General features: G+C 43.9%; 1 protein-coding gene across 1 annotated transcript; it reads right to left on the reverse strand.

Annotated features, from left to right (window-relative positions):
• Positions 1-18,267: 18,267 nt before the first annotated feature.
• LOC124274547 (mucin-5AC-like) lies at positions 18,268-54,828 on the reverse strand. The gene is made up of 36 exons (XM_046709910.1): positions 54,649-54,828; positions 54,346-54,465; positions 48,761-48,954; positions 46,923-47,067; positions 46,296-46,378; positions 45,262-45,479; positions 43,795-45,162; positions 43,542-43,683; positions 42,948-43,384; positions 42,384-42,531; positions 41,689-42,107; positions 31,389-31,436; positions 29,964-31,280; positions 29,747-29,824; positions 29,313-29,638; positions 28,691-28,826; positions 28,099-28,262; positions 27,622-27,802; positions 27,352-27,486; positions 26,924-27,231; positions 26,503-26,653; positions 26,017-26,115; positions 25,316-25,606; positions 24,958-25,157; positions 24,582-24,677; positions 24,075-24,225; positions 23,694-23,813; positions 23,273-23,332; positions 22,668-22,883; positions 22,331-22,377; positions 22,057-22,111; positions 21,358-21,602; positions 20,626-20,709; positions 20,273-20,407; positions 19,627-19,678; positions 18,268-19,007 (listed from the first exon to the last, which is right to left on the reverse strand). Exons 1-36 carry the CDS (start codon positions 54,826-54,828, stop codon positions 18,664-18,666), a joined length of 8,493 nt encoding a protein of 2,830 aa, XP_046565866.1. The 3' UTR covers positions 18,268-18,663.
• Positions 54,829-67,524: the final 12,696 nt, after the last annotated feature.

Raw genomic sequence — 67,524 nt, forward strand, 5'->3', positions numbered from 1 at the left:
ATGACGCATCGTTTCAAAAGTATGAAGCGTTGTTCTAATAATTACACACACTGTTCCAAAAGTATGACAGACCCCTTCCAAAATCGTATCATTAGCCGTGGACCCGTTCCATAGATTTTACTACTAAAAAGTATGGGTAGAACGTATAATCACGTCAAAAGGTATTACATGCCGTTCCATAATTACGACACGCTATTCCTAAAAGTATCCATCGTCGCTCACAATGTACGACTAACTGATCTAAAAGTATGACGGGGTAGTTCTAAAAAGCTGTGACAACCATGCACCCCTTTTCCAATCCAGACCTCGACATACCCTGCTGGGGGTGTGAGAATAACGACAGAAATAGCGGAATATACATTTTCAACGGAACACGCGATCCGTTCGTTTATTTTTAAAAAAAATATTATTATCATCATCGTTGTTATAATCGTCATATCGACACGCCGAGAAGGGGGGCGTGCGCTTGTTCAGGCACTAGTATCGGAGCCTGCTGTACTGCCTATCAGCTCGGCCACGAGCTTCTGCAACTCGATGTCTACGTTGGTTTCTCCTTCGCTCGGGTGCTGTTCGCCGTCCTCGGTGTCACGCATAGGCGACGGTAATGCTGTAGGGTTCTTCTTCTTCTTCTGCTTCTTCTTCTTCTGTGTTGTTGCGTCGTCGCCGAGTTTTCTCTTTTGGCGTGTAGTTGACGTGGTCGGCTTCTTCGGCGGGTGGTTCGTGGTTGTCTGGTCTGTTGTCGCGAGTGGGTTTTATTCGTGGTTGTGGTCGGTGGTGCTGCTGCCGTTGTTGGTCGTGCTCGGGTACCTTTAAAAATCGAGTTGATACGTAGCCCAAATAACTTCTATATGTTACACTCCACTACGGACGAGGCCGGTACTCGCATACCCGGTTATGCTTGCCATAAACTCTCAGCCGAATTTCATGTCAGACAAGTAAACGTAGCACCAGCTATTAGAGATAGCCATATTAGAGGTTTGACGCGTGGAAGTACCGTGAAATATCCCATAGCCAAGGTGAAAACTACGGCACACGACATTCCCCAAGGCCTGAGAGAATATAATTCTGAACATTTAATAATGGGTCACATTCCTAAAAGAATAGTACTCGGTCTCGTTGACAACGAATCCTTTGCGGGGGTTTCGAACAAAAATCCTTTTAATTTCCAACCTTTTGGATTGACGGAAATAGCCGTTAAAGTAAACGATCAGGAGGTAGGCAAAAGATGTCATACTGTTAATTTCGAACCCGACTCTACACGGATGTATCAGACATACCTAGAGCTGTTTAGAAATACAGGGGGTTTGGGGAGAAATTCCACGCACACAGTGACTCTCAAAGAGTTTTTAGACGGCACTACTTTGTTTGTGTTCGATTTAACGCACGATTTGGGTGCTGACATGTCACACGTATATCCGAAGAGCTCTGGTAAGGTCGGCATAGAATTGAAATTTTCGCAGCCAACGCCCCGAGCTCTGACGTTAGTGTTTTATAGAGAGCTGGACAGCGTAATAGAATTTAACCACTTTAAAAATGCCGCTATACACTGACGTAGACGAGGGACGAGTTACATATCCTTCTAAAATGCTGTACGGTCGAGATTTGGAATGGTTTGGACGTAGTGAGCCTTTTCTTTAAAAACTACTATGGCGGTATAAGTAGCAGAGATACTTTGGAAGAGAGGTGTGGTAATAAAATAATCGGGATGAAGAGACTGAAATATCCTATACTGTTTATTTGCAACATGGACAGAAAAAGCGAACCGGGAAGTCACTGGCTCGCTTTAAGCGTAGAGGCACCCGGTAGATTACACATGCACGACTCGTACGGTATAGATTACACGCAATATGGCCCGAATTTCACGATTTTGTGACAAAATACGGTCGTTTGCATTATTCCTACAACAGAGTTCGTGTACAAAGTCTGTCGTCAGTAGCTTGCGGTCACCATTGTTTATATTTCGGCAGCTGGCGATCTCGAGGTATTTCTAACGACGATATAGTTAGGCATTTCAGTAAAAGTAATACGCTTGCAAACGATTCCATGGTTTTCAGATGGTATGATAATGCCAAGAAGAGTATACTCAAGAACTTTAAGAGCTATGGATTTTGACGAGGGAAAAATTAGATTATTGATAGAGCTGTAGGAATGTTCTCAATTTTTTTCCCACGCCGCCATCTCGTCGCAAAACCGGTCTTACTAGGCAACCATACAAAGAGGTGTTAAGCATGGCTTTTAGCGCTTACGTTGTTAGGTACCCACGGCGATAACGTCTGTGTTTGATGTAATAGGTATAATTATGTCCAGGACCGGGATTTGACCCCTTACCGTCCAATGGCAGGACGAGGCGCCCTTAGGTCATGCCCCCTATTCTTTTCGCACGTAATCGCTGATGGTGATGAGAGTATCACACACCCCAACACGCAGTAGCTAGTTGGAAGCCGCCTGCCCGAGAGCGAGGTTGTATATTTTGAGTGCTCCGTACAAAGATGTCCTGCTGCTACGTTCCCGATTCGTATAATGACCAGAGCGATGGAGAAAGATGTAAACTTTTCTTCAATAAGAAGGGAGAAGTATCGCCATCAATGGACTCTGGAAACGAAGACACCTTGTCGGTGGACGGGAAATATGGTATCCCATGTTTCAGCGATGATAATGTGGTAACGGATTCATAATTACCGTTTCACAACAGGGAGAGTAGAGGAGAAACGGTGAAAGACAGTTGCGGGTACACGCGGAGACACATGGGGGAACCTAGGAAACTACTGACGGATTTAAGCCAGAATTACTGTTACGAAACAATGATCAGCGGCTACGCCAGGATGGTTTCTTTCCAGGACTGGCCAGAACAAATGGTTCAAAAGGGAAGACAGCTAGCCCAGAGAGGATTCTTTTATACGGGCGTGGCGGACAAGGCCGTGTGTGCATGGTGTGGTTTAAGACTATGGAAATGGTGTGCAGAAGACGATATAGACTTTGAACACAACAGGTTCAACCCTTCGTGCGCATTTCTCAAAATCACGTGCCCCGTCAGGTTTGATACTGACATGAGAACTGTTTTGTAAACTGAGTTGATTTGTGAGTAGAAATGTAGTTGTGCATATTTACAAATAAAATTTGTGAAATGTTGTTTTTACTAGTCTCTGTTGTGTTTTATGTAAAAGTGTTGACGTTGTCTACCTTGTGGGTATATTTTGGGGTGGTTTAAACAACGAAGGATACGGTGCTCGCGCGGTCTAGTATTGTAGAGAGCTTTACATAGACAGCCCGACTCTATATCTTCTTTGTTGTATTTGGTAGAATATAACCGCCTTCCCGTGTTGTATTGTAGAGAGCTTTACATAAACTGGAGGGTGTGTTATTTTTGAGTGTCTTGTTACATTTGTTTTGCTGCCTAGTATTGTAGAGAGCTTTACATTGGCAGTACGACATTTACAGACCTCCTTCAAAATTATTATTCGTTCCCGCTTTGGGTTTACGATAGGAGGTAAAGAACGTAACACTCTGTACCACTCTTGCTGCTTTGCCGTTTTCTACCTCACATTTTGTTTCATGTAGAATATCACCGTCTTACCGTCTTGTATTGTAGAGAGCTTTACACAGACGGGGTGGTCGTGTGATTAACAGTGTCTAGGTATTTCTTGCGGTCTAGTATTGTAGAGAGCTTTACATAGACAGCACGAGATTCCCTAGCCTCCTTCAAAAACTCAAATATTATTGGCACGCTAATGGTGCATTTATGAGGTAAAAACGCGTCTGGGAGCAGTTGAGAATTTAGCTTGACGGACGGATTCTTATGGTCGCCATTTTTGTTTGTGTGACGTCATTAGTATGTGTCACATGCGCGCACACACACACACAAACACACACGCGTACATGCACGAACACGTACTAGATGACCATTCCCTTATTTGTGACGGTTCAATGACCACGTGACGTCAATACCGTCGTTGTAGGTCGTGACGTCAGTGTGGCAGTATATTTTCGAGGTTGCGTCACCATCAAGTGACGTCACTACCTTCGTTTTTAGGTTGTGATGTCACGAGACCTATCGTTGTGACGTCATACGTGTATCACGTCAGTGTGGCCGCATATTTTCGAGGTTGCGTCACGTTATGTCACCTAGGAAATGTGCGGTCACCATACTACTTCTATTTCTCATCAACCAATCGATCCTCTTATATTCAACAGAGATCTACTTTTAACTAACCACTAATGCTATTCACCAGAGATCTACTTTTCGTCAACCAATCCATCCTCCTATATTCACCAGAGATCTACTTTTCATCAACCAATCCATCTACTTATATTCACGGGAGATCTACTTCTCATCAACCAATCCATCCATTTATATTCACCAGAAATCGACTGCTCACCAACCAATCCATCCACTTATATCCACCAGACATCTGCTGTTCATGAACCTTGAACCTCTTATATTCAACAGAGATCTACTTTTCATCAAACGCAATCGGTAGAAACTGTGTGTCTTGCAAAAATGACATCTCATTTAACCTACTTACATATGTCACTTGTTTGCGTAATACGTATCACCTAATTGCATAATGAATGATTATGTTATACCAACATGGCAACAATGTACTTATACAGCGGAACGCCTACCACAAGCAGTTCACTTTGGATCATTGGTTTTATATGTTTCTCCGTAACTCTCACCGACAACTTTCCGCGACATTAGATCATTATGTCGAAATCGGATATCTCGAATATTCGTCTCGAACAGCGTATCTATACTTTGTTTTGAGAAAACATGTTATATCACTGTGTATAAAAACGCCTAAAGTAGGGTGAGTTTAGATTTACGCCGCTTTTAGCAATATTCCAGCCATATCACGGTATGAGACACTCAAAATAGGCACTGAATAAAATAATCAGCTAACAATATAGTTGTATTATTGCTAATATAAATGGATTATTTAATACTCTACATTTTCTTCATTTCGTCATGTCTGGACGCATTGTGCATTGTTTGCAGGTGTGATGTATAACTGAGTTTTGTTTAACGTCGCTTTGAATAGTATTCAAGGTTTATCGCTGAGGGTCTGCTTGATGAGGGAGGGGAGCCCGAAGTGATGCAGGTCGTTTCCCACTCTAGTACTGATAAACCTTGAAACACATTGAACCATAGAGTGAGTGAGTATGGTTTTACGCGCTTTTAGCAATATTCCAACAATTTCACGGAGGGGGACATCAGAAATGAGCTTCACAAATTATACATTCACGGGAGATCTACTTCTCATCAACCAATCCATCCATTTATATTCACCAGAAATCGACTTCTCACCAACCAATCCATCCACTTATATCCACCAGACATCTGCTGTTCATGAACCTTGAACCTCTTATATTCAACAGAGATCTACTTTTCATCAAACGCAATCGGTAGAAACTGTGTGTCTTGCAAAAATGACATCTCATTTAACCTACTTACATATGTCACTTGTTTGCGTAATACGTATCACCTAATTGCATAATGAATGATTATGTTATACCAACATGGCAACAATGTACTTATACAGCGGAACGCCTACCACAAGCAGTTCACTTTGGATCATTGGTTTTTATATGTTTCTCCGTAACTCTCACCGACAACTTTCCGCGACATTAGATCATTATGTGGAAATCGGATATCTCGAATATTCGTCTCGAACAGCGTATCTATACTTTGTTTTGAGAAAACATGTTATATCACTGTGTATAAAAACGCCTAAAGTAGGGTGAGTTTAGATTTACGCCGCTTTTAGCAATATTCCAGCCATATCACGGTATGAGACACTCAAAATAGGCACTGAATAAAATAATAATCAGCTAACAATATAGTTGTATTATTGCTAATATAAATGGATTATTTAATACTCTACATTTTCTTCATTTCGTCATGTCTGGACGCATTGTGCATTGTTTGCAGGTGTGATGTATAACTGAGTTTTGTTTAACGTCGCTTTGAATAGTATTCAAGGTTTATCGCTGAGGGTCTGCTTGATGAGGGGAGGGAGCCCGAAGTGATGCAGGTCGTTTCCCACTCTAGTACTGATAAACCTTGAAACACATTGAACCATAGAGTGAGTGAGTATGGTTTTACGCGCTTTTAGCAATATTCCAACAATTTCACGGAGGGGGACATCAGAAATGAGCTTCACAAATTATACATTCACGGGAGATCTACTTCTCATCAACCAATCCATCCATTTATATTCACCAGAAATCGACTTCTCACCAACCAATCCATCCACTTATATCCACCAGACATCTGCTGTTCATGAACCTTGAACCTCTTATATTCAACAGAGATCTACTTTTCATCAAACGCAATCGGTAGAAACTGTGTGTCTTGCAAAATGACATCTCATTTAACCTACTTACATATGTCACTTGTTTGCGTAATACGTATCACCTAATTGCATAATGAATGATTATGTTATACCAACATGGCAACAATGTACTTATACAGCGGAACGCCTACCACAAGCAGTTCACTTTGGATCATTGGTTTTATATGTTTCTCCGTAACTCTCACCGACAACTTTCCGCGACATTAGATCATTATGTCGAAATCGGATATCTCGAATATTCGTCTCGAACAGCGTATCTATACTTTGTTTTGAGAAAACATGTTATATCACTGTGTATAAAAACGCCTAAAGTAGGGTGAGTTTAGATTTACGCCGCTTTTAGCAATATTCCAGCCATATCACGGTATGAGACACTCAAAATAGGCACTGAATAAAAAATAATCAGCTAACAATATAGTTGTATTATTGCTAATATAAATGGATTATTTAATACTCTACATTTTCTTCATTTCGTCATGTCTGGACGCATTGTGCATTGTTTGCAGGTGTGATGTATAACTGAGTTTTGTTTAACGTCGCTTTGAATAGTATTCAAGGTTTATCGCTGAGGGTCTGCTTGATGAGGGAGGGAGCCCGAAGTGATGCAGGTCGTTTCCCACTCTAGTACTGATAAACCTTGAAACACATTGAACCATAGAGTGAGTGAGTATGGTTTTACGCGCTTTTAGCAATATTCCAACAATTTCACGGAGGGGGACATCAGAAATGAGCTTCACAAATTATACATTCACGGGAGATCTACTTCTCATCAACCAATCCATCCATTTATATTCACCAGAAATCGACTTCTCACCAACCAATCCATCCACTTATATCCACCAGACATCTGCTGTTCATGAACCTTGAACCTCTTATATTCAACAGAGATCTACTTTTCATCAAACGCAATCGGTAGAAACTGTGTGTCTTGCAAAAATGACATCTCATTTAACCTACTTACATATGTCACTTGTTTGCGTAATACGTATCACCTAATTGCATAATGAATGATTATGTTATACCAACATGGCAACAATGTACTTATACAGCGGAACGCCTACCACAAGCAGTTCACTTTGGATCATTGGTTTTTATATGTTTCTCCGTAACTCTCACCGACAACTTTCCGCGACATTAGATCATTATGTGGAAATCGGATATCTCGAATATTCGTCTCGAACAGCGTATCTATACTTTGTTTTGAGAAAACATGTTATATCACTGTGTATAAAACGCCTAAAGTAGGGTGAGTTTAGATTTACGCCGCTTTTAGCAATATTCCAGCCATATCACGGTATGAGACACTCAAAATAGGCACTGAATAAAATAATAATCAGCTAACAATATAGTTGTATTATTGCTAATATAAATGGATTATTTAATACTCTACATTTTCTTCATTTCGTCATGTCTGGACGCATTGTGCATTGTTTGCAGGTGTGATGTATAACTGAGTTTTGTTTAACGTCGCTTTGAATAGTATTCAAGGTTTATCGCTGAGGGTCTGCTTGATGAGGGAGGGAGCCCGAAGTGATGCAGGTCGTTTCCCACTCTAGTACTGATAAACCTTGAAACACATTGAACCATAGAGTGAGTGAGTATGGTTTTACGCGCTTTTAGCAATATTCCAACAATTTCACGGAGGGGGACATCAGAAATGAGCTTCACAAATTATACATTCACGGGAGATCTACTTCTCATCAACCAATCCATCCATTTATATTCACCAGAAATCGACTTCTCACCAACCAATCCATCCACTTATATCCACCAGACATCTGCTGTTCATGAACCTTGAACCTCTTATATTCAACAGAGATCTACTTTTCATCAAACGCAATCGGTAGAAACTGTGTGTCTTGCAAAAATGACATCTCATTTAACCTACTTACATATGTCACTTGTTTGCGTAATACGTATCACCTAATTGCATAATGAATGATTATGTTATACCAACATGGCAACAATGTAATTTATACAGCGGAACGCCTACCACAAGCAGTTCACTTTGGATCATTGGTTTTATATGTTTCTCCGTAACTCTCACCGACAACTTTCCGCGACATTAGATCATTATGTGGAAATCGGATATCTCGAATATTCGTCTCGAACAGCGTATCTATACTTTGTTTTGAGAAAACATGTTATATCACTGTGTATAAAAACGCCTAAAGTAGGGTGAGTTTAGATTTACGCCGCTTTTAGCAATATTCCAGCCATATCACGGTATGAGACACTCAAAATAGGCACTGAATAAAATAATAATCAGCTAACAATATAGTTGTATTATTGCTAATATAAATGGATTATTTAATACTCTACATTTTCTTCATTTCGTCATGTCTGGACGCATTGTGCATTGTTTGCAGGTGTGATGTATAACTGAGTTTTGTTTAACGTCGCTTTGAATAGTATTCAAGGTTTATCGCTGAGGGTCTGCTTGATGAGGGAGGGAGCCCGAAGTGATGCAGGTCGTTTCCCACTCTAGTACTGATAAACCTTTGAAACACATTGAACCATAGAGTGAGTGAGTATGGTTTTACGCGCTTTTAGCAATATTCCAACAATTTCACGGAGGGGACATCAGAAATGAGCTTCACAAATTATACATTCACGGAGATCTACTTCTCATCAACCAATCCATCCATTTATATTCACCAGAAATCGACTTCTCACCAACCAATCCATCCACTTATATCCACCAGACATCTGCTGTTCATGAACCTTGAACCTCTTATATTCAACAGAGATCTACTTTTCATCAAACGCAATCGGTAGAAACTGTGTGTCTTGCAAAAATGACATCTCATTTAACCTACTTACATATGTCACTTGTTTGCGTAATACGTATCACCTAATTGCATAATGAATGATTATGTTATACCAACATGGCAACAATGTACTTATACAGCGGAACGCCTACCACAAGCAGTTCACTTTGGATCATTGGTTTTTATATGTTTCTCCGTAACTCTCACCGACAACTTTCCGCGACATTAGATCATTATGTGGAAATCGGATATCTCGAATATTCGTCTCGAACAGCGTATCTATACTTTGTTTTGAGAAAACATGTTATATCACTGTGTATAAAAACGCCTAAAGTAGGGTGAGTTTAGATTTACGCCGCTTTTAGCAATATTCCAGCCATATCACGGTATGAGACACTCAAAATAGGCACTGAATAAAATAATAATCAGCTAACAATATAGTTGTATTATTGCTAATATAAATGGATTATTTAATACTCTACATTTTCTTCATTTCGTCATGTCTGGACGCATTGTGCATTGTTTGCAGGTGTGATGTATAACTGAGTTTTGTTTAACGTCGCTTTGAATAGTATTCAAGGTTTATCGCTGAGGGTCTGCTTGATGAGGAGGGAGCCCGAAGTGATGCAGGTCGTTTCCCACTCTAGTACTGATAAACCTTGAAACACATTGAACCATAGAGTGAGTGAGTATGGTTTTACGCGCTTTTAGCAATATTCCAACAATTTCACGAGGGGACATCAGAAATGAGCTTCACAAATTATACATTCACGGAGATCTACTTCTCATCAACCAATCCATCCATTTATATTCACCAGAAATCGACTTCTCACCAACCAATCCATCCACTTATATCCACCAGACATCTGCTGTTCATGAACCTTGAACCTCTTATATTCAACAGAGATCTACTTTTCATCAAACGCAATCGGTAGAAACTGTGTGTCTTGCAAAATGACATCTCATTTAACCTACTTACATATGTCACTTGTTTGCGTAATACGTATCACCTAATTGCATAATGAATGATTATGTTATACCAACATGGCAACAATGTACTTATACAGCGGAACGCCTACCACAAGCAGTTCACTTTGGATCATTGGTTTTATATGTTTCTCCGTAACTCTCACCGACAACTTTCCGCGACATTAGATCATTATGTGGAAATCGGATATCTCGAATATTCGTCTCGAACAGCGTATCTATACTTTGTTTTGAGAAAACATGTTATATCACTGTGTATAAAAACGCCTAAAGTAGGGTGAGTTTAGATTTACGCCGCTTTTAGCAATATTCCAGCCATATCACGGTATGAGACACTCAAAATAGGCACTGAATAAAATAATAATCAGCTAACAATATAGTTGTATTATTGCTAATATAAATGGATTATTTAATACTCTACATTTTCTTCATTTCGTCATGTCTGGACGCATTGTGCATTGTTTGCAGGTGTGATGTATAACTGAGTTTTGTTTAACGTCGCTTTGAATAGTATTCAAGGTTTATCGCTGAGGGTCTGCTTGATGAGGGAGGGGAGCCCGAAGTGATGCAGGTCGTTTCCCACTCTAGTACTGATAAACCTTGAAACACATTGAACCATAGAGTGAGTGAGTATGGTTTTACGCGCTTTTAGCAATATTCCAACAATTTCACGGAGGGGGACATCAGAAATGAGCTTCACAAATTATACATTCACGGGAGATCTACTTCTCATCAACCAATCCATCCATTTATATTCACCAGAAATCGACTTCTCACCAACCAATCCATCCACTTATATCCACCAGACATCTGCTGTTCATGAACCTTGAACCTCTTATATTCAACAGAGATCTACTTTTCATCAAACGCAATCGGTAGAAACTGTGTGTCTTGCAAAAATGACATCTCATTTAACCTACTTACATATGTCACTTGTTTGCGTAATACGTATCACCTAATTGCATAATGAATGATTATGTTATACCAACATGGCAACAATGTACTTATACAGCGGAACGCCTACCACAAGCAGTTCACTTTGGATCATTGGTTTTATATGTTTCTCCGTAACTCTCACCGACAACTTTCCGCGACATTAGATCATTATGTCGAAATCGGATATCTCGAATATTCGTCTCGAACAGCGTATCTATACTTTGTTTTGAGAAAACATGTTATATCACTGTGTATAAAACGCCTAAAGTAGGGTGAGTTTAGATTTACGCCGCTTTTAGCAATATTCCAGCCATATCACGGTATGAGACACTCAAAATAGGCACTGAATAAAAAAATAATCAGCTAACAATATAGTTGTATTATTGCTAATATAAATGGATTATTTAATACTCTACATTTTCTTCATTTCGTCATGTCTGGACGCATTGTGCATTGTTTGCAGGTGTGATGTATAACTGAGTTTTGTTTAACGTCGCTTTGAATAGTATTCAAGGTTTATCGCTGAGGGTCTGCTTGATGAGGGAGGGAGCCCGAAGTGATGCAGGTCGTTTCCCACTCTAGTACTGATAAACCTTGAAACACATTGAACCATAGAGTGAGTGAGTATGGTTTTACGCGCTTTTAGCAATATTCCAACAATTTCACGGAGGGGGACATCAGAAATGAGCTTCACAAATTATACATTCACGGGAGATCTACTTCTCATCAACCAATCCATCCATTTATATTCACCAGAAATCGACTTCTCACCAACCAATCCATCCACTTATATCCACCAGACATCTGCTGTTCATGAACCTTGAACCTCTTATATTCAACAGAGATCTACTTTTCATCAAACGCAATCGGTAGAAACTGTGTGTCTTGCAAAATGACATCTCATTTAACCTACTTTACATATGTCACTTGTTTGCGTAATACGTATCACCTAATTGCATAATGAATGATTATGTTATACCAACATGGCAACAATGTACTTATACAGCGGAACGCCTACCACAAGCAGTTCACTTTGGATCATTGGTTTTATATGTTTCTCCGTAACTCTCACCGACAACTTTCCGCGACATTAGATCATTATGTCGAAATCGGATATCTCGAATATTCGTCTCGAACAGCGTATCTATACTTTGTTTTGAGAAAACATGTTATATCACTGTGTATAAAACGCCTAAAGTAGGGTGAGTTTAGATTTACGCCGCTTTTAGCAATATTCCAGCCATATCACGGTATGAGACACTCAAAATAGGCACTGAATAAAATAATAATCAGCTAACAATATAGTTGTATTATTGCTAATATAAATGGATTATTTAATACTCTACATTTTCTTCATTTCGTCATGTCTGGACGCATTGTGCATTGTTTGCAGGTGTGATGTATAACTGAGTTTTGTTTAACGTCGCTTTGAATAGTATTCAAGGTTTATCGCTGAGGGTCTGCTTGATGAGGGAGGGAGCCCGAAGTGATGCAGGTCGTTTCCCACTCTAGTACTGATAAACCTTGAAACACATTGAACCATAGAGTGAGTGAGTATGGTTTTACGCGCTTTTAGCAATATTCCAACAATTTCACGGAGGGGGACATCAGAAATGAGCTTCACAAATTATACATTCACGGGAGATCTACTTCTCATCAACCAATCCATCCATTTATATTCACCAGAAATCGACTTCTCACCAACCAATCCATCCACTTATATCCACCAGACATCTGCTGTTCATGAACCTTGAACCTCTTATATTCAACAGAGATCTACTTTTCATCAAACGCAATCGGTAGAAACTGTGTGTCTTGCAAAAATGACATCTCATTTAACCTACTTACATATGTCACTTGTTTGCGTAATACGTATCACCTAATTGCATAATGAATGATTATGTTATACCAACATGGCAACAATGTACTTATACAGCGGAACGCCTACCACAAGCAGTTCACTTTGGATCATTGGTTTTTATATGTTTCTCCGTAACTCTCACCGACAACTTTCCGCGACATTAGATCATTATGTGGAAATCGGATATCTCGAATATTCGTCTCGAACAGCGTATCTATACTTTGTTTTGAGAAAACATGTTATATCACTGTGTATAAAACGCCTAAAGTAGGGTGAGTTTAGATTTACGCCGCTTTTAGCAATATTCCAGCCATATCACGGTATGAGACACTCAAAATAGGCACTGAATAAAATAATAATCAGCTAACAATATAGTTGTATTATTGCTAATATAAATGGATTATTTAATACTCTACATTTTCTTCATTTCGTCATGTCTGGACGCATTGTGCATTGTTTGCAGGTGTGATGTATAACTGAGTTTTGTTTAACGTCGCTTTGAATAGTATTCAAGGTTTATCGCTGAGGGTCTGCTTGATGAGGGAGGGGAGCCCGAAGTGATGCAGGTCGTTTCCCACTCTAGTACTGATAAACCTTGAAACACATTGAACCATAGAGTGAGTGAGTATGGTTTTACGCGCTTTTAGCAATATTCCAACAATTTCACGGAGGGGGACATCAGAAATGAGCTTCACAAATTATACATTCACGGAGATCTACTTCTCATCAACCAATCCATCCATTTATATTCACCAGAAATCGACTTCTCACCAACCAATCCATCCACTTATATCCACCAGACATCTGCTGTTCATGAACCTTGAACCTCTTATATTCAACAGAGATCTACTTTTCATCAAACGCAATCGGTAGAAACTGTGTGTCTTGCAAAAATGACATCTCATTTAACCTACTTACATATGTCACTTGTTTGCGTAATACGTATCACCTAATTGCATAATGAATGATTATGTTATACCAACATGGCAACAATGTACTTATACAGCGGAACGCCTACCACAAGCAGTTCACTTTGGATCATTGGTTTTTATATGTTTCTCCGTAACTCTCACCGACAACTTTCCGCGACATTAGATCATTATGTGGAAATCGGATATCTCGAATATTCGTCTCGAACAGCGTATCTATACTTTGTTTTGAGAAAACATGTTATATCACTGTGTATAAAAACGCCTAAAGTAGGGTGAGTTTAGATTTACGCCGCTTTTAGCAATATTCCAGCCATATCACGGTATGAGACACTCAAAATAGGCACTGAATAAAATAATAATCAGCTAACAATATAGTTGTATTATTGCTAATATAAATGGATTATTTAATACTCTACATTTTCTTCATTTCGTCATGTCTGGACGCATTGTGCATTGTTTGCAGGTGTGATGTATAACTGAGTTTTGTTTAACGTCGCTTTGAATAGTATTCAAGGTTTATCGCTGAGGGTCTGCTTGATGAGGGAGGGAGCCCGAAGTGATGCAGGTCGTTTCCCCACTCTAGTACTGATAAACCTTGAAACACATTGAACCATAGAGTGAGTGAGTATGGTTTTACGCGCTTTTAGCAATATTCCAACAATTTCACGGAGGGGACATCAGAAATGAGCTTCACAAATTATACATTCACGGAGATCTACTTCTCATCAACCAATCCATCCATTTATATTCACCAGAAATCGACTTCTCACCAACCAATCCATCCACTTATATCCACCAGACATCTGCTGTTCATGAACCTTGAACCTCTTATATTCAACAGAGATCTACTTTTCATCAAACGCAATCGGTAGAAACTGTGTGTCTTGCAAAAATGACATCTCATTTAACCTACTTACATATGTCACTTGTTTGCGTAATACGTATCACCTAATTGCATAATGAATGATTATGTTATACCAACATGGCAACAATGTACTTATACAGCGGAACGCCTACCACAAGCAGTTCACTTTGGATCATTGGTTTTTATATGTTTCTCCGTAACTCTCACCGACAACTTTCCGCGACATTAGATCATTATGTCGAAATCGGATATCTCGAATATTCGTCTCGAACAGCGTATCTATACTTTGTTTTGAGAAAACATGTTATATCACTGTGTATAAAACGCCTAAAGTAGGGGGTGAGTTTAGATTTTACGCCGCTTTTAGCAATATTCCAGCCATATCACGGTATGAGACACTCAAAATAGGCACTGAATAAAATAATCAGCTAACAATATAGTTGTATTATTGCTAATATAAATGGATTATTTAATACTCTACATTTTCTTCATTTCGTCATGTCTGGACGCATTGTGCATTGTTTGCAGGTGTGATGTATAACTGAGTTTTGTTTAACGTCGCTTTGAATAGTATTCAAGGTTTATCGCTGAGGGTCTGCTTGATGAGGGAGGGGAGCCCGAAGTGATGCAGGTCGTTTCCCACTCTAGTACTGATAAACCTTGAAACACATTGAACCATAGAGTGAGTGAGTATGGTTTTACGCGCTTTTAGCAATATTCCAACAATTTCACGGAGGGGGGACATCAGAAATGAGCTTCACAAATTATACATTCACGGGAGATCTACTTCTCATCAACCAATCCATCCATTTATATTCACCAGAAATCGACTTCTCACCAACCAATCCATCCACTTATATCCACCAGACATCTGCTGTTCATGAACCTTGAACCTCTTATATTCAACAGAGATCTACTTTTCATCAAACGCAATCGGTAGAAACTGTGTGTCTTGCAAAAATGACATCTCATTTAACCTACTTACATATGTCACTTGTTTGCGTAATACGTATCACCTAATTGCATAATGAATGATTATGTTATACCAACATGGCAACAATGTACTTATACAGCGGAACGCCTACCACAAGCAGTTCACTTTGGATCATTGGTTTTTATATGTTTCTCCGTAACTCTCACCGACAACTTTCCGCGACATTAGATCATTATGTCGAAATCGGATATCTCGAATATTCGTCTCGAACAGCGTATCTATACTTTGTTTTGAGAAAACATGTTATATCACTGTGTATAAAAACGCCTAAAGTAGGGTGAGTTTAGATTTACGCCGCTTTTAGCAATATTCCAGCCATATCACGGTATGAGACACTCAAAATAGGCACTGAATAAAATAATCAGCTAACAATATAGTTGTATTATTGCTAATATAAATGGATTATTTAATACTCTACATTTTCTTCATTTCGTCATGTCTGGACGCATTGTGCATTGTTTGCAGGTGTGATGTATAACTGAGTTTTGTTTAACGTCGCTTTGAATAGTATTCAAGGTTTATCGCTGAGGGTCTGCTTGATGAGGGAGGGGAGCCCGAAGTGATGCAGGTCGTTTCCCACTCTAGTACTGATAAACCTTGAAACACATTGAACCATAGAGTGAGTGAGTATGGTTTTACGCGCTTTTAGCAATATTCCAACAATTTCACGGAGGGGGACATCAGAAATGAGCTTCACAAATTATACATATGGGGAATCGAACCCGGGTCTTCAGCGTGACGAGCGGAAGCTTTAACCATTAGGCTACCCCACCGCTCCCTTGAACCATTGAAGGTAATAAGGCTAAATATCACAATACACTTGGAACAATTATTGGCAAAAGTATCGTGTTTTGAACTATCGCAATACTACTTTGCTGACAACATATCCCTGGACAAAGCATTATGCTTCAAAGCTTGTATAAGTTGAACACTCTATAGTTGTGTATTGTGGAGACACGCGCACCCATTACACGAGCAACACGCAGAATAAATGGAAATGTGACAGACATAGCATAACTGATATGATACTGTTCCCTGCAGTTATATCTGATAACACCGGGAACTGGTGTTGGTTGTCAGCAACAGATTGCATCCATCTATTCCTCATCGACCCGTGAAGATCCGGGTGTTTTGCCGTTAGTTTGTCTAGACGTCGGTCATGCTTTTGTTTGTCGTCTGCCTGTCTGTCTGTGTTGAAGTCTCTCCGTATGTCTCTGGTCTGTCTTTTGCCGTTAGTTTGTCTAGACGTCGGTCATGCATTACTTTGCCTGTCTTTCTGTGTTGAAGTCTCTCCGTATGTCTCTGTCCTGTCTTTTGCCGTTAGTGTGTCTAGACGTCGATCATGCATTTGTTTGTCGTCTGCCTGTCTGTCTGTGTTGAAGTCTCTCCGTATGTCTCTGTCCTGTCTTTTGCCGTTAGTGTGTCTAGACGTCGGTCATGCATTTGTTTGTCGTCTGCCTGTCTGTCTGTGTTGAAGTCTCTCCGTGTGTCTCTGTCCTGTTATTTGCCGTTAGTTTGTCTCGTCGTCGGTCATGCATTGCTTTGCCTGTCTGTCTCTCTGTCTGTCTGTGTTGAAGTCTCTCCGTATGTCTCTGTCCTGTCTTTTGCCGTTAGTTTGTCTAGACGTCGGTCATGCATTACTTTGCCTGTCTGTCTGTCTCTCTGTATGTCCCAGAACTGTCTGTTGCCTTTAGTTTGTCTAGACGTCTGCCCTGTGTCTGTCTGTCTCTATGGCCGTGCATGTGTGTCGTCTGTCTCTCGCTTTTGCCTTGTGTCTATCTTCCATCTGTATCGTATGTCCATAAGTCTTTCTGATCGTCTGTCCACGTCTCTGGTCAAATATGTTCAAAAATATGTTCACAAAAAAATCGCTGAAGTGTTTTGCAGATACGTTTCATTGGATAACGTCTATTTATTATGACCCAAATTCCACTCAAGCGACCGCTCATTGTACCTATCGATGCACGCCTGTAATCTTCTTAAGGGAAAGGAACCAATTGCAACTACGTGAGGTCCTATCACGACTACCTCGACTCTTGAGATAAACCACATGGTGCCTCACGCAAAATATTTTGTTCGGAATATGCCTCTGTTCACCCAGCAGTAAATGGGTATCCGGTAGAAGATGGCAATGTGAAAAAAATATTTTAGCAAGGGATACTTGCGTAATACATACATATACCAGGAAAAGAAAATTAAATACCAAGTCCAGTACCGCAGTAATAACTTGATCTATCATGGTTCATGGTTCAGGGGGTTCGAAACACCCCCTTTGAAAATGACCAAAGACCACATTTAAGTTGATGTTTTGCATTGGCGGAGCCAAGGGGGGTGGGGGGTTGAACCCAACCCCCTGGATCCGCCCATGGGGATTCAAGGTGTTCTTCTCTTTTTTCGCGATTGGTGAAACATTTGAGTCTAATATACTACTCAAAATATGTTAAAGAACTCCCCTTTTTTTCCATATGACTCCAGCTATTCTGTGACTACACATAGCCTTCCAATCGTGGGTGTTCCTTAACTTGATTTAAGTCGAATATAACCTTCGAAAGTACAATAAAAGTTTTGTAAAGTAATATTGCTTTATTTATTTCCTCACCATGATTTTACAATAAATAAGTGTATAACATCTTGCAACAACCTACATATATCATTGGAAAGACATTTGAAGTATAAACATTCATTAATATTCATTGTTGCAAACATAGACAATTTGTATTTTTTGTTGTTCAGCTGAACAGGTCAGGACATTGCACATTCCAGAAAAAAGTATAACATATATATATATGTACAGTTTCATTTTGAGACAAAAACTTAAACATAAATCAACTTGAGCATTGTAATCACAGGTTCATGAATAAATAATTCTTGCATTAATGTCACGTTGTCACACATTCATGGGGAGGATCACACCTGTTATGTGTCACTTTCACAGGGAGTTCATGGCCGGAAGTGGGTTCGAGATTATGCTCCCTTTGAGCATGCGCTGCAACCGCATGTTTCCGGTACGTTGTAGGTCTTGGTGATCTTCCTTCCAGTACCGCAGACAAGCAGGATAGACTTGGATACCGTCTTTGCTGGCTGGCAACACTGGCATTTGTTGTCAAAGCCGCGCATGAGTGCGGTGTAGCTGGAAGTCGAGCCGCAGTAACCTCCACATTCCTTGAGTTCTGGGATTGGTTCCACGTTGGAGCAGATCTCACCGTTGTCATTGACCTTGAAGAAGCCAATGGACTGCTGGATCTGTCCGAACATCAGTCTTGGAGTGCAGGTCTGGCATACCGAGGAGAAGTTGGTTGGTAACATGCCTGCAAATACAACAATCAGAGTTTGTTAGTAAGGGCACGTTTCAAACAACCCAGATAGCATTCGGACGTTGGCCCAACGTTGGCAATGTTGGCAAAACCATTGCCAACGTTGGGCCATCGTCTGAATGCAATCTGGGAACCAAAATGTGTTGTTTAAAGCTACACCCAACACTATTTAAATATGGCTCAGGCCTAAGTAATCAACTCCAGATCTTACAAACAGGTGATCGATATTATAATCCACGGGGAGCAAACCACGGCCTCTAGTAACTAAGATATTTTCGATTATCTCGGAGACATCTGTCAGGAACTTACTCACACTCGGTAACATATTCCCTACTAATCTGAGGCAATCACAGGTAAGCATCCCATAGTGGCTCTTTGGTGTTCTTTTACAATCGTCATTGCTATACGCGATAAGCGTTTATCCGAACTCAATCACGTTCTTTGTGAGATGAATGTAGTACAATTCAACACTGCAAATCTCTTCGGGTTTTGTGTAATGATCTCCGTACTACTGAAGTAAGGTTCGTATCCACTAGATTCTTTTCACTCACAAAACGATTACATCGAATACATCGTTGTAATTACTACATCTATGGTATTATCAATCCCCCACCTTCAGGCGCGCATCTGAGACAGCATCCAGTAGAATCGTATTCCTTTTCGCTCTGTGAACACAGAATGTAAATGTCAAAGATGAAGTTCATGGAAACAGGTCGCCCTATCAACACTTACTAACGTCATCTTAACACTAAAATGCATGGCAAACGAGCAGATATTGGAGTATTTAGCTACCCCCAACCTATGAGGCCAGGCCATGTTGACATATCTAAAAGCGCTGTGCTTATTAGACAAAAGGACAATAGAGTAGCCGAGCTGTAAATGTGGATCAGCATGGTTCGATCCCTTCCATTTTGAACATTGGTGGAGACGACGATACAGACCCACAACCCACTACTTGGGCCCAAACAGGTTTAAATGTTAGGATTGAGTGCGTCACTAAGCCCATTAAGGTGAGGCCAAGGAGAAAGGAACTGAAAACGCTAATCTGGTCGAATCTGGGATTCGAACTCATGACCACCTGGACCGCGGCTCAGTAAAGTGGGGGAGACCCCTGCTACGTAATACATCTACTATTGATCACTGGATTGTCTGGTCCAGACTCAATTATTTACAGAACGCCGCAGTATAGCTGGAATATTGCTGAGTGCGGCGTAAAACTAAACTCACTCACTAATACATCAGCTGGTTATTGTACATACTCCTGTGCACTGGGGCAGCTTGTCGATAGGTTCACACTGTATTTGGGTTTGCTGGAGGATGAAGTCGCCTGTCGTTATGTCAACTGTACACATCTTCTCGAAACACTTCATAGAAGGCTGGATCTTCTCTCCGTTCTGTTGAATATAAAAATTGTGGAAAACTATGAATATATATTCATATATTCGTGAATATATATAGACATATACATTTTGACACATTCAATACCTTTAATTACTGTCCAGTGCCAATAAATGTCCATACTTAAAGATAAATTTTACGAACGTTTTGAGTCACTAAATGGTAATTGTTAACATATGATCACATCCGATTTATTGTAATGACGTTGACGTACCTTGTAAACCGTGCCGTTGACAACGCAACCAATCTTAGCACATTCTCCACAGCAGGTGCCGTCGGTCAGACGTCTCTCTTCTCCCTGGGAACATAAACAGGGGTAAATGTATCGTCGGAAACTAGTGTCATGACACTGTGTATCGATGCAACAATGAATTTAAATGAACAGTTCAATCATGTGTTACACGTAGGTTCCGGTAAGTTATGAGATTGGCATATGTCAGCTTTGTACAAGATGAAATGCTTACAGTGCCAATAGGTTAATCAAAGTAAATCTTCGAACATTCAAATCCCATATACTGTTTCGAATTAATCTTCAGCAACCCATGCTTTTCGTAAGATTCGACTAACGGGATCGGGCTGTCAACAGGGGCGGATCCAGGATTTTGGAGAAGGGGGTGCACATCAATCATGAAGTCCAAAGGTTAGGGCGAAATCCTCCACAGGGAAATATTTTTCGGGGCAAAGGGGGAGGTGCGCACCCCCGTACCTCCCTTCTGGATCCGCCCGTGGGTCGGGCTGGATTAATTGTTTGATGTTTGATACTTGTCGTATCCCTGTTGCGCAGAGCATTGCTGATGGTATTAAATAACTGCCTTAGCTTGACCAGACCCTATTATTTACAGACCGCCGTCACATGGGAATATTGCTGAGCTCAACCTTACACATAGAACAATTACATAAATCGAGGACGACTTTACTATGACCAACACTTGGTCAGTTCACTAACCAGCGTGCAGGCTGGACACTGTTGTTCCCGACATGTTGTTTCTGCAGTACTACTGGTGCTGTTGACACACTGGCAGGTCTTGCACAGACCATCCGCCCATTGCTGACCAACGGTGTGGGTCACCTCCACTGGATTAGTACGATCCACCTCCTTACCATTGGTCACCATCTTGGTCATTGAGTATCTACAGATTGGCGTGGGGATGGCTGTGGTCACCACAGGGAAGGGGCTCGGGGTGCCTGCAACTGTAGGGACAAGAATCGGATTGTAATATTTCCAGAAGGTGCAGTACATCATTAGAACCACTTTTGACGGCAGCGTGCGAAATTTATATTTAATGTAATTCAAGCGGCATGGATGTAATTAAATTATTGTTTAGCATAATCATCACTGTTTGATATCATCGTTGGCATCTACACCGAAATGTCGCATCTGTTGTGTATCCGTAAAATATATTCCTCTTCATCACTGATGTCAGTGATCTCATGTAAGTCCAGCTGTAAACTTTCAAATATTGGTATTTAAGACATTTTCAAAAGTGAAATACGAAACCCAAATATCTTGATGTTAATAATAAACAATTGTACGATGGGGAGTCTGTGCAAAGTTTTGAATTATGGTTTCAACCAGACTGATACTTGTTTTATTCTTGTCAACTATATTTAGTCAAATATATTAAGTATTGTTAAGTCTACTTACCACATGCCTTGGTTGTGCAGTTGCAGCCACCAATGATGTCCACGACCTGGGATCCCTGTAACAAGGCAGAGGCACGGCATTAGTCACATATAGTGTCTTAGTGAGACGACCTACTAAAGGAACATAAGTTCTGTTTCTGAAGCAACATAAGACTGGTATATTAAGACCTATTACAGTTGACAAGGAACCTTAAGCTTTCAGTCGAGGCTTTGTTTTGAAGGAACATGCTTGTAAGGCATTGCAGGCACTGGCATTAGAGTTTGCTGATACTTACGAAAGCACATGGTGGTTGAGTTGGAACTGGACACTTTGGTGGACATGCTGAAACAAAAGGATGTGCTATCACAATCTCTCATACATTATGTATTTACATAATCACAAATTGCCATTACCATACCCTTGGAAAATGTAATGCTTGAAAACATTATTCCAACTGCTGAAAAGATGTTTCGCAGTTGTAGGTCCAGCATTATTTCTTTTTCTCTCAATAATATTCTTTTCCCCCTATCCCAAGATGTTTGCCTTTATTGGAGCTGATGCTGGACTTTTACCATGTTCATTGTGGTAGACCATATCCAGTATCGCACAGAGACAGGAACACAGAAACTCACCACAAGTGTACTGTGGGCAGCACCTGTCGCCGCTGTCGACCATGGTGAGGATCTCGGGCTTCATGCAGTCCTTGGAGATCTGTGGACATTGACGTGGCTCACAAACAACCAGATACTCCTCACAGCATCCATCCGAGCCCTTGATGACCTTGGCGACCTCACCTTGTTTCAGTGGAGGCTGAACAAGGGGAGAGCACGTGACTTCGACACAGGCAGCTGAAACAGCAGAGTTTTGTCTGTCATACAGAGCCTGAAACGAATATATCCAAAAAGGCCTATGCAAGATTAGAATATGTCTAGATTTCCACAGTTTCAGAAAATGAAGAACGTATCTGGGTTTCTTTTCATTATATTTTATGATTTTTTTATGAACAGGTATTTTTTCTGTAAAATATATTCATTTCAGAGAAAAGATGCAAGTCTACAGCAGAGTATATGGCATGTTTTAATGTTCTCGTGACAATGTGGTTTATGGGTATCTTGGAGTTTTATCAATTAGAAGGCAGTGTGCGTATCTTCAGACACATTACACCCGTATGAGAATACAGTAGAAGTGTAAGTGCCTGACATATGTTCAGTGTTTATATCTCGAACATCAGACTTACTTGGTGTAGGCACGTGTGGTGGAAGATGAACGGTGGTGTTGGGAGCAACGCTTGTTGTCACTGTAAGAGAGTTCAGACGAATTAGTTGAAATAATATATTTCTTTTTAGTAATGACATCACATATCACACCGCTGAAAAGTATTTATTTCCGAAACGAGTGAGTGAGTTCAGTTTTACGCCGTACTCAGCAATATTCCAGCTATATGGCGGCGGTCTGTAAACAATCGAGTGTGGACCAGACAATCCAGTGATCAACATCATAAGCATCGATCTGTGCAATTGGGAATCGATGACACGTGTCAACCAAATCAGAGAGCCTGACCACCCGACAGCGCTTACTGGATATTTTCTATTTGACAATTAATTGAGCTGTCGTCGACAACATTTTGATCACATACAAACATGAACTAGGATACTTACCAATCTTATGGTGCGTGGTGTTGAAATCATTGAAATATTGTGTAGTCGACGTGGGCGTAGTTGCTTGTATCGTTGTAGATGGTTTTTGAGTGGTCGGCAGTGTGAAGATCGGTGTCGATGCTGGAACATTCGATACACGTCTGTGAGAGGTCTGAGATGATGATCTAGATGTTCAAGAACATTTCCCCCTAACACACACACACACACACACACACACACACACACACACACACACACACACACACACACACACACACACACACACACACACACACACACACACACACACACAACACACAACACACACAACAACAAACACAACACCACCACCCACCATAACATAACTGAAGTAAAGGACGAGGTCATATCTGGATAACTTACAGCATTCGAACTCATCGGTGGTACAGTCGGCGACACCATCACATCGGGCAGAGCTGGGGATACACTGGCCATTTCCGCAACGGAAGTCTCCAATTGCGCATGCCTCACACTCGCATTCGCATGTATCCTTATCCAGAACGGTTTCGAGACCCTGAAACAAACAGACGGGTTACTCAATAATCACATATTTACATCGTGGTATCCTGGTTTGAGGCGGTTGGTATAACAAACATCACGATTTCCTAATATCAAAATCAGTGAGACCCTTGAGAAACAGACATATGCTAAAATGTGGCATTATGGTTTTGGGTAACACCAAACAATCTCTTAATTGACGAGATCTTGTGGCAATCTAGAGCAAAACGTCCAAATTTTGGAATCTCGTTTCAGTTTTAAACATGGATATAGACGGTTTTGTAAATTGTTTGGTTAATACAATGTGTGAAATCATACGAAAGACAACAAGTAAATATATAATTATTATGATTTACAGTAACTGATACTGACCTCTTTGCAGTCTGGACAGGTCTTGGGGAGACACTTGACCTCGCCGCTCACACACTGGCAGGTATCACAGTTGCTGTTTTGGGTGATTTGACCAGGCTGCGGAAGGAAATAATAACCCATAACACCAACCGCAACGCATCAAGGAAGTGAATATGTATATTGTAGTCTATGGAACATCATTAAATTAACGCCTGACGTTTAGATTGGTTGGTGTCTTGTTTAATGCAGCTATATGGCGGCGGTCTGTAAATAATCGAATCTGGACCAGACAATCCACTGATCAACAGCATAAGCATCGACGTAAGTACCACTTAAAGACATTTTATCCTTACTAAGTACTCCAACATTCTATATGCCTCTCAAAGAAGTTATTTACCAGAACAACTTGTCCATCAATCATGCATGGACACTCGGCCTTGCGGACACACTTGACTCCGTCACAGAAGAAGCCGCTAGAACAACCCTCCTTGGGGCACTGACTCAGGTCCATTCCAGTGTAGCAGGGGATGAGGTTGACGTTGTAGGTGGGGGAGACAGACGGGCCGGCGGTGGGTGTGGCGGTGGGGATCTTAGACACTGGAACAGTATAGTGGTGGATGTACATCAGTGACTTGACAGACTTTTGTAAAGAGTTCTGTGTATGTCATTATTCAAACAGCAATGTTTAGACCTTCGGGGTTAGATGTTTGGACCTTATGTTTAGACCTTAGGTTAATACAGAGATCAATACTCACAACATTCCTGTGTCTGTTTCAGACAGCCAAGTCTGACCTCGTAGTCGAAGCACATTGGTTCCTTCTGATCAGCGTTGTTGCACACAAGGCCTTTCCACAAATTACAGGTTACCTTCTGACCTGTCTCACCGGAAGCGGTGTGGTCAGGGGTGGCTGTTCGGCACTCGATGCTCATTGGCTGTTGACATGTCAGTGATGCCTTCTTGACCTCGTCGATTGGTTCACGGTCGCCATTGGATGTCAGTGTCACTTGACCAAGGTTGACCCATGAGTCCCAGATGACACATCCGGCTAAAGAAAAATAGTGCATTGGCAATTTTTAATTTAATGTAGTATTTTAGCTACATAATAAATGTCATCAAAATGTAGGCTTCACAAAGTTGGTCCAAGTGTGGTATTTAACCCAGATTAAACAAGCGAACTCTTTAGCCACAAACTACACCATGACAATAAAAGGCGAGTCAGAATCACCTAGTGACGTTAGGTTACTGTAATGGACATTTAACATTGGAATACAGGAAATTCAAGTGGTTGCGCAACAGTGATAACAAATTTGCAACATTTTAAACTCAATATTACAAAGACTATATTTCTATAGTTTGGCAAGTCTATTAAAAAGAAATAAAGATCACCTCTCCGGTAATTTTCCTTTGAGTGAACACTGCTAGTTTCCATTTTATATATGAAAGTTTAATGCTTACCTGGAAGGAAGGGTGTCACTGTCTGACCTGGCGCAACGGTGGAGGAACCGATGGGTTTGCCTGTTGGTTTCAGGGGGTTCACTGGCGTTTGCGACACAGCTGGGGACAAAATCAGGATAGAAGAGTACAGGCATAACGACTGAAGTTCCTTCTTAACATGAAGGTTGATTTGGATGTATATCTGGCCAAATATTACTCTCAGCACTAAAGGTAATGTCCTTGACATTTCACACATGACCACATCGTAAACTAAATATTCTCGTTATACAGAAGTAGGTTTCCCTTTTAGGGACCTATCGACCCAACTACTACACTTTGGTCATGCGTAATTGGAGTTAACCTGAGATTCTATGATCAGCGGATCAAATCAGATAGGGGGCGCAACTCTGCTCTAGAGGATGTAGGAGCCTTAAAACCGCATGGCCTCCGTCATCTTCTATCAATAAAGGAAGTGCTATGTAGTTCTTATATCTGTACGCCACTTACTTGGGTAGCTCTCGAAGCATCCGTGGATCTCGAATCTCAGGGCCATCATGCCGCTCCATGTCTGAGGGCTGATCCTGACATAGCGGGCTCGGATTGGAGTCATGAACATGTTGGTCACAGGAGTCTCGTTGTCGAAGTTGCCGGAAAACACCTGACAATGAACAATGAGTATGGTTGTAGGATTATTCTATCGCGGTGGGGTTCACACATTGTAACCAAGTTGGGAATTGAACCCGGACTTTTGGCGTGACAAGCGCACGTTCTCACCACTAGGCTGTCCCGCTGTCCTCGTAGTGATAAGTTAGCGATTTTAATGATTATATACAATACTTGTTGAATCAAGTTCTGGAACGACTTGGATGAAAATGTAATTGAATTACTGTGCCTCAGTCCACAACAAAGCTTAACCCAATGTACCAACCTTATCCTCTCCCTTTGTCTCTCTGTAGGCATTCCAGTTGGCACCGTCGTAGGAGTAGAAGACCTTGTAGGAGGTCACGTAGCTAGGAGCAGTCGGTCGTCCCTGAGTGGTGACACCGGTGATGATTCTAGGAGCGAGGAAGTCAACCTGGATGTATTGCTTCTTGTTCTCTTCAGCAGCCAACCAGGCGCTGTTACCTCCAAGACGTGCACTGATGGCAGAGTGGAGGCCGTCGCGGTAGGAGGAGGCGGAGATCATGTCATTGCGGATGAAGCCGTTTGCCATACCCATGTCTTCTTTGCATCCAGCTGACAACACAGAGAAAATGGTTAGTTGGGTATGGTGTTTTATTTGCCTCGACAGAGAATAACAGCGCCTAAGATGATCGGGCGTCCTATGAAATAAGGCTTAGTATCTAAATGACTAACCTGGTATGTTTGGTGTTGGGCTGGCCGTTAGTTGAACTCCGGGGCTTGCTGTTGGGGTTCCACTTACTCCTTGCCCGGGGCTTGCAGTTGGGAGGCCACTTCCGGTTTGACTTGGTGGGCTGGCTGTTGGTACACCTGTGAAAGGGTAAATGATTCTTTCTTAAACAATTCACATATACACGCATGTGATCGTCCTCTTGTTTTCAATGGTGTCATTGTATTAATTTCTAGACCGAAGCTATTTATCTCTTGGGATGAGGCGTTACGTACCAGAGCAGTCACAGTGGTATCTGACTCTGTAGTCACTGCAGGGGATGGGGAAGTTGTCTTTGTCGTTACAGACGAGGCCGTTCTCAACTGAGCACTGCATAATCTCCCCAGTACTGTAGGATGGAATACTGTCTACAGTCTCGCATTCTACCTTGTCCACTTTGCCAGTGGGACAGAAATCCTGAAAACAACGGAAAAATGTATACATTACACACACTACCAAATACAACATATTCGTACAAATACATCAACACCATCCCAAATGCATCCTGCATTATTTCAAATGTACAAAGCACTCTCCCAAACACATCTTGTATCCTTCCAAATTACTTAAAGCACATTTTCAAATGTAAATGTAGAAACATCAATTGCTCCTATCAAATACACCGGACCCTGAAATACACCATTACCCTGTCATGTATCCTGACAAAGACACAAAGACATACACTGGTATGGTCTGATGCCGCTAGTACTCACAGTAAGCTGCTGCTTGGTCATAAACTCATGCTGTCCTTCTGTGGCCGTGTTGGTGTTGACCCAAGAGGACCAGGAGCTTGTCACGCAGGTCTGCTGAGGTGAAGCTGTAGGACCTACTGAAGGACCAGCAGATGGCACCAGGGTAGGAAGTACCTCCTCGGGAGCTACAAACAACAGGGTCATTTCAGCTGGGATAGCAGATGATGTCTTCTTCTGTTGCTCATTCAGATACATCACTTCATATCAGATAGAAGGGGACATGAGTGTCCATATCCTTCAAAGCGAGATTTGCTTTCCTTTGTCAAGTCAGGGTTCAGGCTTCAAAATAGACTTTCACCCGGAACATGTTCCTTGATTTGTCAGGCCATGCACTTTTAATCCAACGATTAACATCAAAGCTGTTTTATAAATGATATAATGTGCAACAGACATTGATCTCGACACTTTCAGTAAAAAGGTCCTTTGCTGATGCAATGAAACCATAGCAGCTGAATCATTCCTTCCCATTGTTACGACTACCTTGTTTTTTACAGTTCAAGGAAGTATACTTTATTACTAGGGTCCTCTGTCAGAAGTACACTACACAACTTACCTCTGCAGCCAACGATGCTGAACCTAAGAGCGATTGCTCCTTCCCACATAACTGGTTGGATTCGGATGTACTTAGCAACAATTGGGGTCAACACTGATCTCACAGCACTGTCTCCGTCAAAGTTTCCGTTGAAGACCTAGCGAGACACAACCGGAGAGTTGATAAGCTTCAAATCGTTATGCATTTAAAGCTAGAGATGAACATTTCATAAAATATTTATTTTATTTAGCCATATGTCATGCGTATTGATGTTACATTGATGATCAGTACATGTTAAATCTCCCGCTACCAGATCCATTGGATGTTCGCCTAATTAAATTCGGTTGGTGATTGCTCGTTCTGTTACGCAAAGGCCACTGAAAAAGGTTATTCTTTCGACTTTTTTCAGCGAGTGAGTATAGTTTTACGCCGTTTTAGCAATATTCCAGCACTATCATGAAGTAACCAGAATTGGCTTCACATATTGTGTACATGTAGGGAATCTAACGAGGGTCGTTGTCATACTTCGCGAACACTTAAACCACTAGGCTACCCCACCGCCCCAACGTTTTTAAGAATGACACAGATGGAAACAGTTTGATCATCCGTACAGCGTAAATGGGATGAGTCGTAACGCCAGTACCTTAGGAGTGCCTGCATTCTGTTCATAGTACTGGAAGGTCTGTCCATCCATAGAGTAAGCAATTATGAATGCCTTCACCCACTGTGATGATCCCTCACGTCCCTTGGTGATAATAGCATTGATATATTCAGGGTGGTCAAATCTGGCTTCAATCCATTGTCCTTTGTCCATTGACTTGGGCATCCAAGCTCCGATATTGAGATTGTCAGATATGGCATCAATTCTAGATCTTTGTGGTCCTGCATATGTGGAGAGACTGGAAGATGCGCTGAGATGGCTGTCCGGTACTTCTAGAGTGGCAGTGTTGGTCATTGGATTTGGGCAGACTGAAGGAGAGAAATCCCATGAGTAAATCTAGGACACATGACGTGACGTGTGGCATATTTGGAATGTGTCCTTTGTACACGGTGTAAATGTCTTCAAAACATACTTACTGAGCACTGGTGTTGTGGTTTGGCCAGCAACTGCTGTTGTCTCCATGCCTGGAGCCACACTGAATGATGATCCAGATACTGGAAAATGAGAGAACAGTACGCAGTTTCATTAAGGAACCTAATACCTATTTGAATACAAGCTTGATAGAAGGTGGATTGCCAATTATATACATAGCACTTTGAAGAAAAATATTAGCAATTAGTGAACTAGTAGTACCTGGGCTGGCTGTTGGAACTCCGCTCTGTCCTGCACTTGGACTGGCCGTTGGCTGCCCGCTCTTTCCTGTAACAACTGGGCTGGCTGATGGTTGACCACTCTGTCCTGCACTTGGGCTGGCTGTTGGGAGACCACTCTGACCTAAACTTGGACTGACTGATGGTTGTCCAAGAATACTTGGTGTACCAGTGGGAAGACCGGTCTTTCCTACCACTGGAATGGCAGTTGGAAGGCCACTACCGCTCTGTCCTGCAGTTGGACTGGCCGTTGGCTGCCCGCTCTTTCCTGTAACAACTGGGCTGGCTGATGGTTGACCACTCTGTCCTGCACTTGGGCTGGCTGTTGGAAGACCACTCTGTTCTACAATGGGGCTGGACGTTGGCTTACCACTCTGTCCTGCACTTGGGCTGGCTGTTGGAAGACCACTCTGACCTAAACTTGGACTGACTGATGGTTGTCCAAGAATGCTTGGTGTACCAGTGGGAAGACCGGTCTTTCCTACCACTGGAATGGCAGTTGGAAGGCCACTACCGCTCTGTCCTGCACTTGGACTGGCCGTTGGCTGACCACTAAGGCCTGTGCTTGGCTTTGATGTTGGCTGACCACTCTGTCCTGCACTTGGACTGGCTGTTGGCTGACCACTAAGGCCTGTGCTTGGCTTTGATGTTGGCTGACCACTCTGTCCTGCACTTGGACTGGCTGTTGGCTGACCACTAAGGCCTGTGCTTGGCTTTGATGTTGGCTGACCACTCTGTCCTGCACTTGGACTGGCTGTTGGCTGACCACTAAGGCCTGTGCTTGGCTTTGATGTTGGCTGACCACTCTGTCCTGCACTTGGACTGGCTGTTGGTTGACCACTAAGGCCTGTGCTTGGCTTTGATGTTGGAAGACCACTCTGTCCTGCACTTGGACTGGCTGTGGGTACTTTAGAGCAATCAACACCCTTTGGCTCACACAACACTCTTACTTCATAATCAAAGCATGTGCTTCCTACCATCTGCTTACTATTACTGCACATAAGACCGCTGTATTTCATATCACATGTTACACCAATCTGGCCAGATTCCAAGACGGATTTGAGTGTCTTGCTATCTCTGCATTCTACAGCTGTGATGTCTTCAGTGTTACAGAACTGGAACTGTTGTCTGAGACTTGGAAGCAATTCCATTTCACCAGTATTGTCAGGTGTGTTACTATTCATCCACTTTGTCCAACCACAGACAACTGGTGCTGCAGTTGGAAGACCAGTCTGTCCTGTGCCAGGACTTGATGTGGGCTGACCACTCTGGCCTATACCTGGGCTGGCTGTTGGCTGACGACTCTGGCCTGCACTTGGACTGGCTGTTGGCTGACCACTAAGGCCTATGCCTGGGCTGGTTGTGGGCTGACCACTATGGCCTGCACTTGGACTGGCTGTTGGCTGACCGCTCTTTCCTGTAACAACTGGGCTAGCTGATGGCTGACCACTTTGTCCTGCACTTGGGCTGGCTGTTGGCTGACCACTCTGTCCAGCACTTGGGCTGGCTGTTGGCTGACGACTTTGTCCAATGCCTGGAGTAGCTGTTGGCAGACCGACCTTTCCTGTAACTCCTGGGCTGGCTGTTGGGACACCACTTGGCCCAACACTTGGTCTTGCAGTAGGCAAAGCGGAACAGTCGCAGAACACTCTCATTTCGTAGTCAAGACACTTTCCATCTACTTGTTTCAAATTATTGCATCGGAGACCACGTATAGCATCACATGTGACCGACTGACCAGCTGCAGATGCCATCTGTTTGGTACCTGCTACTCTGCATTCAACCTTCTTCATCATTTCGTGACTGCAGACGGTGGTTTTGGTCATGAGGGAAGCAATTGATTCGATGTCACCCTCGAATGGTTTATTTGGAACAATAACATCAGGATGATCAGAGTTAGTCCATGCTGACCATCCACAGAAAGGAGGTGAAACAGTTGGCTGACCTGTTTGACCGCTAGGGATGGCAGTTGGCTGACCTGTTTGTCCGCTTGGGCTGGCAGTCGGCTGACCAGTTTGTCCACTTGGGGAGGCAGTTGGTTGACCAGCTTGTCCACTTGGGGAGGCAGTCGGCTGACCAGTTTGTCCACTTGGGGAGGAAGTCGGCTGACCAGCTTGTCCACTTGGGGAGGCAGTTGGCTGACCAGCTTGTCCGCTTGGGGAGGCAGTTGGCAGTCCAGATTGTCCAGTTGATGGGGATACGGTTGCTGAAATCACATAAATTTTGATACTTTATAGGCGCATTCCTCTTTTCCTAAACTACATTTTACGATCACGCAATCAACAAATATAGAAAATATTTAACCGTATTCATCACTGACAACCATACAAAATATATTCGAAATAATGAAAAGAGACAACTTTTAGATTTGACTCACATGCGCACGGGCAGTAGAAGCGGACCTCATAGTCGCCGCAAACTCCGCTGTTCTCCCAGTTGTAGCAGGTAAAGCCAGTAGTGAGGTCACAGGTAACCTTCTCCCCAGACTCCATTGCTGATGTCTTAGAGGATGCCTCGCGACATTCAATGCTGACGGGATGAGCACAGAATGTGTTGGTGGTTCTCAGTTTCAGGATTGATTCAACATCACCATCGCCAGTTGTTGGCTTGTCAACGTTGATCCAGTTGGTCCAATGACACTGTGGTTGAATGGTTGGTTGAACAGATGGTCCAGCTGTAGGAACACAACTATCATCCTTTGTGCAGACGGCAGCGTTGTTGAAACAGTGGCACATTGAACACTCATCAAGAGGGTTCTTGTAGAACTCGAAGGGCTGAAAACCAATATACCGAAAGGTTTCAAGATATGTCCTTTTTTTATCTCAAGAGTTACTAGATTAAATAACCAGGGCCTATATTTTCGAAGCTCTCTTAGCGCTAAGGTAGTCGTAAGTGCCATATCTTAACATTAACTTACGACTATCTTAGCGCTGAGAGAGCTTCGACAATCAAGGCCCAGGTTAATATACACAGTAACATAACTATTGTATGAGCAAATACCATATTTTGTTATTTGTCTTCTTTTCAGTCGACGAACCCTACTTGGTAACATCATGCAGAATTCTATTGAATACATGACACGTTTTATGGATAACAATTTCATTTTATTCTTTATACGACGTTTCAGAGTTAACTCTTGCTCCTTCATCAGAGTAAGTGCACCAAGTGAATATATATGTGTAAACATGTTTTATAAATATATAGAAAATAAAAGAAGTTGTTATCCATAAAACGTGTCATGTATTCATGTCTGTCCAACTTCAAAATGCCTTTGAATAACTTCAGAATAATATTACAATATTTTTTATTTCTTTTGGGATAGTTTTATTCGGTTTCGAGTCATGAACACCACAAGGTAGCTGAATCTAATTATGACTCAAATCATGCATAAGCTATAAGAAAATGAAACCCCACCTGAGCAAATGTACCATCGGGTTTCTTGCATGAACAGAATTCTGCCTTCACGCACTGGCCGTTGTAATTGAGTCTCTCGCCATCGGCACATTTAGGGACAGTGATTGTCTCGTCCTTGCAGCCTGGGACACATTGTTGGGGGTTTGTGCCGTCGCAGATGTCGCCGGACACAGCGTTGCAGAGCTGGTCACAGGTGTGGGCACAGGCGTTCCACATCTCTCCGGGAGGACACACAGCTGGAAGGACAGATGTTGATATATTCTACACATTCAGCTGAATGATCCTCTCAATTGTCATTCCAAAAGGAACAACATGTATGTTCTTGATTTCTTGGATTGGCACTTTAGAAGTTGATGGATAGTTGATGAAATACGTTTCTCTCACATATAAGTATACTGTTGTGTTCATTAACGTATTTTTGACTGGTGTGTGGAATAGTGATCCCCAAAATGGTGTAAGTTAGTGCATGCTATTGCTGGAATACTGCCTCCAGCATAAAACTAAACTCATTCACTCAATCATAACAATACAGAAATGCCAGGGACTCAGTGTAAATGTGTTCATGTTTTTGAATTGGATATTCATATAGCGCACACATCCATGCGACTAGTACATGCTCAAGGCGCTGGTATTTTTTCCTCGATCATTGGATGTCAATCTCAACGGCACATCGTATTATCAGTCTCAACTCCCTGGGGACCATACAACTCTTGCATCCACTAAGCGCACCAAGTTATTGCGACTTTCTCATCCTTACGAGGTACCCATGTGGACTGGGACACATAGTCACAGTACTTTGTCCAAGTTTGTTACAGGTGTACCCCGCAACTAGGTGTTTGCACGTATTCATGTGGCCAACATCTGGTCATATACCAACGGATTCGTGGGTTCTTTAAGTGTACAGGGTTGTGTGCTGTACACTAGGGGTTGTGACAACACTGAAAGAGTCTGCACACAAAGTTGACTCCAGGCTTTTTCACACCCTGTCGCAGGTGGGCTCGATCGCGACACCTCAAGCTCGCTGGATCACTAGTCTAGCGCTTTAGCCAGCTCGCCAACCATGCCCCATTGAAGCATCTATGTGTATATAGTGAGCAATATGTTGTGTTCAGTAGTTCCTCTCTCTACATACCGGTTGTGGTTCTCTCCGAGGATGAAGTTCCTGCAGTGGCGGTGGGGACGTTAACAGAACCGGTGGTTTGGATATTTGGACCAGCAGTTGGACCTGCAGTGGGTATTGGACCTGGGGAACAAACAGTTAGTCGTGAAGAATAACATTATAATACAGTAATATGCTCGCTTACAACTCTATCGTATGGACCGATGTAATCTTTTTCATAGCCTTCGCAATTATGCATGGGGAAAGAAATAAATATCCAGAGCTACCTGAATGTGAAAAGTCAAAGCCCGAGAACAACATATTTTACCCCAAACAGATCTCATTTAGCACAAGAGGCAAAATAGCCTTTAACATTATATAACTCTATCACATAAAATATGTGATAGCACCGGGTGTCGCGAAGAAATGAAACAAATGTTACTCATTGCGTATATGTACCTTGGCATGTGTCTTCCCAGCAGAGAACCCTAACTTCATAGTCGTAACACTTGGAAGACAGCTGTTCGTTGTTGTAGCACCGGAGACCATTGTCCACATCACATGTGACTCTGCTCTGACCAGCCGCACTGGACATTGTGTTTGTGCCAGCGATTCTGCACTCAATCTGCTTCATGTTCTTGCAGACGCCATGCTTAGTCTTGATGGACTCAATGGTTTCCATGTCACCATGACCGGAGTCTGGTGTGTCGGTGTTGATCCAAGGAGACCAGTCACATCGGATAGCAATGTTCTTGTTGGTTGGTGTCAATGTCACCTGTGGGGTTCCTGGAAATATGATGCAATAGAACTCATACACACATACACTATACTCAGTGACTGACTAGATTCTAAAGGCGATTTGGACAGATCTGCAGGTGTATCCAGACCTGTCAGCTGAATGTGGGAGGACATAGCCGAGGATGCATGTGCCATTTATGACCATGGAGAAACCAACGGGCATGGTGCTGCTAAAGCTAGAAACATTCTGGGCAGACAGGATTCTAGGGTATGACGATACGTTTCTGGTGTGCTTTATACTGAAAATTGAAGTGCCTTCCTATGCGAATTGGGGAACTCTTACTTTTGTGTCTCCATCATTTGTTGTGTAATTGATATCCACTATTGATATGTCATAATTTAAATTACTCACCACTGCAATCACAGAAGTAGCGGACCTTGTAGTCGGAGCATGGCACGGGGGCGTTGTCTGCGTTGTTGCAAGTAAGACCACTCTTCATGTCGCAAGTCACCAGTTCTCCAGAGCTGTATGACGGGATGTCATTGGTGTAACATTCGATTTTGGTAACCTGGCCTCCCTTACAGAATTGAGACAACTCATCAGGAGTCATAGCCTCATGGTCTCCATTTCCTGACTCGGGCAAATCTCTGTTTACCCAGTTGGAGTAATGGCTTTGAGAACAAGATGTGACAGTAGGGCTTGCTGTTGGCTGACCGCTCAATCCTGTGCTTGGACTGGCTGATGGAACGCCGCTCTGTCCAGGGACACCTGGAGTAGCTGTTGGCTTACCACTCTGACCTGCACTTGGGCTGGCTGTTGGTAGACCACCTGCACTTGGGCTGGCTGTTGGCTGACCACTCTGTCCTGCAATGGGGCTGGCTGTTGGTAGACCACCTGCACTTGGGCTGGCTGTTGGCTGACCACTCTGTCCTGCAATGGGGCTGGATGTTGGTGTACCTGCTGTTCCTGTAGGGGGTGAAGCAGTTGGTGCACACTGACAGTAGTACATAATCCGGTAGTCACTGCATGGCATTGGGAAGTTGTCTTCGTTCCTACAGACGACACCTTGGTGCTTGTCGCAGGTCATAAGTTCTCCACTACTGTAGGACGGGATAGCATCAACAGTTTCACATTTGACTTCCGTGATCTTTCCTCCTGGGCAGAATTTAGACAACTCTTCAGCTGTCATTGATTCATAATCGCCGTCACCAACATTGGGGTGATCTCTGTTGATCCAGGAAGACCACTGGCTGTTTGTACACTGTACTTCAGGACCAGCAGAGGGAGCACCTGTGCTAGACTGTGGTGGCGTGGCTGCTGGAAGATTAGTTTTGACGGGTACTGGGCTAGCTGTTGGTGTTGGACAGTCACAGTAGTAGCGAACCTCATAATCGTTGCACTTGATTGGGAAATTGTCCTCGTTCTTGCAGAGAGCACCATTAGTAAGATCACACTTCATAATGTCACCGCTGCTGAAATACTCTATGCCATCGACTGTTCTACATTCTATCTTGGCAAGTCTTCCTCCAGCACAATACTGAGACATTTGGCTTCCTGTAAGTACCTCACGGTCACCGTCTCCAGTTGTGGGCTTGTCATTGTTCACCCATGGGGTCCATTGAGACTTGGTGCAAGATGTTGTTCCAGGGCTGGCAGTTGGTGTACCGCTTCCTCCAATTACAGGGCTGGCTGTAGGTGTACCGCTTCCTCCAATTCCAGGACCTGATGTTGGTGTACCGCTTTTTCCAATTCCTGGACTTGATGTTGGTGTACCACTTCCTCCAATTCCGGGGCTGGCTGTTGGTGTACCACTTCCTCCAATTCCGGGGCTGGCAGAAGGTGTAATGCTTCCTCCAATTCCAGGACTGGCTGTTGGTGTACCACTTCCTCCAATTCCGGGGCTGGCAGTAGGTGTACCGCTACCTCCAATTCCAGGACTGGCTGTTGGTGTACCACTTCCTCCAATTCCGGGACTGGCAGTTGGAGCTCCAGTGGTTACTGGTGTTGTACATTCACAGAAGTAGCGAATCTGGTAGTCGCTGCAAGGCATTGGGAAATTATCAGCATTGTTACAAGTGGATCCACCTGCCATTGTACACTGCATTACCTCACCACTGCTATAATATTCAATACCATCGACCGTCATGCACTCGATCTTAGTGAGTTTTCCTCCAGAGCAGTATTGCTTCTGCAACTCAGGTGAGATCTTCTCGTAGTCGCCTCCACCAACACCAGGCTTGTCCTGGTTGATCCATCGGCTCCACTGGCTAGTTGTACAGGTGGCAGTAGAAGGAACCTCTGTCCCAGATGTTGGAGGTTTAGCTGTTGGTGCGCCTAAAGAGGAGGTAAGAGTCAATCAATACCTAACCTAACATAAATGTAAGTGATGAATCTCTGTGATGATTATTGATCGATGATATATCTCACATAGAATTATAACGGCATACAATGATTCAGAGCAGTATGAAAATATAAAACGTGAAAGCCAATAGATAGCCGAAACATATTCCTTTGTGTGTTACAGGCGTAGTTCAAGTGAAAACTGCACGAATAGATCACAAAATTCAGTAAAGATGACTGGTGGTTTACGATGTGTTCATATGTCCGGTGTTACCGAAAAATGAACTAATCAGAAAGAAAATATGTCAGCATACAGTTAATGACAGAAAACGACAAAACATTTGCCTACTTTCACACTGGCACTTGAATCTCATCTTGTAGTCATGACACTTCATTGGCGTGTTGTCGCTGTGCTTGCAGGAGAGTCCGGTTTGAGCATCACATGTCACAATATCCCCACTGAGATAGAAAGCCATGTTTTCCTTAACTGTCTGACACTCGACCTCGCCTACAGAACCACCAGCGCAGTGTCTATCGAGGTCTTCCTTTGTCACCTTTTCAGTCTCACCTGCAAGGAAACAATCATACACTGCACAGGAAACAAGCAGTGCCGCATTCTGGAGAAAACGTTTGCTGATCCCACAAAGGATCTGGATACGGTTATGGACACGTGTTCAAAGGATGTAGTCCATATGATTAGGGATATAGCTGGACATTATAGCTGTAAAGGCAATGTAAAACCTTCCCACTTCTTAATCATGTATACTATCACAATTGTATGAAAACGAGACAAAACTGTCAACTCTGTTCTTACTGTTATGAGACTTGGAAATGAGTCCAACATTGACCATTAATGAATTAATGAACAACGTATACTCACCGACAGCATCAGGTTCGTGTCTGTTGATCCAGTCCGACCATTTGTTATCACAAGCCTTGGGGGCAGCTGTGGGCAGCTTAGACTTGACTGTAGGTGCTGCTGTAGGCTTACCGCATTCATCACAGAAGACTCTTATTTCATAGTCGGAGCACGTTTTGCCTCCCTTTTGATCTGTGTTCATACAGACAAGGGACTTGGTGTCAAGGTTACACATGACTCCGGTTTCTCCTGTCTGGTCGAATGGTATTTTGCCTGTAGCTGTTCTGCATTCCATTTTCTTGACGTACTTGGTGTCACAGATCTTCACCACGGTCATCATGTCCCAGAATGACTCGTATTCGCCATTGGTGTCTGGGGTATTGGAGTTGACCCATGGTGTCCAGTACATGCAGGATGAGGTAGATGGGGCGTTCGTGAAAACAGGGCTGACCGTTGGGGCAGCTGTTGGAATAGCTGTTGGCACTGTGAGTCCAGTTGGTACGGATGGCGTGGCAGAAGGAAGTTGGCATCCGTAGACGTTGAACCTCATTCCGATTGCTTCATGCCATTCCACTGGTCTGATCCTTATAAACCGTGCATTAATTTCGGGGAAGACGTTCATGAGGGGGGGTGTTCTGATCAAAGTTACCCTCGAACACACGTGGAACTGAGTCTGTTGGAGCTGTGTTGACTGCATTGAAAGTACGCCCGTCGTTGCTGTAGTAGACCTCGTACTTGGTCACCCATGTAGCACCATCAGATCGTCCTTGAGTAGAGACGCCAGCTATTGCATAGCTTGCACCGAAGTCAACCTCGATCCATTGCTTCGTGTCTGTGTATCTGTATATACACATTCAGGATATATCATGCACATTCTGTTAGTTAGCCAAGTGCTGTCATTGAAGTGAGGCCATCACATTGGGACAAAGTATTATGGGTATGTATTACTACACGAAAACTCAAATGCAGTTTCGACATTTACAACTTAAGTGTCTAAACACATTTGGGACACGAGAAACGCGTCTCATTTTGAATAGATAATGTTTATACGGTGAACTTTGTAAACCTAACATAGTTAGTGTTTCAACAGACTGGAGTAAAATTAAACACAGATACTTTCATTGTAATGTACATCTTGAAACTACTTGACCTTTCTTGTTCATTCCTTTATGGTGGGAGATCATATTCGTTAAAGATTTATTTACAACAAAACTTATATTTCATTACCCACATATGCAAAATGTATGAAGCCCCTTTCTGGTGACATTGCAGAGATGTTACTAAAAGCGGCATAAAACCATATTCATTTCTTTCATTGCTTAATGCTTTCACACTTACTTTGGAATCCAACCTCCCGAATAAGCGCCATCCTTCTGCGTGTAGGGTCGTGCACGCTCGGCACCGGTGAACTGGTTGAGGGAAGAAGATGCTGAGAGTTGTCTGTCACCAATGAGACCAGGGTTTTCAATTCCCATGGGAACATCACATTCTGAAAACATAACCAGGATATAAACAAATGTGCATCAACGCTTTATACTAGCATCAGAAGGATGGAAGAATTGGCACAGGAGGATTGAACATCATAGTGTTGTAATTTGTAGAACGTACAACATATCCTAACTTACTGAGGAAGGATTGGACAATAGTGTGTTGACACCATATGTAGGTCCTACAACATATCCTAAACTTACTTAGGAAGGATTGAACATTAGTGTGTTGTATTTTGTAGAACGTACAACATATCCTAACTTACTGAGGAAGGATTGAACAATAGTGTGTTGACACCATATGTAGGACCTACAACATATCCTAAACTTACTGAGGAAGGATTAAACATTAGTGTGTTGTATTTTGTAGAACGTACAACATATCCTAACTTACTGGGGAAGGATTGAACAATAGTGTGTTGACACGATATGTGGGACCTACAACATATCCTAAACTTACTGAGGAAGGTTGAACATTAGTGTGTTCACACTATGTGTAGAACGTAATACATATCATAACTTGAGTGTGTTGTTATCTTATGTAGAACATACAACTTACTGAGGAAGGGTCCTTGTGTAGATTGTCCAAAGGGAGGAGAGGCTGTAGGAACGCCAGGAATGGCTGTTGGTGGCTTGGGCTGTGGTGGTGTGCAACCAAGGATATTGAAACGCATGGCAATACCGTCCTTTGACCACTCCATTGGCACGATGCGGACATACTGTGCAGTGATGTCACGGTTGAACAGGTTCCTAATTGGTGTGTTTTTATCCATATTTCCCTCGAAGACGGCAGGTGTTGACTCTCCAGGGATAATTGTGTATGGGGAAAAGTCTTGTCCGTTAAATCCATAGAAGACGCTGTATTTCGTTACCCATTTAGGAGCTTCGGGGCTACCTTGTGTCATCACACCAGAGATGAGAGTTGGCTTCAGGAAGTCCACTTGGATCCACTGTTTGTCAGTTGATCTAAAAGACAGAGACGAAATGGTAATAAAATCACATGCTTAAACAAACAGATGTAATCAAGGAATATCGTCCATGGATAATTTATTGATGAAGAATAAATAGGGAAGAAACATCTGATTGAGTGATTAATTAAATAATCTAATTAAACAAAGATCAATTGATCATATGATTACAGTGTACTCACGATGGGCTCCATGCTCCATTTGTGTATAAACGCCCTGCTGCTGCAGAATGTTTGGCATCAATAGAGGATGAAGATGTGAGCTGGCTGTTGCTGACAAAGTAGGAGTTCTCGATACCCATTGGGATGAGACACACTGAAAATAATATTTGCATTTGTATATATTTGGAATGTAGTGAGAGCCAAAAGTAAATGTCAAACGTGAACGACAGAGCTAATTCAATTTGAAATATGTGCCGAAACAAATTGCACATGGTCGTGAAAAGACGGTGAAAATTAACGGTTCAATAAAAATTAGCAATGATACTCAGTCTTCTATTAAAGGGTAAGCATCTGACGCCAGGAAGCATATGTCACTCACGCTAGTAACACAAGTTACACCGTTTGAGGTCTTCATAAGACATTAAAATGAAGCTCTCAGATCTTTGTCCCATACTAATGATAAGAAGGACTTTACAACAACCTACCAGATGGAGTGGTGAGTTCCGGGACTGGGCTGGCTGTTGGTTGACCACTCTGTCCAGCGCTAGGGCTAGCTGTTGGTTGACCACTCTGTTCAGCGCTAGGGCTAGCTGTTGGCTGACCACTTTGTCCAGCGCTTGGGCTGGCTGTTGGGCCTTGACCAGCACTTGGGCTGGCTGTGGGTACACCGCTCTTTCCGCCGACTGGAGGACTAGCTGTGGGAGCTCCTGCTGTTGTTGGTATCAGGGGATTAGTTGGGGATGGATTGCAACCGAGGATGTTGAATCTGAGGGATGTTTCTCCGTTAGACGTCAATGGAACAATACGGACGAAACGTGCAGTGATATCTCTGTTGAAAAGGACAGGAACTGGTGTTTTGGAGTCAGAGCTGCCATTGAACACCTTGACGGGCTTGCCCGCAGTGTCAGTGTAGTCAGTGAAGGTTTTGCCATCGAAGCTGTAACTGACGGTGTAGGTCTCAACCCAGCTGTTGTCCTTTCCGGATCCCTGGGTTATTACACCCGAGACAGTCTTGGGCTCTAGGAAATCTACCTGAATCCAGGGTGTTTTATCTGTGGGTCTGTAACCAGAAATAATCAAGCTTGAATTTGTCAGTTGCTATCGTCAGGAAATACATTCATGCATAAATTGCTGATTTACTGTTAAAGAATCATATTTATACTCTACAATATAAAACACATTTCTATTCAGCTAAGACTCTCTACATTAATATCGTGAAAACGAGCACTGCTTTCAATATTTTATTTTGCTTTTACAAAATATGAACACCAATGTGCATTGCGTGACCTTGTTTGTATAGACCATCAACAACAAAACATAAAATGTAATGACTTACGCGGGGACCCATGACCCAGCAAACTCGTCCGTTCCTTGGTTGATTCGTGCATAGATTGAACCATGTGCCTTGTCCTTCTCCGATGAAGCAGTCAACTGACTTTCGCCAACAATCCTGTAGTTTTCCACTCCCATGGGAATAGTGCAGACTGGAAAACATCAATACTGTTATTTGAAACGAAGGTAGAGGCACAACTGATTGAACTGTAAAACTATTCTGCTAAGATTATATTAGATCGTCAGGAATACAGTACCATTTGTGTGACATTGTGGTTTACCTTCATAAGTGATACCGTGGCATTCAACATTCCAGATGACAAAGCACTGATTTGTATTGATTTGTGAACTTCAAGTTAACTTTAACATACAGTTGTTAAGTACATAGCATTTCTTTGCTGTTTGCAACCTAGTTCTTTTACCAACTGATTCTCGGTTAACGTTTTAGCTAATCATCTGTTAAAATGGCATGTTTTAAATATCTGTACGTTTGAAGCAACATGTGTTAGGGCAAAAATAATAATATGATGTTGGTGATGTACAAATTTCATCGGTTTGTGACACTCACCTGGTTCAAGCGTTGACACTGGTGATGGCTCTGGCATGGTAACTCCAGTTGTCATTGTGAACCCAGGGGCAACTGAAGGCTTGGCAGTAGGTGTCAGTGTGGGTTGGACACTTGGCTTGTAGCAGCCCAGCAAGTTGAAACGCATTCCAATTCCAGCTGGAGACCAGGCGAAGGGGGTGATCTTGATGTACTGAACAGTCACCTGCTCGGGGAAGATGTTCTTCATGACGGTGTTCCTGTCGCTGTTCCCAGTGAAGATCATGCTCTTTCCTGTTGCTGAGTCTTTGATAGGAGTAAAGGTGAAGCCGTCTGTACTGTAGGACACGATGAATTGTGTAACCCATTTGTCACTGATGGAGCTTCCTTGGGTCAAGATACCATTAAGGACCTGTGGCTTCAGGAAATTCACCATGATCCACTGGTCACCGTTGTTGACTCTGTTCAAATGAAAATCATCCAGTATGTAAACTTCTCTCACGATAAAGCTCATTTCAAAGGCTATATTGAATAAAATCCAATTGTGTTTGATTACAACGAACCAAATTATATCTAACACTGAGTATCCAATATTTTGGAACTGCAATATCTACTTACTTGGGTGACCAGGCTCCGAATTCATTGAAGAGACGTCCGGCAGGAGCATTGAATCTGTTGCCACTAAATCCTGAGGATGTGAGCTGAGAGTCCTTGACAATTAAAACGTTGTCTAATCCCATTGGCTGGCTGCACAGGACACCTGTGAATGGACCATATGTCAGTAATATTCCAAACTAAATAAATATCACATGATTTTGAAATTTGAATTTGAGTTTGAATATTTTCTTTTGAGTAGATATAAGATACATACCGGACGACACTCCTGGTGGAACAGCAGTTGGACTTCCGGAGACGCCTGGTGGAACGGCAGTTGGACTTCCAGAAACGCCTGGTGGAACGGCAGTTGGACCTCCGGAGACGCCTGGTGGAACAGCAGTTGGACTTCCAGAGACACCTTGTGGAACGGCAGTTGGACTTCCGGAAACGCCTGGTGGAACGGCAGTTGGACTTCCGGAAACGCCTGGTGGAACGGCAGTTGGACTTCCGGAAACGCCTGGTGGAACGGCAGTTGGACTTCCGGAAACACCTGGTGGAACGGCAGTTGGGCTACCAGAGACGCCTGGTGGAACAGCAGTTGGACCTCCGGAGACGCCTGGTGGAACGGCAGTTGGACTTCCGGAAACGCCTGGTGGAACGGCAGTGGGACTTCCGGAAACGCCTGGTGGAACGGCAGTTGGACTTCCGGAGACGCCTGATGGAACGGCAGTTGGACTTCCGGAGACACCTGGTGGAACGGCAGTTGGGCTACCAGAGACGCCTGGTGGTAGAGCAGTTGGAGATCTGGAGACACCGGGTGGAACGGCAGTTGGACTTCCAGAGACGCCTGGTGGTACAGCAGTTGGACTTCCGGAGACACCTGGTGGTACAGCAGTTGGAGATCCGGAGACGCCTGGTGGAACGGCAGTTGGGCTACCAGAGACGCCTGGTGGTACAGCAGTTGGACTTCCGGAGACACCGGGTGGAACGGCAGTTGGGCTTCTCGAAATCCCAGTCTTTGGAGTTGGAATTCCAGAGATTCCAGCCTTGGGTGAAGGGGTTGGGCTACCAGAGACACCGGCTGGAACGGCAGTTGGACCTCCGGAGACACCTGGTGGGATGGCAGTTGGACTTCCAGAGACACCTGGTGGAACGGCAGTTGGACTTCCAGAGACACCTGGTGGAACGGCAGTTGGACTTCCAGAGACACCTGGTGGAACGGCAGTTGGACTTCCAGAGACGCCTGGTGGAACGGCAGTTGGACCTCCGGAGACACCTGGTGGGATGGCAGTTGGACTTCCAGAGACACCTGGTGGAACGGCAGTTGGACTTCCGGAGACACCTGGTGGAACGGTAGTTGGACTTCCAGAGACACCTGGTGGAACGGCAGTTGGACTTCCAGAGACACCTGGTGGAACGGCAGTTGGACTTCCAGAGACACCGGGTGGAACGGCAGTGGGACTACCAGAGACACCTGGTGGAACGGCAGTTGGACTTCCAGAGACACCTGGTGGAACGGCAGTTGGACTTCCGGAGACACCGGGTGGAACGGCAGTTGGACTTCCGGAAACGCCTGGTGGAACGGCAGTTGGACTTCCGGTGACGCCTGGTGGGGCAATAGTGGCTGGTCCACTTGTAAGCCCTGAACATGATAGAACATCAAAACGGAGAGCAATCATGACATTCCATTCCTGAGGATGGATTCGAACATATCTGGCAATTATTTCTCTGTCAAACAAACCTCTGACCTGAGTATTTCTGTCGGAATTGCCAGTGAACACAACTGTAGCTGTTTCCCCACTCCTAGTGTAAGGAGTAAAGTCAATGCCATCTATACTGGTAAGAACAGTGTATTTGGTGACCCAGTGATCCATGGATGGTCGACCCTGTGTTACTACTCCAGTAATGAACTCGGGATGTTTGAGGTCTACCTGGATCCACTGCTCTTTGTCGTTCATTCTGAAACGTAGGATGAAGAACATCAGACTCTTTTATTGAGATTAAGCAATCACCCAGGAAGTGGTAGCTGCGGTGCTAACATTCGTGAATCGAAGATTTCGCTGAAATGCCGAATCGAATCCATCCTCGAAATGATGACCTTTCATTTTGATATTATCATGTTCAGGAGCTTTAGCCAGCCGCCCACCGAACGTCACCAGGCGTTTCCAGGCTGCTGCGTCCACCCGGTGATATGAAATCAACACCACCAGTGTCTCTGTCAACTTCTTCACCGGTGATGCTCTGAAACAGTCACTATGAATTCACCCGGCGTCTCGGCATTCACCGAGTGGTAATGCCGTTCCCGCCGATACCAATCTGACTACCGTTCACCGGAATGTCGGCGAAATCAACTGCTCGTATCTCCGGAGATCAACTGCCGTTCCGCAGGCGTCTTTCAGTCAACTACCACCGAACCAATCGGCTGCACCGGTATCTGGTCAACACCAATTGTCTGAAGTCAACTGAATCACTTTGCGTTCCCGACGGCAACACTAACTTGGGCGTCTGGAATTCAACCGAACTACGAGGATGGAAACTGGCTGGATTCACCCGATGATATCCCTTCTGACAACCCAACTGCGTTCACCAGTGATATCCCGCTTTTCGGAGTGTCTCCGGCGCTACCGAGCTCTTCTGGAGTCCCCGCCCGTGTAACGTCTCACCGCCGAATGATGTCCGGAAATCACTGCCGTTCTCGAACGTCGGGCGTTCCCTGCTGCTACCCGCCGGTTTCGAGTACGTTCGCATTCTTCGGTCCCGACTGCTGAATTTCACCGAGCGTCTGACGGCTGCTGCCTGGTGTTTTCGGGATCAACCGGTGGACTCCGGTCAACGCGTTCGGTGTTTCCGATCCATTCCTGGAGTACCGTTCCACAGGTGATATGAGTCAACTGTTCCGCTGAACGTTCGGTGACTGCCGCACCACCAGTGGTCGACTTTGCTGCCCGCCTCGGCTAACGTTCCTGAATAGTCCGGCCATGTATCGCCGCTCTGCTCGAAAATGTTCGAGTGATTCAGACGTCATCATTGTTGGTTTGGTGTGCGACATGATCCGTTCACCGAATTCTGTGCGGCTGGCTGAACGGCGTTTTATTGATATCGGCACATCCTCGGTTTTAATTGACGACATTTTCTTCGGTTCAATATTGGTTACTCGTCGTTGGTGTTTGGTTAAGTTGTCGAAACGCAGTGGTTTTTATTCAGTAGCGGCCTTTAATCAGTGGTTACGTACGGATGTTTTCGTTGTTGAGGACGGCGACCGGTCGGTGTCCTGTTACGGGTCACTTGATGACGTTTGAAGCTCCATCGACGTTTCGAACTAGATGATCACGGTACCGAACGACTGCATGCTCTATCAACGGCAACGAGGAAGGCATGATGTTGTTATGAAAGAATCTTCACCGTGCGGATAACGCTGCTGATCTCGGCTGGTGGAATGAAACTGCTGAACTTACTGTCCCGCTTTGTTTTACTGCCAGGCCGGTTGCCCTGGTTGGCTTCGAGTTGCAGTACATCGCCAGTGTCGGCAGCGAACCGGAGTGGTGATCTGAAACCGATGAATTTTAACCATCTCAACGTCATATTATTTTGCTTAACACAGCTGCTTTCAAACGGCTACAGTATTTAAAACATGCCGTTTCTTTGATGATCAACTAAACATTAACCGGGAGTAAAGAACAGGTTACGAAACGGCTTTTAACTATTGCTGGCATCGTTAAAGTTAACGGATTCTAAATCAACCAAATCGGTCTTGATATCATCTGGAAATCGACCAATGCTACAGTATCGCCAGCGAAGGTAAACCTGTCGCAAATATTTCTTGATCCCTGACGATCTAATATATTCTTGGCGAACCTATTCCAGTTCAATCGGTGTGCCTCTACCTTCGTTTCAAATCAACAGTATTGTTTTCCAGTCTTTCGGAAGGATTGTTGACGAAATCGGTTACTAGGAAGAACTGGGCATCAGTTCAATCTTTCGCAATCAACTGGAGGGCTGCCGAAGATCTATAAGGCTCGTACGTTATGTTTTGTTATTGACCGATCTATACAATTTCGAAGATACGCAATATACGATGATGTTCGCTATTTTGTAAAGAAACTGAAATATATTGGCGGTCTTCTGCGACAATAATGAGTCTTAACTGAAGATAATGATTTTTGCTGTTGGCCGGAAGTATAAATATGATGGCAACAGTAGCGGTATACGTAGTCTTCCTGACGACAAAATTCAACTTGTGCCCTGATTTTATGCGAATAAACGCCACAGTTCGAACAGACTCTGGAAGCCAGATGTCCGAAGGACAACGGCACGGGTTGAACCTACGCCGTCGGTTACGTATTCATGACTTCCTGCGCGGTTTTAGCCATTCAAAATATTCAATGTTTCGACTCAAAATACAAAGTCTGCGCATTTCATCGACTTCGAATTCAACATCTCATCGCAACGGCAAAGAATTCCACGGCAATCTCCTAAACGTGACATACAACCGGCGAATACGGTCAAACGGCTGTATTAACTGAACAAAATGATAAATTAACAGCAGCCCTGGCGTGACTTAATGATCGGCTGAAGTGTTGTGGCTTCACCACTTCCATCTGTCGGTGTAAAGTCCTGTATCATGGTATCAGGGACAGATCTGAGCTTCATTTAATGATAATGGAGATCGAACTGTCGCTCTTACTATCGAGACTTGTTCTGCCGAACTGATTGACGTTGTTCGCCGTCTCTGTGCAATTTGTTTAAACGCGATTGAACTGCACGACTTCGCCGTTCAAATATATACGGAAATCAAAATATTATTTCGGTGATGATATCAATGATTGTCGAAAACTCTAACATTCGGCTTCATCTCTATTGATGTAGGCATTCTTTAACGGCAATACAAATGAACGTGAGCTTACATCGTCCGCTGTATGATCAGTCCGATCTTTGTTTATTAGATTATTTATTAATCTTTCAATCGAATTCCCTATTCCCGACAACTTCGTCATCTTCGTTACATCGTTTCGGGCGGCATCGTGATTACCCATTACCATTTCGTCTATTTAGATCGACAGCAGTGGTCCAATGAACTTTCTGAAACCAACTACTGGTCGACGATGAACGGGTAACCTAAATGGTGACAATAGTTTAACGGTTCGAATTTCCCCGCCACGCAGCCTCCTGGTAAGACCTGTTAAACATCTGCGCAGCCCGGCTGGAACGGTCAGACATTCGTGTGCGTTCAACTCAATCACTGATTTTCTTTAACCATTCTGGCGTTCCGGCTCTTGCGGTTGTCTGGTTTCCCTTTCTCTGTCAGCGGAGCAACAACGCACTCAGCCATGATGGCACCAGTAGTTCGATATTGTTTTGCTGTCGGCCTTTCTCGGCTGAAGTTTGGGGCCATGTTGGTCGCGTCGTCGGCACACTGGTATGGTGCTTTCCCCGGCTGAAACCGGGATGGCGTACGTTCTGCAAAATACAGCTTTGCACTTATTTTCGCCGGCTGGTTGGGATGTGAGCACTCCACGCTGCTGACACATGATGTTCGGCTGAAGTGGAATTATGAATTTGCTGCGTTCTACAAGCCGGCACATAATGTTGTCTTTAAGTAAGTTTGCGTGGCGAGACACATATACGCTATTGTCAATCGCTTTCCTCGGCTGGTAGAGATATGTTGGCCCGCGTTCTACAAACGACGCTATGATAATCTCATCTTCCGTCACTACGATAGCCCGGCAGGTGATGTATCTGATTCTTCGAAACGTGGGCTGGTAATATAAATTGATGACGGCCAGCTGACTGGCTTCGCTTCAATGACGGCACTGGCTAACTGTATGACGAATGATACCGATACTGGTGCGTCTCGTAGCTGGTCTTCGAGACGTGTTTGACGCGAGCGTACTTTTCAATGCGGTCGGCAGCTCCGGCGGGCTCGATGAACTAGAGGGGCGGCACGATCGACACCCTATGGCGTCTTCCCAGCATGCGCGGTTTGGATCGAGCCGATGAATGACGTGAAGCAATCCGGAGTTCAACGTCCCGATGCCAACTTTCTGCTACATAATCATGCCAACAATATTCCAACGGCTTTCTTGGAATAAATTTTGTTTTTACCGCCATCCTGCATCACCGTATTGCTGGGTCAACTCCACCCCGGGCGCACCAATGGCGATACGATAGACTATTCTCGGAGACATGACAAACGTGAATCGTGACACCAGGCGTCATGGAATGCTGTTTATTACGAGCAAAATACCGTTGCGACGCCGAACGAAACCGAGTCGGGTCGCTTGTCTTGGCCAGCAGAACACGGGTCGAAAACCGGTTTATGAAATAAGGATATTTCTGAAACGACAGCGGCAGTCAGTTCAAGCGCCACGCTGACAACAAATGATTCGGGCTGACCCTGACGCTGTCGTCGCCGGTAATGTTGAACTCATTCTGGCGGCGTTGAAGTTGTTTAGGATTTTATTCTCGTTTTGGTATTGATGATATGCCCGTTAACGGCCCAGCTTGTAATAATCGGCTATCTGTCGTATGGACTACGTCCTTTGAACTGCGTGATCATGCTGCGTATCCGGAGTATCGCTGAAACGGATCAACAGGCCCGTTACTGCTCCGAATGCACGGCACTACTTGTTTCTAACGGTGTAGCCTGTTCGGTATTGGTGACGAGGAAGACACTCGTATTACTGCTCAATGTTCTGGGCGAAGATAATAAAGCTGTCGGTGATTGAAACGCGGCTTTCGACCAGTATTGACGTATTTCTTTCAAACCAACTCTCCTGCAGCACGGCTGTACGCCAGTGTCTTGTTTACAGATGATTCAGTAACCGGTATTAATGGGCAAATGTTTTCTGTCATTAACTTTAATGGCGACATATTTTCTTTCCGACCGGTTCGTTTTCGGCGACGAACGTCGTGAAACCGCAGATCTTTACTGGGTAACGGTCTGTTCAGAGTTTTCGCGAATTCGCCTGTATTTGTCATTGACTTCGCGTTTTATGTTTATAATGCTGTACGTCGTTGACGGCTGTATGGTATGTTGAATATATCGTCGTCCTTTCACGAAGGTCATCGCTTGCATTTATCGTTGGGTTGGAGACCGAACAACGCATGAACGCACCGGCTGGCCTCAGGACAGGTTCGCTTCTGCCACCCGATGGATCAGCCGGGACAAAACGGTGGTGGAAGATTTGTCACCTGGTGCAGAAGCTACAATACTGCTGGAAACTTCGCAGATCGCGTAACGTCGATGATGACCAGTATTATAGTGTTGATATTACTGGTGGCTGGATCCACTTGCTGATATTCGGTAACGCTGCGCTACTGCTTTCGAATTTAACCAGTCCCGGAAATTGAAGTGCATAAACCGATCACCGGAGGCCGGAAGATGACCGCCAACCGGCCCCGGAGATGGAGAATGTGCGCCAACAACGGTGGTGACCGAACAATGGCTAACATCGAAGTCGGGAATTAGCGGTACACCAAAGGAACGGAAGACGACCGCGGCAATGGAGGAAGCGACGCCAACTGCCGGCCTGTTTCTTGCGCGAAATATCAAATGGGCAATAACAGCCCTGGCTGAACGTGACTTCGTACGGAAGCCAATATTCCGGTATTGTGGCACGGAGAAGCTTTGCCAGATAAATGTCGTCGATGACATGGAAGTGTTCGGCGGCGATTTTAACGTATGGTCGTGATGTACTGATGGTAATATACTGCGAACGGAACAATCAGCGACGAGGACTGTCAACACCAACAATGTTTACCGTCAATCTTTCGACGACCGCCGCCCTTCCTGCTGATCTTTCGGATCGGCGAGATCACTTAATGTTTGATTATGATCGATGACGGCGAAAATTCTGGGAATACCTTCTAAAGGTGATAGTCTGTTTTGTGGTATCTTGCTGATGTGCGCCAACTTCGCGAACGGCAGATACGGCGCTGATACCGGGATGATCGATAAATGGCTTTATTCAACGAACAAAGGTGATAACAACCAGCCGATGCGGACAGAGATGTTCGTAACAATAACGATCAACAGCCGGCTGGTAACTTAACAGCTACCAGTGTCCTGAACGTTGACAGTCAACGATCGTGTCTGTCGTCTTCGTTCAAACCAAAACTGAACAATGAAGATTTGCTCGGGAAAATGGACCATGAATTATGACTTCCTGATGATTGTCGGTGCTGGCGGAAGACGATTACCAAACTTCGTAAACTGGAAGACTGACGATTCGACACTGCGGCTGGTGCCGATCCGACTACAGGTCGCCGCTGACGGTGTTATTGATTTGGTATGAACGTATCAATTGGATGTCGGTTACGCACAATGATGGAACAAAATGAGTTCGCATCAGGGGCGCTTCGATTTCGATAATGGCGATATCGTCATGCCTGAATCTCGTCTTGCTGCCAACTGGCTGTGCTATTGATTTCTCCATCGATCGTAAATAACTTTAAAATCTCGACCTGATATCTCCATTCGTTTGCGGGTATCGTCAATCTGCTGAAATCTGATCGATCACTGACGCCAGGCAACGTATTGATGACCGTATTTCCAGCTAAAGGTGTTATTATTAAGGCTGATAACGGCTCGGCTGATATACTGGTCAACACCATTTGCACCGGTTTCGATAATGTTGTTCCATCCGGTCATCGGAACTGGCAACATGAAGCGAACGGACGAAAATCGCTTTGGTATCTGGCACCACAATGTCGAACCGACTGAAGTCATATTGATGAACAATGTTGATGTAACGAACGACTTCGTCTTCCAAGGTGTTACGACTATGGTTAAGGGGACTACTTCTGCGGGTATGTAGTGCAATGAAGTGACGACGTTTCATTTCTTCGTGCGGTCATTTTTGATGGAGACCGCTATGATGACCGAACGATACCTTTATTAAATGAACTGAGGTAAATGTTGTTATAGAGCTTGTTTCGCATTCGGGCAACTTCTGGTCGTGCTTTCCCGTGCGCCAATTGCGAATGGCCATCGTCCATTTCGGTTATTAACGGCATATTTTAGCGTTATGTTGATTATTCACGACTAACGGTCAACCCTTGCGATCCTATCGATGAAACCGCGGGTTGTTGGCGTCTACGCAGGCTTTCGTCTGGTAACCGACCATCGGAGGCTGTTTCGCTATATATCGAGCGTATTGACGGCTAAACGCAGATAGTGGTGACTGATTCGTCATCGCGGTATTGAAAACGCAGATCCTTTGATGCGATATTTCGTCGTTGATGCGCAACTGATTGACACAATGCATCGTTGATTATCTTCGACCGGTTGATGATACGTGCTGGTACTGGTGCGGAACACAAACGGACGAAATCGCTGATCTGGAAGTCGATAACTGGTGAATGATCTGAGGACAATGTATTGATTGACGTCGGCGATCGGGAAAATACCGGCGATATTGTCGCATGGATCGTGATGATAATCCGGATAAAGGCATGATTTGCGGTCTGTTCGATGGTTTGGTTTTGGCGAACGATGATAACAATCTGCTTCGGATCTTGTTCATAATGCGTTCGATGATATGACGATATATCGTAATGATGTTTCGTCAATGATCGAATCGAACATGATTCGTTCGCTTTGAATGAACGATTGATCGTTCGGCTAATGATAATCATCGTCGCTTCGACAAACGATGATGATGGAACGCCTGATACCTAATGACGTCTGCGATCCCCGAACTGGCAGACTGTCACTATTCTAAATATTTGCCCGATGACTTTGAAACCTCGGCGACGTGCGTGTGCAGGAATTCTGTTGCATGCAAACCCGATATTTCCACCGCCGAGTGAACTTAACGCCAGCTTATGCATGATTTTGAATAACCAACGGCTGTGTTCGCCAACGAAACAAAACAAAAGCTATGCAAAAGCAAAAATATTATTCATTGCAGTATTCGAAGTTGGTTTTAATTTTATCGAATACATGACGCGTTTTTGTGGATGGCAACTTTAACATTTTTCTGCTCTGTTATAAAGCATGTTTACCTGTTGCACTTTCGAGCAGAAGTTAACTGCACCGAGCATAAACGCCAGAGGTGACCATCACGTGATAATAGCAAATTGCGTGATGACCGAAAGATAGAAGACAAGCATAACAAATGACATTTGCTTTCATACAACATGTTCACTTTATTGTTGTAACACCGGGCGCCCGATTGTCGGCTCGGCGCTGGGTAGTCGTGGTTGATGTTGAACAACCGGCACGACTTTACGCTGAAAAACAATGGAAACCTATTTAATCTGAAGCGGCTTTCTTGAGGACGCTATCTTGAAAACACTTTCGTACCGTAGTTTTCGCTTCATTCTAGGCTTACTAGCGATGGTGTTCAGCTATTGCCACTGTTTCAACAGCGCTTGCCGTCTGCACAAAGGATGATATTCCTGGACTACAGCGGACCCAAATCTGTTCAACCAACCATTCGGCTTACGGTGATCATTGAACCGGATCGGCGCGACCGGCAAAAGCAACTGGCTTTGGCATTATGATGATGACGGCAATCCTGAAAACTTAACCAACGACTATTAACTTTCATCCGACGATAACGGCATCTCTGGGTGCCAATGAAGAAAGGTACCACTAACGAACTTCTCTACTGGCTTTTACCCTACGGCTTCAGGCTGGCGCGGACTGCGGCGACTGAAGATCGCCGCATATCGTCCAATCTGGCGTTATTACACTACAACGGTTTGGCTTTGATCGGCTTTACTACGAAATGAACAACTGTTTCGCCCCGAAGTGTTGAAGCGACTGCCCCTCCCCAAGTGAACAATGATCGGCAACTGCCAATTAACCTGATCGACCGACTTTTCGTAGCAACCGGAGTCGGCTGCCGTACAGGTCGGCAACTGTTTCACCTGCTGGTCGGCAGTTCTGATCATCTGATGTTGACGACATCGACGGTAGCACCACACCATGGGCCAGATGCTGCAATGATGAAGAAGATTTGATCGGTAACGGTATGACGAATTGGCATCTTGCGGCTGTTTGTAATGAATAACGCCGTGATTATACGGCTGAAACGAGAAGGTGACTACGAGGAAATGAGGAAGTGTTCTGCGACCGATTACGCACTACTGCAGACTTCGAAGTGTTGAAATTCGATGATACCTTCATCAAAGACGGTGCCGACGGTGATGGAGCGGTGGGCTGGGAACGGAGTGAACGGTATGAGCTGTTCGTGAAGGACGTTGGTTGGGCTGGGCGGATGGGCTGGTGGACGCGATACGCAGAATGGTGGGCGACGGTCGGTGAACAAGTCAGATAGGCGGGACAAATTCGTTCGGGCATCGTCGCGACGGAACGAACGTTGTTGCGACGAACGTGGCGGTTGGTGGACGTTGAAACGCTGGTGAAATCGGTTGAAGTGCGGCGCGAAGACATGCGGCAGCTGGAAAATGCGGGGCTATTGCGCTTTCGAAATCGGCCGAATCGACTACGGCGATTAATATGCGACAATGGTGGCGAATTGGTGGGCGTAGCGATTATGGAAACCAGGCTGACGGTAAAGGCGTTGTTGCTTAAGCGCCCGCAGCTTCAGTCAGGTGCAGGACGCGAAATGATCGTAACATCAAAGCCAACACCGGGCAGCGAACAAACCGGAACGAAGTGATCGACAACATCGAAACTTGTCGACCGGCAGTGCGGAACGGTAACTCGAAGCCCGGCTTTGATGCAGAGTCAATTAAGGACGAAGGTGATCGTAACGTGACAAACCGGCGGCGCAATGGTTCGGCAACATCAAAGACCAGCACAGGCATGAATGCCGATCCCGGGTGTCCAGCTGCCATTCGGTGACCGATCTTCCCACTGTTACATATCGTCGATCCAAAGTTTGGGCGGTGTTCAACCGGCGTCAACCGACCAGAACATGGTTTAACCGACGATTGTACGGGAAAGGCGTGTCAACTTTGCGAGACGAAATGACGACTGCCATTCGGCAGAAAGACCGATATTTCCACTGATCACCAAAGTATTAACGGACTGACCATCGATCGGTGGTTGGAATGTATATACAATAACAACTGGTGCGAGACGAAGTGATCGGCTCGGCAGCTTCGATGACCACGAGAAAACCAACGACCGACAGACCAAGAGTTTGAAAGCGGAAGTTCTTTGTGTCGAAGTACTAATTGCTAACTATTTTCTTCCAGATGCTAATATTCAGTGGCAATCCGCCTTTCTATCGCTGTTCAATAGACATTGGAATTCGCTTAATGAAAACTTTGCGTACTTCATTTTCCGGTATCTGAATCATCATTCAGTATGGTACAACGGTGCTGACTTAAACCACAACACCGGTGCTCGGCGAAACTGTTTTGTTTGTTACCGTTTCGAGACATTCAATGTACTACGCATCACGTCTTGATCTAGATGCATGAGACTGCTACTCCTTCGGTCTGCGGAAAATCCACTGCTACACTCATCCACGCTATGCGAGACCGCAAAATCTAGAGGTGATATTATCGACTGACTCTCAATATCGAACTGACGCGAATCAATGGACAAGGGCAATGGTTGAAACCGGAATATCAATGCTAATATCTCACGGTGAATATTATTACTTACTCCATCGGATGGACCTTCCAGTATGATGCGAACTCTAAATTACGCTTTTAACCTGCATCTGTCGTCTTAAAAAGCGTTTGTCTTCAACTAATTCCAGATCGATTCGCGATGTATTCATGCAATAATATTGGCTTATTCTGTTTACTTCATGTTAGTCAACACCGGAGTGCTGGAAACTGGCGTGGAACATACTCACTCGCTGAAAAGGTCGAAACAACCTTTCGGTATTTTACGCGCAAAACGACGATAACCATTTATTGGTAATGGATCGGCGAAGGATTTAACGATACTTTGTTGTGATGTAACATCATGCATGACATAACGGCAAATATAAATGTTGTAATGTTGGCACCCAAATGCGTAACGTGTCTCGCTGAATTTCAACCGGAAACTGACGGTAACTGTGGATCGTCGATTGACAATCTCGAATCTAACTTCGGTCGGGAAACGATCGCTTTCTTATCGTTGATACGGAAACGATGATGTTACTTTCTGGCGGAGACAATGGCAAGGTACTTTCATGACTGTTAAAACTGAGCCAGTCGCGGAAGAATGTTCGGCTGCTGTGGTTTCGTTGCGTCAGCAAGGATTTTTACTGATGTCGTATGATCGCCGATTGCGCGTTATCGTTTATGAACGGCTTTGATGAACGATAAGACGGATAAAGTGGAACGTGTTCGGTGAATTCGGTACGAAGTACGAACTGACCGTTGAGGAGAAGCGATGCTAAACGTATGGACGCTGCAATCTGACTGTGGTGAACATCTGATGAACGATGAAAGAAGATAAATCTTGCCGAACTGGTACTTCTACCCTGTTATCTGCTGATGCACGGCTTCTCCTCGCTTGTTGCGTGTTGCTTCATTGATACTCTTGGTCAACATATGCGACTACGGCGCTCGAGATGAACAACCTATTATTGACATCGGGCACCATGCCGGTATTAACGATATTCTTTCGTCGAGACATGTTGGGGTATATCGGTTGGGGTCGATGGTATTTGATGGGGAACGGTGAATGTTCCCACGTTGTCGACAGCTTAGCTGGAAGGGTAGATATTGTTTGGAAGGTGCTTTCGGCACATTTGGTAATGCGGATAGGTAGTGAACCGTTGATATATCATTTAACGTATCGTTATTTTATTGATTGACATTTTCCGTTGATTTTGGATTTCTGTCCGCTGACTTTGAAATGAACGGTAGATGCTGACTTTAACGAACAGCTGTTCCACGGAGGAGATGTCAAATTAACGGTTAATATTGAACAACTTCCCCATCTGCGACGAACCGAATACCACTGTGTTCTTTCTTTGAAGATGAAATGGCTTTCGTCTGAAAACAATACGTGACGCCATTAATGAAGGTTTTGATATCATCGTCAATTGTTTAAGAAAGAATCATTTCACGGAATATTTCAACAACCGGCCCGCGGAAATTGCCCAACAGGCGAATGAACTGACAGCTGGTAATTAGCCTCTTTCGGAACCAGTCGCGACTAAACGCCACATTTCATGGGACTTCCCATCATGATGCATTTGCTCTGTCGACATAACCTTTAACTGACTGGAGCACTATACCATTGTCTCTTCAATTCAAAGAAAGATGACAACGACTTTCATTTAACCGATATGAATCTCCTCTCTGCCATCGATAACAACGCCTGATTGACTTTGCTGAACAAATACATCCGGGTGATAAACTTCTATCATCGCCATTGTGCTTTCGGTGTTTCGAATTCTACTCTACGACATTTATAGCTGAATGCTACGAACGAACTGGAGACGGTACGACCGGGTTAAGCTTGTTGACGGACTGTTTCGACCATTTTCATCCGGTGTTCGGCGAACTATGAAATTGTTGTATATGTCGGTAAATCGCTAACTTTATCACTGAAGGAACGGCGGGACATTTAGTCGGAGAACGTGCTGATCTCAAAGAAGTCGGTTCAATACGACTGTTACGTATTTACACCGCCGACAATCTGCAACCGCTGCTCGACCGTTCACGTTTTCCGGCGGCGCTTTCGACGGCAGCTCCCCGGCGACAGCTGTTGCGACCCGCTGTGGATCGCTCCCTCAGGCGGCATATTTCGAACTGGGAGTCACGGATAACTGAAAACTTTACCCGAAACGAATGACGTGAAACACATAACATTGATGAAGACTTGACGGAAGGCGCCACGTATTGCATATCTGTTTGATCGCTGATCATAGGGCGGGGTTAACTCCAGTACGCGACAAAGTGTGGTGAACTGGTCGATAGCAAAGAAACTACGCCTGCGAATATTTAGTTTACGATAATGATTAAGCTGATGTCAGGACATTACTGCTGGGCGAGCTGGCCGAATGCCGGTAATCGGCTGCTTCATCAGAAGGAACTTCGGTCGTTGCCTTTCTTCACATCTGTTACGATACGGCTGTCGCGCCCGGTGTGAGCAACGAAAACCATCGTTCTCCGCCGGTGCCCTTCCTTCCGAGCCAGCGACCAACCTCATATAAAATGAAGCGTGTTCACTCCGGTGGGCCTAACAATGAACTTTGCTTGAAATGGCTGGTCTTTGTATCGACCGGTAACGGCACCACTGTTTCTAGCTGATGTTAAATGTCTAACGATGCTGAGCTTTCTTTGATGTCTGCGGGCGGCTAAAGAGAACCGCTGTTTATTCTGGGTTACGCCTGAACTTCAACTGACGACATTGACAACGGCTAAATATGCATTAAACCAGTACTTGTGCACTACTGTGTCATCTGGAGACTCGTGAATAAACCTTGATCAGTGTTTGCGGCATCAATGGCGACGATGACAATCGTGGTCATCGCTGATGTGTCGGCAACGCCAATGACATCGTACCCTGACCTGCCGCTCCCGTGGTGAATCGAAGGCTGGCTACCTGGAAACGTGCAACGCTTGTCGAGAGGTACCAGTGACAACTACGGGCGAAGACACGGCTGTCTGGCTGTTTGCGAAAGATGTTGTATTGATGCTGGCGATAACGAATGCAAACGTTCGGAAACTGGCTTGAAGGTCTAAACATTGCTGTTTGGTATGACGTACGCGAATTTCTTTATCGAAATTACGCATCCGCTGTACCTGCTGCCTGGCGATAACCTCGTCTATGGCGACTGTTGACGAGTCGAACAGTGTCCCATGCGTAGTGATATTGAAATTGTTATGATAAGCAACTTTTCTTTGAGCATAAGTCGGACGAATTGCTGGCCGGAATAAGTAACACGGTGAACGCGTCGATGGCGTAACGATGATGTTGGTTGTCTGTTCGTGTTACGAACCATATATTGCGTTAAACAGACGGCTGTCGACATTATTGTGATGTTCGCCAGACTACGACATACGCTCATTGCACCGTTGTTATGGTTGATGACTTCCGCGGCGGCTGCGCCCAGGCAACGGCGATGCCACTGCTGTTGACGACGATCAGGTACGAAATGCGTATCGGGGCCGCGCAACAATCGCTGGCACCAGTAACTGTTTGTTTGACCAATATTGTGTTCGCATTGAGCAGGCCGTCCATCCGTGTTTGAAACTGAAGGCAATTCAGAACGTTTATCACAGATTATAGATCTCGTCTTTGACCTTAAATGAACGCATTTAACGCTGTATATCCGGGGATCTCGCTGATTTTGACTGTTGAAGGCTCGTGATGTTCGACCGCCAACATCAGCTTCGGTCACGATAACCAGCTTGATTGACTTGTCTTGTTCGAGAATGAGCCATTCTGGACAAAGGATACGTGCAGTGCGGTGTGGTATGAAGACTTCCGTTGAAAGGCTGCGTACACCCGATACCGCACCGACCGGACGATAACGGAGCTGACACTCGTTGCTGACAACCGGTTGATAATGGTGAGTGTGTGGCGATGATGATGACGGTAATGACTATTGATGTTAAGGAAATGTTCAGCGGTACATCTGAATCTCATCGATTTCTACTGGCGACAAATCGTATCGTTCATTCTTCTATGCATTACAACGATACTGGCTGACTTCATGCGTCGTGTCCTGATTTCGGCACCACCAAAAGTTGGTGGTTAATGTTTGTATGTGATCAAAATGTTTGACGGCTTTCAATTATTGATCGGAAAATGTCGACAACTGTCGTGTCAGCTCTCTGTTTGGTGACGCGTCGATCGTCATTACTGGATGATGTTGATCACCTTCGTTATGCTAACAGATATTGCGGTACGGCGTGGTCGCTTCGCTTTCATTTCGATAAATGCTTTTCGGCGGTTATTATTATCAATGATATTCATTACTAAAGAAACCATGTTATTTCAACTATTAGATATGAATTTCTCTTGTTGGCGCCCGCTATTTTCCTGGTCATCTTCGATCCTTCCTCGCAAAAATGTCGTGTTCGAGACAAACTTGCTGAACATGTCGGGCGCTTTATTCTTCGCCAACCAGGTGTGCAATTCACTGCTATTACAATAAAAATTTCAGATACCCATGGCTACGACGGTATCAAAAGCGTATATATAACGTGAACTGCGTCTTTCTCTGAAATATTTACGATATGTTCGCTCAAAAATCATGAAATATTAATGAAAGAAACCGAATACTTCTTCGTGCGAGCTTTAATCTGAACATATTCAATCTTGCGCCGAACCACAGACGTTTCCGGTATGTTTGAACGAAAATAACGATCATCGCTCACTATTTAGTTGGTCGCCGGGCGAACCGGTTGAATGCAACCGATATCTGATTTGTTCGACCTGGCATCGAATCTTCAGGACTTTACGTAACCGGTCTATACGTGACGAACGTGCTGCCCGCTTTATTGATATACGATGCGATATGGTATGTATCTTGGATATGAAGAATTATTGACGGAGGAAAAGAAACCAATGCTGGACTACGGCGCGAGCGTCTTTCGGCGGTTGAACCAATATGATTTTCGGCGTACGTTTTCAGGTTCGTGATAAATAATACGCCAGTAATGATTGATGTACGCTCTTTGTTTCGGCATGTCACCAGGATGTTCGGTTCAACTCGGCTGCCGTGGCTCATCGGCAAACCAACCGGTGCAATACTAGCTACGCTGAAAACACCTGAGCCTCGACTATTAGCGATCGACTGTAATGAATTCTTATGCCGGTCTTTATTTGCTAACGAACTATCGTTCATATTCAGCATAGCTGTGGGTAATATATGCGAAGATCTAGTCGTGTTTATCATTGATGACTTATGATATTAGTACAGGCTTAACAATAGCAATATGTTCCTCAGTTGACGGAATAAAACAATCGGTCTGGTTGAAAACCATAATTCAAAGGCTTTACTTCATCTTCTGACCGGTAACGTCAGTGACGGTTTCTTCGCAATGATATTATGCAATGTTTGGTTACGAACACGGATCGCCGATCGACGATGATATTTTTACGGTTTTATTTGAATGCGATACCATTTCGTGGTGGCGATGATATCGAAACATTGATGTTATGCTGAAGCAATACGATTGCGTCCATGCCGCTGATGGAACAGCGCGTCGAAGTGTTCTGGCGATATTAACGCTTGAAATGTTACGATCCGTTCTGTTCTGATTGCGGGCGCCCCACCAATGATACGAGCCATCCCGCTATTCAATGAATTTTCAATGACCAGATGATATTGAGTTGGATCGTACTAATCGATGGTGAACCTGATCGATGAACATGCCGGTCGATCGGCACCAATGCTGCAAATAAGTAACGATACTGTTTGACGAAGTCGTTGATCTTCAAGTCGTCCTCATTCAATGATTAATTCTATGTCAGGTTGGCTCAGCAATGTTCAATCAGACGCGATATCAATGGGGATATGATCGAAACTGAGCGGTTGATTGGCTTCGCCGTCGGCAATGCTTATTTGAAGTTGTAGTATCAAACGTCGAGCAATTGTCCGGCCGTCGAAGAATTGCGAACTTTAGCTTCTGATGATTTCTTCTTCTCCAGATCTTGGATCGCGGTCGTTGAGGATTCGGATAGCGCGGCGGGTTCGATTGATTCGAGAAAACAACGGACTGATGTTCAATTTACCCGATTAGCTATTGACTGGCTAAATGCTGACCTCGCCAACTTACCGGAACAATTGATGTTCGTTAAATTCATTGTTTACATCGATACATATTCCGACGATACATTCGGGAAGAATACGACCGATGCTATTCGCGTTGTCAACGATACGATAGGTACGTCAACGTCATTACAGTAATCGGATGTTATGTTAATGATCCACCGTTATTGATGAAAACGTTCATTAAGAAATCGCTCTTTAAGTATCGGACGGACAATGATCAAAGGTGATGATGATGTCAAAATGTATGCGGTCTTCTGTATATTCATAGTTTTCCTGATACAGAACGAAATCCCGACTATGAAGTGTTTCGAAGAAAGATATATTGCGATTGTTTCTTTGTTGAACAAACCAAATACGAATGATGATAATGTTCAAACCCCGGATGAGTAATACCAACGCCGACGATATATTTGGTGCCGCGCTCGGCAATATTCCGGCATACTGCGACGTTCTACAATAATTGGTCTGGACATTAATGATCAGCGAAAACAGGTATTATTACGCGGCGAACCCCCCTTTGCGATGTTCGCGGAGTTCATTTCAGGCGTTTTCATTGCTCGCTGACACTATTGAGCTTGGTGTTGCTGTCCCAAACCTGGGCTGAGCTAATGGTGAATTTGAACCATATCGTCGTCTCCACTGTCGTTCGAAAATGGCGCTGTCGATACGTATTGTCACGTCTATTAACACGGCCTTTGATGTGATCATTTATGTTACCATTCTGGTATGCATCACTCAATATCTGTAGTTTATAAATCTTTGACCGTTGCATTCTGTGCAGGCGAAATACGTGCGGATGGTGGTGTTATTACCGCTGGAGTATTAATGACGGTACGGCGATATTGTTCGACCCGATAGATGAAAAAATTAACGAACCGCTCGGCAGTGCGAATCTTTTAAAACGAAGAAATTTCCGGTGGCTACATTCATCATAAAGAGGCGTGATTGGTTCGGTAGCGTATAACTGGCTGACGACGTAAAGAGGCTGCCAGAGCCGCTTTATCGAAGGATAACACCTGAACGCCTCGGGTAGTGAAACATCGTTACGGACAGTGTCTCGAGGATAATCGTAACCCGGTTACTTTTAGGGCCGTGATTTAAATGGTCTACCAATATCGTCCGCCTGTTTGAAAGATCTGAGTTGTTTAAACCAGTGTTGGTCAGCGGCACCGCTGGCTACATTTTGTTCCCGGTGCATTCGACGATGACGTTGACGTGGTTTTGCTTGACGTACCCGGCGTTGAACTAACGTCCGAATACCGGGCGTTGCCTGGCGAGCTTCGTTGACCCGTGACTGCGAGCATAACCTGGTTGCGCTTTCCAGACTGATGTTCGGACGAATCGGCGGTCCGTAACAGCCAGATCGGCTTGTTTAACGGTGAATGCTAACTGTAATCGAAGGCTCGAGAATATTGATTACTGCGATAGGCGCTTTCCGGCTTTACGCCGCTATTAGCGACTTTGACGAGCTTCAACGGCGGTCTGTCATAACGTCTGCGGTACTGGAAAACCGCCAGACGGCTGCCGGAAAGCATGCGGTTGCGTAACAAGGGGAGCATAATCTCGAACCCTTTCCGGCAATGAGCTTCCGCAGTATTGACGGCAGTTATGAGTAACGTGACGTTAATAATTATTTTGTGTGAACCTGTTGTTCCCAATGCTCGAAGTTGATGTTTGGTTTTATAATGAGCTGGCTACGCTATATGTTGTAAGAATCGATATTCAGCTTTATTTCGGCTAAGCCTGAAATTGGCTCTATGTTGCAACAGATATTAATGATGTTTATACTTGAAATGTCTTTCAACTGTTATATGGCGGGTGTTACCAGGCTGCTGACTGACAACCAGGCTCATGGTGAAGAAAATATAAAACGATATTACTTTTACAAAACTTTGTTGTACCCTTTCGGATTATATTCTGCATCGAAGTTAAGGAACACGATATGTTAGTCACGAAGTGCTGGTCATATGGAAAAGAAATTTAACATGTTTTGGTAATTTGTGGGCTTTCAATGTTCATAATCGAAAGGAAGGCGCAATTTGTGGTCGAGAGTTGGGTTCCTTTACCCCGCTGACTTTCACGCATAATGCAAACATCGGCAAATGATAACGGTCGTTTTCGGGGGTGTTCAGCTCTGAACCATGAACATGATAGATAGTTGTGCCTGAACTTGTTATTTAATTTTCTTTTCTGACTATCGCAACCAACATTACCGGTATCCTTCAAAATATTTTTCATTTGCCATCTTCTACCGGATACCCGGTACTGCTGTGAATGAGCTGGCGCTATTCCGAACGCGTATCGGTTTATCAGGTCGGGCGTCGTGATGAGAACTTCGCGTGATTGCAATTGTTCTTTTCACTTAAAGATTACGAGCGTGCGGCGGTGGAATAATAATAGACGTTGACTCCAATGGCTGTGTCTGCTTCGGCATTTTTGTGAACATATTGCAGTGTGACCGAAGAACGATGGACACCGAAAGAACATGTTCGATGAACTGGTAAAGCATGCGCATTGAACGACACCAGACATTTGGGTAAACTAAAGGTAACAATTGGTTAAAGAGACATACGAAGAACATCGCGACCGGCGATCTGAACAACTTAACTGTGCTTCGGAACGAACGCTGCGAACTTCAGCGGTTTTGAAATGGCATGACCGTGCGAATTAACGGCAGGACACGGAGACTTCAGCACGAACTGGTGAACGAACTGTTTTCATCTTGAACCGGCGATCTGGGCTGGCAACGAGCAGGACGAGCATGCGGAGACTTCAACACTGGTGAACGAACGAGCGACAAATTCGTGATATTTACGGAGACGAAAGGCGAGCAAGCATGTTCTTAACGACAGGCTGGGCAAAATACGGAGACTTCGAACGGCGAACGTGAGCAAAGCATGACCGCAGGCCTGAAACTAACGGCAAAAGGCTGGACTTCGCGAGATTAGATGAGAATAGTGGATACTGTCTGTTAGCAACCGGCACTTCGATTCGGGTTATCGATTTATTCATATCGGTTATCTTGTCTTCCATTGTCTGCGTAATTATATTATCCCTAAATACCTGACTATAAGTGTTCAACTGCTCTGGCTTTAACGATCCGAGATATGACCCGATAAACAGCTAATATTGCAACTTGAAACACGATATACTTGCCAATATTGTTCCCAGTATATCAGTAACAGCCGCAACCGATGATTTCGAAGGAACGACTCTCATGGTGATTCGATTTATATTTTCTATTTATTATTTCGATACCGTAGTGAACGGAGTCAATGCGCGTGGTACCATGCTCCTTTCGCTCTATCGGTTCAGTATTCTTTCGAAAGGTTTATCCGATTCACTTCAGGATGAGCTCCACTCCATCGAAGCAAATATGATGAAAACGACGTAAATGAAACTTTCGGTTATCGCAAAACAATACTGTCGTCGGTATGGTATTAAATGATCGTTTGCTGTTGGCGATATTACTGACTTGCTGTTGACCGGCTGTTATTCATTTTGGTCGATAACTTCGCTTCCGTGTTATGACGGAATATTGGCGAAGGCGGCGATAAATCAAACTTTCGCCTTTACTTTTAGTTTTTGCCGCGGTGGGTAACATGTTTTCTCGAAACGAAAGTATGAACTGCTTTGGGGACTAGGATGTCCATTTCCTGTAATGATCTGGTAATTATCGTGAAAACCATACGAAGCCAATGATCCAAGTGTTTTGCTTATTGACAGGCGTTCATGATGCATTGTTGTACCGTGACTGTTTAACATATGTCATTCGTTATGCGAATGGTGACGTATTGCGCAAAGGTGACATGTGGATATTCTTTGAACGCAGTTTCCTGTTGGCTGATGAAATCCCAGCTCTCTGTTGATATAAGGTTCGGAACGGCTTTGAATGTCTGGTTGATTATAGTCGGATGAACGGTTGGTGAAGTCGTTCTGATGATAAAATGAATTGATTTGATGATAGTCTCCCATGATACCATGATTTGATGCCTCCGTAATTGACGAATATTGCTTTAAAAGCGCGTACTCACTTTCGCTCTGCTCGGTTCAATTGTGTTCGAATTTATCGGTGACGACTACTGCGCTTCGAATGCATCCCTCGTCAGCCTAAACGACTTCAAACGAATACTGATCAGCGACGTTAAACAAACTCGGTTATACGTACTTACTGGCATAATGCGCAATATAAATCCAGCTGTTGAAAAGAAATGGCGGAAATTATTGAAATCCGTCAATGCAACTGCTATTGATTGGCTGATTATTTTGATGGTGCTGAGATGATATACGTGAATATGAATATTGTAGCGTCATCTTCACCCACTTTATTTTTACCGGTGAATAACATGTTTTCAAACGATCACTGTTCGGGTACAGTGATTCATCCATTTCCACATAATAATCTAATGTCGCGAAAGATTGTCGATATTGCGAGGAGAAGCCAATGTCTGAAATGAGCTTTATTGGGCGTTCCATGGTATTGATCATTCATTATGCGACCGAACGATACGTATTACTGAGCAAAATTGCGCTATGTTGAAACCGGAGTTGAAATGAGGATCGATGGTACCGAACCACCGACGAAACCAGATCTGTTGAATATAAGAGGTTCAATAATGAACGACGATGTCTGAATAACGTTGTTGATGAAGTGTTCTGGTGAAATATAAATGGATGAACGGTTACGATGAAGCAAACTCTTCCGCCGAATGTAATTTCGTGGCTTTCATTTCTGATATTGGCGGAATATTGCTAAAAGCGCTCATATACTTTCATATGATTCAATGTCGTTTAGTTTTATCGTACTGGGAAACGACACGCTGGGAAACCACGGCAGAACTCGGCGATAACTGATACTATTCAGCGACCGGTTGAAGCTGTGCGCAACCGGAAATTGTTAAATCGTTTATGGTAGCAGTAATACGACTTTATATTGTTGGCTGATGGCTATTTTCTCATACCGTATTATGACTGTTCTCAATAGCAAAAACGGTCGTCTAAACTCACCCACTTCCAGGCGTTTATACACGGTGATAACATGTTTCGAAACCAATCGCTGGATGTCCATTTCGGTATGTCTGTCATGAAAGTTCGTCGTCAATGATCGGAAATTAACGCTGATTCCATAAAATTCCCGTTGTTATAATGCGATTAGATGATACGTATGCGACAATTTATCTGAAAACCAGGTTGAAATGAATGTCGTTGCAGACTTTACAGTTCTACCGATTGCGTTGATAATGAGATCTTCTGACCCGAGTATAAATGAGTCATGTTTGGCGAATGTCTGATAATATGAATGATGGATGGTCATTCGGTGATATAAATGGATGGATGACCATAACGTT

This window comes from Haliotis rubra, unplaced genomic scaffold (assembly GCF_003918875.1).
Source record: "Haliotis rubra isolate DU_JTF1 unplaced genomic scaffold, ASM391887v1 Scf1919, whole genome shotgun sequence".
Taxonomy (NCBI): domain Eukaryota; kingdom Metazoa; phylum Mollusca; class Gastropoda; order Lepetellida; family Haliotidae; genus Haliotis; species Haliotis rubra.

Coding starts and splice junctions, on each gene's coding strand:
- LOC124274547 (XM_046709910.1), bottom strand. CDS start 54,828: ATGCCCGAACGAATTTGTCCCGCCTATCTGACTTGTTCACCGACCGTC. Junction 29,639..29,746: donor AACCACAACACCAGTGCTCA/GTAAGTATGTTT, acceptor TCTCTCCTTCAG/TCTGCCCAAATCCAATGACC. Junction 25,158..25,315: donor GAAACAGACACAGGAATGTT/GTGAGTATTGAT, acceptor ATACTGTTCCAG/TGTCTAAGATCCCCACCGCC.